The following is a 59,297-nucleotide window of genomic DNA, read 5'->3' as shown; positions in this document are numbered from 1 at the left end:
TCCATACCAAGTTGCTAACGAATCAAAACATATTATTTATCCCTTACTATGAATATCAAGAAAAGTATATTTTTCAACCAACAACCAAAAAATGCCATAACACTCTCTTAATAATATTTTTAAAAATATCATGTATCTAGTAATAATAATATTATTAACAGAACCTATGGTCAAGTAAGAAAATAATGAGTATATTCTAAAACTTTAAAATAATTTCAATAAAATAAGGGCTTGTTTGCCAGTTGTTTTAGAAGGGTTAAAAACGTTTTTAAATTGTCAAAAACATTTTTGTTTATGTTTGGTAAAAAAAATAAGAAATGTTTTAGAGTTTTAAAAGCACTTGTGGAAGAGCTTTCAGGTGAAGCATCTGGGTAGCTTCTTTAAAAAACACTTTTAAATATATTAATAAGAAACACTTGAATTTTTTTCAAAAATTTTTATGAATTTCCAACAAAAGTGCTTAAAATGAAAAACACTATTAAGTAAAACGCTTCCTACAAAAACATTTCCAAATAAGCCCTAAGAAGCACTATGCTAAAATATAACCTTGCATTTCCTTTGCGTGTGGTTGAATTACTAGTATACATATGAAAATTCTTTTCTAAGAAAAATTAAAATTTTTTTTTACCAATAATTTTCATTCATGATAATTGACTTCATGATATTCTTTCACAAAAAAGAGATTAAATGTCACCGTTAGCAAGGAGTAAAATTTCGGTTTCGAGGAAATTTTCGATGGAAATTTCGACGGAAATTTTCATGGAAATTTCGATTAAAATTTCGATTTCGATAAAATTAGATAAAAACGACAGAAATTGTTATCAAAATATGGAAATTTTGAATGAAACTTGACCATATGTTTATTTAACATATTATCTACTATATTAATAAAAAACATTGAAGAAACCAAATTATATAATAGGTTTCATGTGATATAAGATGAATATAATGCGCGTTGGAGGCAAAAACTGTTAAACAAAATTAGTATAATGAATAATGAAATCAGTATATTCTTTATACTCTATAATTTATACACTAACCCTAATACTAAACCCTATATACTCTATATATTTTAATACTCTTTATACTCTATAATCTATGCACTAAACTCTATATACTGTATGTTCTTTAAGATATGGACCATATGGTATAAGATATTATGATTTAGGCCCTTTAGGGTATTCTTCCCCACCAAGCACCAGCCCCCTGCCTCTCTCCCCCCAACCCAGTCCATCCCCGACACACCCCCCCTCACCCAGCCCCTCCCAGCCCCTTTTCTGTGAGACCCTGTATTTTCCAAATAATTATTTTAAATATTTTGAGAATTTATTTTAAGGATTTTGAGAATTTATTTGGAATTTAAAAAGGTTTTAATTTAATTTTAATTATTTAATTATTTTTGTTTTAAATTAGGCTTGACCCAAAGTTAACTTTTAAATTTAGTAGACTTTTGATTCGGACTTTGGGCACGTTGGATAGGTCTCGAGTTCACGAGTTCGTAGACACGTAGCACGCGTCGATCGGAGTTATGGTTTGAAAGTTACGGACATTTGAAGTAAAGGGCAATTTTGTAATTTTTACAAAAGGGGTTTTAAAACCCAAAAACCAGATTTTTATCCCATTCTCTCTCCTCTCTCCTGGTTCTCTCTCTCTCTCTCTCTCTCTCTCTCTCTCTCTCTCTCTCTCTCTCTCGCGTGCCTCACCTTCGCCGCGCCTGCCACCGGCGCGTGGCGGCGCGTCCAGCCATGGCTGGCAACGGGACCGGCCCAGATCTCCTCGCCGTTCTTCCTTCTTCCTCCCCCTGGTGGCGGCGCAGCCCAGAAACCTCCCCCGAGTCGCGAACCAGCTGAGGCCGATCCTTGGAGCTCCGGCGGCGATCTCACTTTTCCGGCGACGACGCGACCTCCCATCACTTGGGTTGTCTTCCTCTCGTCACGGTGAGTCTGCCCATGTGCTTCCCTGGCTCCGACGACCCCGCACGGCGGCGGATCGAAGATTTTGCCAATTTTCCCGAAACCAGCCCCCAAACCCAGCCGAAATTTCGCCAATTTCGCCGAAATTTCCGAAATTTCGCCGAAATAATTACCGAAAATAATTGGGTATGTGATAAAATTTCGGTGACCCAAAAAAACGAAATTTTCGGCGAAATTTCGCCGAAAATTTCAAAATTTCATTCCTTGACCGTTAGATCAAACCGTCATAAAATATTATAATTAATATTCAATGATAATAATTAATGTAATTAACGAATATACATTAATTTTAATTTTAAGAGGTAATGTGATGAGTAATCTCTCACATTCACATTATTCAGGTGCATACTACTACTTGAATAATCTACAGATGTGAAACACGTGGTCGGCAGCTTGAAGTCGCATGGCTGTAGTTAAGATACAAAGACCACACCTCGAGACTTTTTCTGCGGCGGTCCCATGCAATTTAATACAGCAATTAATGGACCTGGGACAAAAGTTAGATTGTTGCCAATGTAGCAACATAAATTAACCAAAAAAAGAAAAAGAAAAACATAATTTGGCCACGGTTAATCTAGCTTATTAGTTGTATAAAACAATTTAATTTAAAAGTAAAATTAAAATTTCCTAATGAAAGATTGTAATTTCTTATTTAATTTAACTGTAAAAGCACAGTGAAGAAGCTACTATTTTCATAAGGCAACATATAAAAGCATCAACCAACTTCAATTATTAAATTGTAAATAATTTGGAACTTCAAAGGGTCATTTATTTGTTAAAAATAAAACATTACATATTGTCATATTGATCAAGATACGATATCATTTTCAGCACCCAACCAAAAAATATGAATAAATCAGCATATGATTTAATATCCCAATCTTGATGACATTTTGCTGACTACGGTAACAGTGATGCCAGAGATAAACAATCCAAACTAAAATATGCAATTCCAGTTGGCATACTATATGTATCCCACGAGGCACGACACGTCGAGAACATCTTGCATGGTTTTCTAGCGAAAAAAAAGAGACTTGTACAGTGTCTGAGCAATTATCCAAACTTCGAGTTAATTACTTACATCTCATGAGATTTATCGTCTTTTAACATACACCTTATAGGGTTTCAATAATTATATATACACCTCTTGAGATTTTAAAACTGTTGCGTATAACCCCCTATAGTGAGACAAAAAATGATGAAAAATTATGCAAAAATGCATGTTAAGGGGTAAAATAGCTTAATAAAATTACTTAAAATGTAAGGTCCAACCTCAATACAAATATTTTTTTTTTATTTATTTATTTTTTTCTCTTGTAGGGGGTTATATACAATAGTTTTGAAACCTCATGGAGTGTATGTGAAAAGACGATAAATCTCAGAGGATGTAAGTGTAATTAACTTCTAAATTTGACAATATTTTCAAACTTGGTGAAAACACCTATTGGCATACTGATAAAACAGTCATCTCTCCTCAAGGATCAGCACAACCTTCTGATAATCTTACCTCTGAGATCAATCTTATTCTATGTTCGGATAGATAAGTTTTAGTTCTATCTACATGTATACCACATTGTGTGCAATTATACAAAATCGCTAATTTAGTTTAACATGATCATACATAAAAATTCTGATCACCTAAATTAAAAGTCACACGTACACATATATGACCACTCAAATGAAGAGTCCCATGTGAGGTGGAGTTTTGAGCACAAAACTACATTTTCAGCCTCTACACTTACACCTTTGGACTGGCTACTTCAATGTGCTATTAATAGAGTCTCCCCACATAGTCAACCCCTCGCCACCACCATCAGCCAATGTGTTACCCTATATATGATTTAGCCATTTTGTTCTGTCATATCTGCAACCAGAATTCAATTCTAATGCATGAGTTACTGCCATCAACCATAGGATTGCATCTTTGAATCCAAATTTTCCTAGCAGATAGTACATGCCTACTGTTTGTGGGAAAACCCACACCGATCCAAACAGCCAATCATGGCTCGACACGTGGCTGGTCAAAACCAACCTTGGAGTTGACTTTCAGTGGTCAGACTTTGACCTCCACATCATCACTACTCAGCACTTCCTCCGCCAGCTCAGCTCGGGTCTCCATGCCGAGTCCTCCATGTCCGGTCCGAGCCGAACCGATGACCTTCAAGGGATTGAGTGTTCATCTTTCCATGGTCATCCCGGTTCGGCTCGGCTCGGCTCGGCACAGAGATAATTTCCTTCCGAGTTCTGGAGTCGACTAGTTAGGGCTCGGAGGGACCCCTATCTACTGGACCGGCTCGGCCTGGAATCCCATGTCCGATCCGATCACACACGGGCTTCATGTATACGCATAAAAACGTGTGTTCGGGTCGGCTCGGCTCTCCGCCGCCATTCCTGGGAAGATCACGTTGGGATGAACCGCCACACTTGAATGCACCTGACACAAATCCTCTGACAGATGGAATATCCAGCCTGCATTCATGACTATTGAGGTAGTTTGTCTGAACCTTCCAACCTTGCATTTAATGGAGCATTCAATGCAGCATTGAATGCTGAGGAAGTGAGTGGTTGTGCATGCAACTAGTTCTGACCAGGCGCGTGGGTCTCTGGCAACCATTCATTCACATGCAGGTAACTTACTCATCCAGTCTTCCTTTGCCTATATAAGACACCATATATGCACAAAGGGGGGGATCAATCTATCAATCCATCCACAGAAACACTTACACAAAAATTCCCACTCTCCAAAGAGCATACCCAACTTGCTGAGAATAACCCAGAACATTTGCCTTGTTCTTCCCACTCTTCATCCTTTGTTCTTCCTCACCTATCATCAAACACCATCACTGATTTCATCATCGGAGCGTGTTCGGCTGGTACCACACCGGTCCATCTCCTTTGATCTTGTGTTTGTCTACAGGAAGATCCCAATCAACATTCACGTCATCATCCAGCAGGGCTTCGGATCAGCCAGGTCATCATCTCTACGTTGTTGCATCTACCTCACGAGAATTTGCATCAACAGATTGGCGTCGTCTGTGGGAAAATCGACTTCAGCCGTTGTGTTCATCATCGCAAGTGCGCTCTTCCTTCACACAAGTCATCATGGCTACCATCTTTCGTGACAGTAGTTCTTCTTCAGGAGCGTCTCAGAATGATGAACAACATCAGCCTGAGACACCTGAGAAGACGAGGGGAGCACAACTCCCCAGGACACCAAAACCCAAAGGTCCCTCAAAAATCAGGGCTGCTCACAAACTCCTTAAGGAGAGCCAGCGACATCTAGCCGCTGAGAATGCACTCCTGAAGCAGAATAATGAGCTGCTCGCAAAACAGGCCGAGCTGGCCGGAGAACTTGCACGCCATCGTGTTCAGCTCGAGAACAGTGGAGGATCAGGTTTCCGATCGCGCCAAACCCGAGCCGAGCAGGAGGTCTTCTCACCGTCTCCTTCTCGGCAAAGCACCCCAGCCTACGTGGACGACCGGTCGGCCCGGGAAAGCACGGATCACATATTTTCGGGCTTCGAGGACATGCCTCCGGCCGAGCAGGCCTAGTTCTTGAGAGCCCACCGCCTCCTCCAGCAGAAGCAGGCGGCCTTCAGGAAACACTCTCCCGAAGGTCTGGGAGGAGACCGTGCCGAGCCGGGCACGGATCAACGACCTCCAATCCGATCCAGGTTGGGGGATGTTAACCCAACTGGTTCGACTGAACCCAGGGTGCCAGTCAGAAGCAGACTTGGTCCCACCATTAGTCAAGGCCCCTCCACATCGGACACTCATTCGGGGAGACGATCCGCCGCGGAGCGATTGGGAGATACTATGGTCATGTCTGACCGTCGTCCACTCAGTGAAAGGATCACCCGCCAACCAGTGAGCGAGAGACTCGGTGATCGAACCGAACGCTCGGGGGAGAATCAAGCCGAGCCGACCACTCCCGACGTGGAAAATTTGGTCCGAACCCTGGTACAAAACCAAATCCGGAGCGTCCACGATCGGCTCGGCCAGGTCGAGGTCTCCAGGGGGTACACCGGTAGAGCCGACCACGGGGAAGAGCTTCCCCTCCCGTACATCAGCAGAATCATGGATGCTGAGGTCTCCCGGGACACCAAGCCTCCCAAGATGGATCAGTACGACGGAACCAAGGATCCGTACGATCATCTTGACAGCTTCAGGTACGCCATGGAAGCCCGCCAGGCGTTTGAAGCCACTAAGTGCCGAATTTTTCCTTCAACCTTGAAGGGATCGGCTCGGGGTTGGTTCCGGACCCTCCAGCCCAACTCCATCGACTCCTTCTCCGACCTCCGGAGGGCCTTCCTGGCGAGATATCGGGTTGTATCCGAACGACTCTACAACTTGAACGATATGTCGCTTATCAAACAACAGGAAGGGGAAAGCCTCAAGGTCTATCTGATCCGCTTCAACATCGAGTACACGAAGTGCGACGATTGCGACGACAGATCGGCTAAGAACGCCCTTATGCAAGGTCTGCTCGCCGGGGGGCTCCGCTCCCACCTGATGAGGAACCCTCCCTCTACTTATGATGAGCTTTCTGCTGAAGCCACTAAGTGGGCGCGGGCTGAGGAGTGGGATGCCCAGGTGGAGGCCCTGAATCCCATGCCGACCTCAGCCAAGAGGAAGGAGGGAGAGGTTGCAAGCCCCAAACCCCAGGTCCAATCCAAGAAGACCAGGACCGAGGAACCACGCCAACTTCTGGGCAAGGGGCCCAAGTTCATCCAATACACGGAGTACACTCCCCTAAACGCCGGTCTGGAGACGATCTTCTCCAAGGTCAAGGACCAGCTCCCAGCTGCAAGGGAGATCAAGGGACCACCCCCAGACCAAATCAGGGAGGGCGTCTTCTGCAAGTACCATTCCAATCACGGCCACGTCACGGGCGACTGCTACGCTCTCCGCGACGGAATTGAGACTCTTGCCCGGGCGGGTAAGATCAATCAATTCCTGGCCGGCGGGCCTAGGGTACCCAAGGCCGCGCCGAAGAAGCCCACCAACACCATCGATGTCAGGGATGCCGCGATCGGATCAATTGGCGGGGGCCCAACCTTCGTGGGAAGCTCGAACCGATCCCAGAAGGAGTATGTCAGACAGGCGGCTCAAGCCCACGAGTCCCTGTCGATCCAGGCAGGTCAGCCCAGCACTTCCAAAAGACAACGGAAAGACTGGGCACCGGTCACCTTTGAGCCGAACGAGGCGAATGAGATCATCTTCCCCCACTATGATCCGGTCGTCATAGTGGCTGAGGTGGCCGGGACCACCATTGCACGCTCCTTCGTCGATGGGGGGAGCTCAGTCAACATTCTCTACCATTCTGCGTTCGCGCAGATGGGCATCGGCGAGGATAAGCTGGAGACCGACACTCCCGCCTTGGTCGGGTTCGGGGGAGAGGTGGTTCAGCCCCTCGGACACATCTACCTTCCCCTTTCGCTCGGGAAGGGACCGATCAAGAAGACTTGCATGACGTACTTCATCGTCGTCAAGCGGCCATCAGCCTACAACATCATTCTGGGCAGACCAGCTCTGGTCGACCTCGACTGTATCGTCCACTACGCCAACCTCCTCATCAAATGTCCGGTGGGCGACGATTGCATTATCATTCAGGGAGACCAGTGCTCAGCTCGGTCTTGCTACGCCGCTTCGATCAAGCAGAAGGGTCAGCTGCCGAACTCGCAGGAACTTGACTCCATCGCCGATTCGGGCAGGTGGCCGAGGGCGGAAACATTCGACTTCACTTTCGAGCCGAACCCAGAATCTCTGCCCCTTCCCGTCGAGGCCTGGGAGGAAGTGCCGATCTCGGACAATACCCCAGATCGGCTCGTCCGAGTGGGGACTCAGATCAGCCCCGAGCAACGTTCTGCCATAATCGACTTCCTCCGTGCAAATGCGGAAGTGTTCGCCTGGTCTTACGATGACATGCCAGGCATATCGTCTGACGTGATCACCCACAGGCTGAACATCGACCCGGGATGCAAACCGGTCCGTCAGAAGAGGAGGTCATATGATCCGGTCCGATACGCCGCCATGGCTGAAGAGGTAACCAAGTTGCAAAACAACGGGTTCATCCGGGAGGTCAACTATCCCGACTGGCTTGCCAACGTGGTCATGGTGAAAAAGAACAACGGGAAGTGGAAGATGTGCGTGGACTTCACCGACCTGAACAGGGCTTGTCCCAAGGACAGCTTTCCCTTGCCCAGAATAGATCAGCTCGTCGATGCAACAGCTGGACATCGGCTCCTCAGTTTCATGGACGCCTATTCTGGGTATAACCAGATCCTCATGCACAAATTCGACCAGGAAGGCACATCTTTCATAACGGATCGCGGCATGTACTGCTACAATGTCATGCCCTTCGGTCTCAAAAACGCCGGAGCCACCTACCAAAGGCTGGTCAACCACATGTTCAGATCTTCCATAGGCAAATCCGTAGAGGTTTACGTGGATGACATGCTGGTCAAAAGCATCAAAGCGGACGATCACGTCAGGGACCTCGCAGACATGTTCGGAGTCCTAAAAGAATATCAGATGCGGCTGAACCCCACCAAGTGTGTCTTTGGAGTTCGGTCAGGCAAATTCCTTGGCTATCTGGTCAGCCAACGGGGGATCGAGGCCAATCCGGAGAAGATCCAGGCTTTGATCAACATGAAGCCCCCAATGACACGCAAGGAAATCCAGAGTCTGACTGGAAGAGTCGCCGCCCTGAACCGGTTCATCTCGAAGTCCACTGACCGGTGCCTCCCTTTCTTCAAAGCTTTACGGGGAGCAGGGAAGGGCATAGAATGGACCCCCCAATGCGAGCAGGCCTTTCAAGACCTGAAAAGCCACATGGGGGAACCTCCCATATTATCCAAACCAGAGGAAGGTGAAGAACTTTTTCTCTACCTCTCTGTCTCTGACTCGGCTCTCAGCTCAGTTCTGGTGAGAGAGGTCGGCGGTGTACAACACCCGGTCTTCTATACGAGCCGAGCCCTCGCCGATGCCGAGACCAGGTATCCAAAATTCGAGAAGATGGCTCTCGCCCTGGTCAGCTCGGCTCGGAAATTAAGGCCCTACTTCCAGGCTCACTCAATCGTCGTCTTGACCGATCAGCCGCTCAGACAAATCCTGGCAAAGCCCGAAACTTCGGGTCGGCTCATCAAGTGGTCGATCGAGCTCGGCGAGTTTGACATCATCTACCGTCCCAGGACGGCCATCAAAGGTCAAGCCATGTCAGACTTCATCTGTGAGTCGACCACCCCGACGGAAAACCCACCGCGCGCCGACGCTACACAAACCGCGTCTGATCCGAACACGAACGATGATCGCAGCCAGGCTGATCTCCTCACCTGGACCCTCTACGTGGACGGATCTTCCAACGCCATGGGAAGTGGAGCCGGGCTTGTTCTGATCTCCCCAGAACAGGTTGTGATGGAGTATGCTCTTCGCTTCAGATTCCAGGCGTCTAACAATGAAGCAGAGTATGAGGCGCTCATCGCCGGACTCAGACTAGCAAGGGAGCTCGGCGCGACCAAACTGAACATCTTCAGCGACTCCCAACTCATTGCCAACCAGATTTTGGGAGAGTATGAGACTCGAGAGCCTAGCATGACTGCCTATCTCGAGAAGACCCGTTTGCTGCTCGGGAACTTCCACGAATACAAAATATCCCAAATCCCGAGGGCAGAAAACTGCAGAGCCGACGCCTTGGCACGCCTGGCTTCGGCCACGGACACCGGATCCGCTAGGCACGTTCCAGTTGAAATTCTGGACAGACCTAGCACCGCCGAAAACGAGGCCGCCGTTATGCAGACCGAGGCCGAGCCGAACTGAATGACGCCGATCATCAGCTACTTGGTCTCCGGGATCCTCCCCCCAGAGAGGGACAAGGCACGTCTCGTCAAGACAAGGTCGGCTCGGTTCAGCATCATCGATGGTCAGCTCTACAAGAGAAGTTTCTCCCTGCCCTACTTGCGGTGTGTCACTCCCCAAGAAGGCCAGGATGTGCTGAGAGAAATTCACGAGGGGATATGCGGAAACCACTCCGGAGGAAGAGCCCTCGCCTACAAGACGATCCGGCAGGGCTACTTTTGGCCGACGCTGAACAAAGACGCGGATCATCTCTCTCGCGCTTGTATCAAATGCCAGCAATTTGCCGCAGTCCCCCATCAACCTCCCCAGTTGCTGACCTCCATATCCAGTCCCTGGCCATTCGCGCAGTGGGGACTCGATCTGATCGGCCCTATGCCGAAAGCGAAAGGGCAAGTCACCATGGCCGTAGTAGCAGTCGACTACTTCACCAAGTGGGCCGAAGCCGAGCCCCTAGCCACTACCACGGCCGAGCGGATGGAGACCTTCGTCTGGAAGAACATCATATGCCGGTTCGGCATGCCGCACACCATCATTGCGGACAATGGCAAGCAGTTCGACTGCAACAAATTCAGGAGTTTTTGTTCACGTCTGAACATCAACTTGCGCTTCACCGCTCCTTACCATCCGCAGTCGAACGGACAGGTCGAGGCCATCAACAAGATCATCAAGAAGACCCTAAAGACTAAGCTTGATAGTGCTAAGGAAAATTGGCCTGAACTCTTGCCAGAGGTGCTTTGGTCTTACCAAACTTCCTATCGCAACTCCACGAAGGAAACACCTTACGCATTGGCATTCGGAACTGACGCTGTCGTCCCGGTCGAAATGGGGACTTCTTCATTCCGGACCGGTACGTACAATCCCGAGAATAATGACATCGGACTAAGGCTCGGCCTAGACATGATCGAGGAGAGGCGAACCGACGCCAATCTCTGCCGAGCCGCTTACCAACAGAGGGTAGCCAAATACTACAACCAAAGGGTCAGGCCCAGGAGCTTCGGATTAGGCAGTCTCGTCATGAAGAAGAATCCCCTTGCCGTCAATGAGAGCTCATTCGATCCGAACTGGACCGGACCATACAGAATTACAGGCATAGTCAAGCCTGGCACTTACAACTTGGCCACTCTGGCTGGGAAGCCTCTCAAGCATAGCTGGAACGCTGAACACTTGAAGACTTATTATCAGTAAAAATGTAGTTAGGATCGGGGACTGTCCGACCTAACACTCATTCCAATCAATGAAAGGATGAACACATTTTGACTCATCTTCTTCTTATTTTTCGAAGAAAACACTGGGGACTCTACTCCTATACACTTTCAACAAAGAGGAAAGATCTAAGTGTTCCCTTCGAAAAAATAATAAACCCATGTGCCGAGCCGAAGTGCCATTTTCGGCCCGACGCTCGGTACATTACAGACTCATCAGGTCTATAAACTCATGTGTCGAGCTGGCGCGCCACTTTCGGCCCGACGCTCGGCATATTACAGACTCATCAGGTCTATAAACTCCTGTGCCGAGCTGGCGCGCCACTTTCGGCCCGATGCTCGACATGGTACAGACTCATCAGGTCTATAAACTCCTGTGCCGAGCTGGCGCGCCACTTTCGGCCCGATGCTCGACATGGTACAGACTCATCAGGTCTATAAACTCCTGTGCCGAGCTGGCGCGCCACTTTCGGCCCGATGCTCGACATGGTACAGACTTATTAGGTCTATAAAAATCCATGTCCGAGCCGAAGCGACTTTCTACAGTCCTAACGTTCAACAGGATATTTCTAAAGGAAAAATATACACTCCAACCAAAACTTTCATCGCGCATGCCGAGCCGATCTGAAAGTAGGTTTGAATATTTTTTCCTAAAAAACAAAATTCCTAAATATCTCAATGGGTATGCCGAGCCTATCCGGGATCACTTGGGTTTTTAAATTCCTGCTTATCTTCATTATGCTTATCAAGCTTATCCGAAGACAAGTTGGAATTTATCATTACTTTGCTTTTCATTGCGATCGGGAAGCCGAACCGATCTCAAAGAACCTTGGCTTTTATTATGTTTTTCTTGTTCATATGTTATTAGTTATGTCTTTAGCTTAATTTCCGAGCTGAACTGACAACAACTTGTTTCATAAAAAGAAAATACTGATAAAATTAAACAAGTTAAATCCAAACAAACATTTTGTTCCAAAATCAATTAAACCCGAGCCACACTTCGGCTCGGGAACAAAAACAAAAACAAAACAACATGAAAATTAAATGAGCTCTCATGCAGATCTCTCGGCAGGCCCTTCCTGGATCGGCTCGGTGGACTCCTCGGGCGTCTCCTTGCCGAGCTGCACCACCTCAACCCCGCCGATCTGCATCTCAGCATTGGGATCGGATTCGGGGACTGGGGGAATCGGGGTCGGCTCGCACTCGGGCAGCGGAGGATCCTCCGGCGTCGGATCGGTCACTGAAGTGACTACCTCGGTGGCAGCTCGGTGATCAGCAGGAGGAAGGTCTTCTTGCTGGCTCTCCTGGGTGTCCCCCTCGCCGTCGGACTCGCCGATGAAGGACAAATCCCAGTCCGGCCTCTTCGACCGGATCTCCTCCAGCAGTTCCTTGTACCCCTCGAACTGGGCATTGGCAAGTGCCTGGACGCTCGGCACTCCGGCTTGACGCCGAGACTCGACAGCCCTCCGCTCGGCAGCCTCAACGTCCCGCTGGAGGTCGTCGGCGAACTGGCCCAGCTCGGCCACCTTCTGCTCGGATACAAGGAGCTCCTTCCCGAGCCGAGCAACCTCCACCTCTTTCTCGGCCAGCTTGGACCGTAGACCTGCCGACCGATCGCGCTCGGCCTCGGCCAGCTTCTCCTTGAGCTCCTGGATCCGCTCCCGAAGCCTCCCCATTTTCGCCTCGGCGTCGACAGCAGCGTGGGCAGCTTCAAACTGCTTCAAGGCAAGCTGTGAAAACAACAAAAAATTATTAAATCCGAACCGAACGGATAAACATAATCCGAGGTGAAAAAGACTTACCAACATGGCTTGGCGGGATGTGCTCAGAGCCTTTTGACTGAAGCTCGGCTCCTCCTGGCCGACCCGGAGCCCCTCCAATACCTTCGGCGTTATCACGCGCTTGAGGCCCGTGACGAACGGCTCGATGCAGGGGTCAACCTCCACCATCTTCAGGGGCACCGAGCCAGAGGCTTCGGCATTGCGATCACCGGGTTCGGCCCGGGTCCTCTTCTCAGGACGAACCTCGGTCGCCGGGCCCTTTCTTTTCTCTCCCTACCGAGCCGATTTCGACACGGAGGGCCCGGGTCGGGCTGCGACAGCGGCGGGCGCTGGTACCGGGGTCGGTTCGGCGGGCACCCGGCCTGCAGCCTTCTTTTGGGCGCTCTTCTCCGCCTTCTTCCTGAGCCGAGCCTCCATATCTGCCGAACTCATACCTCTCTCCGCCCTCGGATTCCACCTGGGTACAAACCAGGAGATCCAGCTCGACCTGATCTGGGTTTGCCCGAGCAAGAACTTGGTGGATAGGTATTCAGCCGGCGAGTCTCTGATCACGGCGATCTGATCCCTCAGCTCGCCTCGGAGTTTATATTTGCCCCAGCTGACTGCAAGGATGAAACAGAAAGGAGTTAGCCACAAAATACATATATACAATCATCACAAAACATATACAAGTTGCCCTCGGATCGGCCCCAGTCTTCCAATGCCCACCTGGGATCCTAAAGGCTCTGGGGACCCGAGCCGGGGTGGGTCTGCTCGGATCGGCGAATTCCCAATCCCCAGAGACAAAGAAATATCTCCTCTTCCAAGTCTTCTGAGAGGAGGGATTGCCCGAGAACAACGGCCCCGAGTAGGCCTGCAGATTGTAGAAGCCGAGCTCGGTCTGCTTCGACCTCAGCGCATAGGAGCAGAATAGGATATCCTTGTCCGGCACACACTTGTGCACTTTGTGCCACAAGATATGCAAGGACAGGATGATCCTGTACACGTTGGGGTTTAGCTAGTGCGGCGCCGCGCCGATCATGGCCAGCCAGTCCTGAAGGAATGGGTGTAGGGGAAGCCGAACCCCGTTCTCGAACATTTCAGGGTACATAGTCACCCATCCCTTGGGGGGTCGGCTCGGCCTCTCCCCTTCCATCGGCAATCTCATCAGCACGGATCCGGGGACTGAGTACCTATCCCTCAAATCCCCGAGATGAAACTCGGTCATCTCATTGGGGATCTGATCGGCCTTCCACGCCAATTCCTCGTAGAAGTCCGGGTCGATCGGACTCCCAGTCACCCCCTGAGCCGAGGTCGACGCCTCGTGACCCCGGTCCCTTTCATCTGAGCCCGAGGTAAGCCTACTCGGGATGGTGGCGATCGGCTCGACGTCAAGGGGTTCCTCGTCATCACCTTCGGCCACCCCTTGTTCCCGATCGGAACTCAACACTTCGGGGTTTTCCTAGTCCCCTCGAGCTCGGCGTTCCCCGCCTGGGTTGTGATCCAGCGCCGAGCCGACCTCATCTAACTCCTCGGATAACCCGTCCCAACTCGCCTCACCTGCCGTTGGGCTTCGGCTCAGCTCGGCGTCGCTATCCCCATCAAATGCATCTCCTGAGCCGAGCCTACCGCTCGAGTCAGTTGTCGACATGACAAACACTTTTTCTCTCTCTCTCTCTTACCTTTTTGAATCAAAAAGTGTCTTTTTTCAAGAACACCAAGAACAAACCCAGAAAAAACCCGAAAATGTAAAAACTCAAAAGTGAGGAGAATCACTTACTGGTTTTCCTCCGCCCAAAGTCTCCGCCCCCAATACCCTCGGAATCACCTCGCCTACGACCGTGTCTGGTCGGATTTGGGATCGGACCACCACTCAAACGACGGAGAGAGAAAAAAAATCACGGTGGGAGAGAGAGTTTCGCAGGAGAGAGAGAGAGTGAACTTCTGAAAATGAGAGGGAAGAGAGAGAAACAGTCACATATATACCCCCATGCAAACCGATCTCAGCCCTTCATTTTTTGGCGCTTCAAATCCCAGATCTTGACACCTGTCAAGCATTCAAAATACCCATAAATGAGGTGACCCTTACGTTCCCCCATGCAGAAACCAAACGTCCCTTCACCTGCCCCCAAGATATTTTGGCCATACACAAGTCATCACCTGTTCGGATCTTCAGGAACATGGGCCTGTCAGTTTCGGCTCGGATCAAGCAACATGCTATCTTTGGGAAAAGTCCTTACACTTCAACTTCCAATCCACCACTGCCCGCTCGGATCGGAAGCTGGGGGACTCCTGTTTGTGGGAAAACCCACACCGATCCAAACAACCAATCATGGCTCGACACGTGGCTGGTCAAAACCAACCTTGGAGTTGACTTTCAGTGGTCAGACTTTGACCTCCACATCATCACTACTCAGTACTTCCTCCGCCAGCTCAGCTCGGGTCTCCATGCCGAGTCCTCCATGTCCGGTCCGAGCCGAACCGATGACCTTCAAGGGATTGAGTGTTCATTTTTCCATGGTCATCCCGGTTCGGCTCGGCTCGGCACAGAGATAATTTCCTTCCGAGTTCTGGCGTCGACTAGTTAGGGCTCGGAGGGACCCCTATCTACTGGACCGGCTCGGCCTGGAATCCCATGTCCGATCCGATCACACACGGGCTTCATGTATACGCATAAAAACGTGTGTTCGGGTCGGCTCGGCTCTCCGCCGCCATTCCCGGGAAGATCACGTTGGGATGAACCGCCACACTTGAATGCACCTGACACAAATCCTCTGACAGATGGAATATCCAGCCTGCATTCATGACTATTGAGGTAGTTTGTCTGAACCTTCCAACCTTGCATTTAATGGAGCATTCAATGCAGCATTGAATGCTGAGGAAGTGAGTGGCTGTGCATGCAACTAGTTCTGACCAGGCGCGTGGGTCTCTGGCAACCATTCATTCACATGCAGGTAACTTACTCATCCAGTCTTCCTTTGCCTATATAAGACACCATATATGCACAAAGGGGGGGATCAATCTATCAATCCATCCACAGAAACACTTACACAAAAATTCCCACTCTCCAAAGAGCATACCCAACTTGCTGAGAATAACCCAGAACATTTGCCTTGTTCTTCCCATTCTCCCAAGTTCATCCTTTGTTCTTCCTCACCTATCATCAAACACCATCACTGATTTCATCATCGGAGCGTGTTCGGCTGGTACCACACCGGTCCATCTCCTTTGATCTTGTGTTTATCTACAGGAAGATCCCAATCAACATTCACGTCATCATCCAGCAGGGCTTCGGATCAGCCAGGTCATCATCTCTACGTTGTTGCATCTACCTCACGAGAATTTGCATCAACACCTACTCCCCAACCAAATTCATTAACATAAAGCATTTGATCCAAATGCACCCAAATCTCTCTCTCAAAAACCCAACAGATCGGAAAGATGCAAATAATACAACATTAGTACACGTGGCACAAGAAACTAAAAGATAACTACAGATGATGATGTTTCACTCACGTCACAGCCTTAGCAATTCGAAAACTGATCTTGTTCTTTTCAGAACTCTAAAGTCATTCAAAAGCAAATGTGCTTAATTAGTCGAAACGTCTATGCTGTTGATGGTACGTGGTGACCACAGTTATCCAATCCAAAACACTGCAGAACAGGGTAACAAGCCACAAAGATGCATCTCCCAATTCTTCTGAAGAAGGAAGAGACTAAATAACAAGGGCAGCAACACGACAAGAAGGGATCATCATAAGGGCTGTCTCCATGATGGTGGTGGTGGTGGTAATGGTGAATATGGCCATGACTACCCATGTTCTTCCTTCAACTATTAGACAAAGATCAACAAAGCCCAACAATCAAAAACCACTTTTGAGACACATAAAGAAGAATAAGAGTGACCAATATTAGAATAATCAAGCACCAATCATGTAGAGAAACTTTAGTGATTGCCTAATTATAATATGTGATGGAGTAAGTTTAGGAAGTTTTGTCAAGTGGATTTTGTTCAACACAAACAATGAGAAATTGGGTTCATCAGTGATCATCACTAAAACATCCATTAAATTTGGAAGAGAACTTATAGTTGTAAAGAAAGTGGAATTGAAGGGTATGTATACGATCGTGCATTCGTACCTAAATGAATAGAGGAGCTAATTCTTGTAGCCAAAAGCTGCCAAGGCTTTCCTTTTCTGCTGTGCAAACCAAAATCTCTGCAGCTAAGATTTTTTTGTTTATGAAACGGAAAAGGACACGAGTCTCAGAACTGGTTTAAGTTCTTAACACAATGATCTTTGGGAGAGTCAAAAAAGTCAAGGTTTGTGGTAACGTATGCCTTTAGAATTGAACCCAAACCAACAAAGCTGAAAGCTGTGTCTACCCATAATACGATAAAGTGAACATCGTTGGAAACCAGGTGGAGGACTCTATGATTGAGCTGGAAAAGCAATGGGGCATCAAGTTATTCGTAGTTTATGATTCCTCTGGCCCAAGTTGAAGTTGTGGGGAGGGAATAGCCCAAGCGCATATAGTTTGGCCCACTTCTCACTTTGCAAGCTGCTAATTTTTCATTTATGTTCCTCTTTACTATTTCCATATTTTTATTAAGCAAAAGGACAACAATGTGGCTGTAGTTTAGTGGTAAGAATTCCACGTTGTGGCCGTGGAGACCTGGGCTCGAATCCCAGCAGCCACAAACTATGCACTTTTTATTTCTTTGGTTTTTGCTTTTTGGGCTGTATAGCCTGTATATATATATATGGTAATCTAATCTATTTAAATTCTAATCATTTCATCAGATCCGGGGATGCGATATGAACTGGATATACACCCTTGCAATCAGATTTCATTCTTGAACAAAAATTCAACATTTTAATTTACCTCGAGAATGGGTCTATATCAGGAATACAGCACATCAGAGACACAAACAAAGTTGTAATAAATTCAAAAACACAAATTGTAGATGCCTCATCATGAATTATATTATCTTTGTTCTGTAGTCTGATTGACGGTGGTCAGACAATTATGGTACAGCTCTAACATTTACTTGTATTCCTCTCTTCAAATATTTTTGTTACCATAACTATTCAACCTATTCTCTCTACATACAACATGGATTGTGCATCAAGATTTACAGAACTCCTGGATAAGAAGCTGAAGCTTCATCATGGTATTCAGTTTACACAGGGCAGAAAAAACATCTATTCGCGCTTATCCTCCTCCAGATCCTCTGCAAGCCCATTATTGTATTCTCGCTTAATTGCCACGTCTCCACTCACCTTCAAAGCACCAGTTGTTAACGAGATGCCCTCCTCATCAAAATCGTCTCCTACCTCCTCTGAGTATGCATACCTGCATGTCCAGGACCAAAAACAGAAGATTATACTAAGGCGAATGATTTTCACAAAGGAAATGTATGAAAAGCACAACTAAGACAAGAATAGCACACCATGCATCACTTGCAACAATATTGATGCACTCCTGATGCCATTTTCCATTTAAGACAGCACTTAAGGCTAAAGATATTAGAAGAAACAAAAGTCTTTTTTTTTTTTTTTTTTTTCTACTAGTTTAATGATTATAACACAAATTGTATGCCAGTCAAGCCAAACAATGGAAACATTCTTGCAGGACACATGTATAGAACTTTTTGATAAGTATGTACAGGTATTACTATTATACATCAAACAACATACCTAGTTGGGTTTCGTGAAGGAGCCCAAAGGATACATATCACAGCCAAGAGAGCATATGCAAGCAGAGTCCAAAATGCAGGAATAATCCAGGCAATTCTCCAAAGTTCACTCAATGGATCCGTTGCATTGAAATACAGCTGAGCCAACACAATTTGGAGGAGATTTAATTATTAGTTTTACTGGAGATAAGAATATGAATAAAGACACCAGATCCTCAGTATACTCCATTACATTTACACCCCATGGAATTGTTAATATATATCATTTTACGATGTACCTCAAAGCCAATCCAGGCAACTGAGATGAGCACAAACACTGCCAGAGAGTTGGTGAATTTTCGGTATAGCTCCAATTTAGCCATGTTTCTCCTGATCTGTGTCCAAAATAAATTAAAGGAAGAGGATCATACAGCATCAAAATATTATCCTGAGCTGTACATATACAATAACATGATTATGCATTCTGTCTGCACAATCATAGTTTACACTGCCAATTAGCCCAATGGAAGTTTTAAATCACATGGAATTCATGCACATTTCATTAAGTAGAAGCCACATCCAATCCAACATAACATCTCTCTCTCTCTCTCTCTCTCTCTCTCTCTCTCTCTCTCTCTCTCTCTCTCTCTCTCTCTCTCTCAGACACACACACACACACACACATATTTATTATATATATTAGACACATATTAATTAGATAAACAATTATTTGTTACAATTAAAGCATTTATATGCTGAAGCTGTAATAATATGCAAAGAAAAGAAAACAAGACAGAAGTATTACCTGAAGTTTCTCTAAAGTTTTTGATAACGATGAGAAAATCCATAGAATGAAGCATGAATCTAAGAAGGCAACAGGTAGGAACAAAAATAACTTTGTTTTTCCAGAAAAATCATTGATGTTGCCCAAATGTTCAACAAGCTCAAGTGCTTCTGATGCCACAAAATATGTCACACCAAGAAGAAGTACTTTTGGGGTTATACCACCAAGTGTAGGCTTCACCACACCAAAGCCCATGGAAACTACCAAAAGAAGAAGGCGAGAAAGAGTCTTCTTGACAGAGCTAAAGGTTACCGCCCACAATGTAATGCCCATAGGTCTGGTTCCAGTTGAATTAAAGTTGGCATACTCAAAGTACCAGACAGCCATTTCACACATTCCAAGAGCAATCACTGCTGTGATATGGTAGTGCAATTGTATAATATCTTTCCAAAACTGAACAAACCTCAGAAACCAGACAAGGCCAAGCACAAGGTAAGCTAATGACATAAATCCATAGAATGTCATCAAAGGAGCCATCTTCCCAGGCAAATAACCATCTGGGTTTCTCCAATCGGTCCTTCCTTTTATCAATGTGCCCTTGAGTTGGGGATCACAGAACATAAAATACAGGTAATACATTCCGGGACTGGTGATATCAATTGTCTTAGCATCCATTGTAGCCTCTTCATCCTTTCCTTGAAAGAAGGTCTTGATGCGTACAGGCCACTCAGGATTCTCTGTTTTGTGGATAATAACCTCTCCCACCTTGCAGTGTCCAGCATCTGAAAGACTCTTGTTGCAGCATATCGCATCCGACTTGAGGAAAGAAGCTCCAATCCTACCCCTGTCCTTGACTTCAAGAATAATAGCTTCCACCAAACCAGTATTCTGCTGCATTTCATTCGGCTTATTTGCAGACTCTTTTGTCCTCAAAAAAGTGACACTCTCAAACCTGAAATTCCACTAGTGAGCTTGGAAAATCTAAACTACGGAGTCAAATCTAAAGCATGAAATCATGAAATTAAAAATTTTGAATCTAATTTCACAATCATGATCATAATCCAGGTGAGTAACAATTGAGGATTTACCAAATGATTCTTACATTTACTAACTAAATAGACAAAAGCCCACTGTCTGGAATCAATTGGTATCACTAACCTGACAGTTACCTGGTAACATATATTAATCAAGTAACAAAATTTTGAATCAATTTCACAACCATGAACATAACCCAGTTAACAATTGAGGAATATACCAAATGATTCTTACAATTATGAACTAAATAGACAAAACCCACTATCTGTAAGCAATTGTTATCGTTGAGCTAACAATTATATTAATCAAGTAACAAAATTTGTAGAACAAAGATGACAAAGGAAAGTAAGGGAGAAATTAGTGACCTGATGAAGGACTTGCCCTTGAGGTGGTGATTGTCTGGAGAAGCAGTAGAATCGTGGACCTTAGAAGCGTAGAGACCCTCACTGCCGCCATGGAAGAAGAAGGCGTTTGACTTAGGAGTGAAAGCTTCGTTTCTGTACTCGTGGATTGAAGCGTTACACTGTTTGATGCACCCATTGCATAGTAAAAGAACCCCAAGAATGAACCCTAAAAAACGCGAGCCCTTTTCACACCAAAACACTCTCTCTTCCATTTTTCTCAGCTCTCTCTTCGTCAACAACTCACTGCACAGTGAGACGGTAAAGCGAAGAAGAATCAGGCAACCAACTGAAAACGACACCGCACCTTAGCGTTCCAACGGCTTCTCGGAGACTCGGATGGGTTTTGGATTTGGGCTTCACGTGGCTTCGTCAACTGTCGTAGGTATTGGGCTTTGTGTTGCCAACTTCCACAGCCCAAAAGAAGAAGACAGAAAAAAATTCCAACCACTATAATTAGAGATTTTAAATACAATTATACAACCAAGAATTTCAGAATTTGATTAGTTCATCACTGGCTCACTGCTTGAAAGAGTCCAAAATTTTCCATTGTTTTATTAAAAGCACTACTCAAAGAATTAACATTTTTAAATTATTTTAAAGCCAATTTTACAGCCCTTAATAATAACTAAACTCACTTACAATATTGCAATAACAAATATGTCCACTTTGTGACAAAAAAACTCACGTTATAATTTCTCTGTATTTTTTGTGTCGAGCGCTATGCGTGTGTGTGTGTGTTTTTTTTTTTTTTTTTTTTTTTGAAACTAAGCAAATTTTCACTATTGGACAATGTTAATTAGTAACAGTTATCTTTACGTTATAATACGGGTGGATGTAACTTCATAAGCTTGAATTGTGTGTTTTATGTTAGTTTCATTAATTTTTTACAAGTTTATGTAAGAAAAGACATAAGATATATTTATAAGTATTATTTTTATGCAGTTCAAATAACTATTGTTGCACAATGACAATAATTGTCACTATCTAATAGTGGCAATTGCCGAGCACTTGGTGAACAGTACCAATTACCGAGTGCGCATTTCATTAAAGTGAACTGGATTATCAACCTTATTTTTCAAGTAGACTATAAAAAACAAACCCGAGAATTAAACATTTTAAATTGTTTAGAAAAAATCATGGTCCGTCATCACTGGCCAGCCCCCTTATGTGATATGGATGCGTGATGCGCATATATCATAGAGAGTTTCATCGATTAAAAAATTTCTATACGAGTTGAGAAAACAAAGAAAATAGCATACTCTATGTGAAAATCATATCTTACTTAAAGACTTGAACCATTCATATTAATTAATAGGCTATGGCGTTTTGTTTAGTGGGCATCTAGCCATCTACTTTGTTTGGTAAATCCATGTTCCCAATTTCGGTTCAACATCATATTCATAAATTAGTTAGGCGTTTTGGGCATTACTCAATCCCCAGCCACAAAAATCTATAATGTCCATCACACATTATTCCATAACTGAACCCTCTTTCACAAATAGATTCGGCCACTAAAACACCATTTCATACCCTCTTTCATGTTACATGCATGCCTCTGATCCCCTGAAAGAATATATATGGAAGTGGTTGTTTATTTAGACACCATATTGGTTCCCTTGAGCCTCTTCCTTCTAATAGGTTATCATGCATACTTATGGCATGCCTTCAAGACCAAACCTTCTCATACCACCATTGGAGTTGACTTACTCAGAAGAAAAATATTGCTTCTAGACATTAAGAAGGTAAGTACTGTTAGCATAGTCTCACAGCATGGCCTAAATACCTTTGAAATATGTAGTATATAAGTATATGGACGCTCTTTCCTTATAAGGCACCACTTGAAAAAGCTTTAATTTTGAGGTATCTATCTCTTGAATGTTTGTAGGGTGATGGAAAGAAGGGTATGCTTGCTGTCCAAATCGTGAGAAACTCTCAAATGGTGACAATATTCACAGCTTCCACAGCAATTGTCTTTAGCATTGCCTTGGCAGCTGTGACAAACAATGCCTACAATGCAAGTGGCCACCTCTTTAAAAGTCCCTTTTTTGGTTCACATTCTGGAAGGATGTTTGCTTTAAAGTATGGGTTGGCCTCATTCCTCTTGTTGTTCAGCTCATTATGCAGCTCCATGGCCACTGGGTTCCTGATTGACTCCATTTTTCTAATCAACGCTTCTGCTGAGTTCTCATATTCTACTTGTGGGTTTTCAGTTACACAAACACTGTTCGAAAGAGGATACATGTTGGCTCTTATTGGCAACAGGCTGCTTTGTATCTCCTTTCCCCTGTTGCTGTGGTTGTTTGGTCCAGTGCCTGTGGCATTGTCGTCCCTGGCCTTGCTTTGGTGGCTTTATCAGCTTGATTTTGCTTCCCAATTCACCAAAGGCAATAGGCAGAGTCTTTGTTGAAGGAGAAATTTAGTAGTAATCAATGCAGATATACATATATATGCATAATTGGGAAAGATTAGTTTTTTAGCAGAGCAGGTACCAACTTTATTAAAATTGTGATGAACAATGTCATTCATGTAACATTACTCCATTAAAACATGAATTCAATCTCCTTCCTATTCACATATTAGAGTTGTGTGGCTGGAATGCTGGATACAAGTCATTGGTATTTTTTTACATCATAAAGTTATGTTAGTGCGCATTTGTTTTTGTTAGGTTCTAAAGAATGTTTTCCTTTTGTAGTAGCTATAAGCAGCCAATTAAAAGTAGGCACGCAACCAAACCATGGCTTCTTTCATAAGGCTGAAAGGCTACGAATTTGCCAGTAAAGTTGAATCAAACTTTATAACGCATTCCTTGCACTACTTTGGCAATTGCGTGATCGAATAATCCAATTAGCATCAGTGGATAGGTGACTGGACCCAATGCTTAGTCTCTTGCATATTCCTCCAGCCCCAAATCATCTCTAGTGTCCATTATATACATTCCACAACTCAACCCACCAATTGCAATACACTAATAAAAAGGCATATGCTTTGTGAGGTAAACTCCACTACCAATTAAGTTTTGTCATAATTCGGAGAAAAACTTGCGTATACGTGATAGTGTTGAATGACATAAGAATTCAGTTAAAAAATAATGTATTCAAGAAATAAATTAATAAATATTAATTAAATATTGACACATGTCATCATTTAACTGAGTTATTTTTTCACTCAATACTATTAAGTGACAGAAACAATTTCATATAAGTTTTCTTTTTCCTATTTAATAGGCTGTTTCGCTACAGAGCCATCTCTGATATTTCTCTCCTCAAATTAAGCCTCTTATTACATATGCCTAGCTAGTTAGAGAGCTTCATAGTATCTAAGATGGGAGTGATTCTTTATTTGGACACCATATTGGTCCCCATGAGCCTCTTCCTCACAGTGGGTTACCATGCCTATCTATGGCATAACTTCAAGAACAAACCCTCTCACACCACCATTGGAATCAACATGTTAAAGAGAAGAGCATGGTTTCTAGAGATAAAAGCGGTAAGTAACCCCCCAACTTAATTAGATAATCATGCATATATGATTCAATTACTAATGCATTTGATTTTAGCAATATTGCAGGGTGATGAAAAGAATGGTATGCTGGCGGTCCAGAGCTTGAGAAACACTCTAATGGCCACCACACTCACAGCTACCATAGCAATTCTTGTAGAAGTAATACTGGCAGCTCTAATAAACAACACTTATATTGCAACCCACCTCTTCAACAATGCGTTTCTTGGATCACAATCTACAAAGATCTTTGCTCTAAAGTATGGCTCAGCAGCACTGTCTCTGTCAGTTTGCTTCTTGTGCAGCTCTATGGCCATTGGGTTCTTGATCGATGCCAATTTCTTAATAAACGCATCTTCTGCTGCTGATGATCATGATGATGGTGGTGATGATCAGTTCTCAGCTTCTGGACACACACGAAACATATTTGAAAAAGGGTTTTTCTTGGCTCTTATTAGCAACAGAATGCTCTGCGTCACCTTTCCTATACTGTTATGGATGCTTGGACCGATCCCAGTTTGGGTTTCGTCGCTGGCACTGGTTTGGGGGCTTTATGGGCTTGATTTTGCTGGAAAGTTCACAAAGATGAATAAGCAAAGTCTCAATTGAAGACTGATGAAGACAAAAATGTAATATATTTTGTAATGTTTTAACCTTATGTAGCAAATATTAATAGGAATTTTTATTTTCCTGGTACTCTTAACTTGTGTTAATAGGAAAAGCCAATTAGATCGACCATGAATTACTGATATTATTTCTGTTTAATTGCATCCCATGTAATAGGGCCAATTGTTGATCAGAGGCTTAGCATAAAAAATGGCAACAATTTTCAAGCGCTTCTTCAATTGTGATTGTTATTAAAAGTTGTCACTGACAGCTCTAACCAAAGATGCCAACAAACAATCTATTTAGCGGTACATTTTATGGATCACATTATAAGACATTTGCTCTATTCTATAGCATAATGGTGATTCACAAATTTAAATACTAATGTTAAAAAGTGAGCTCATAAATTTATGGATTAAAAAAGTGTTATATCACATATGAAATTCTGCTATAATATATTTATTGCATCATGTTTCTTTGAAGGAAACATGATTAAATGTGGAAAGAAATTAGAACCCTTTGTTTTCAGTATCGCATTTTTTTTTTTTTGAAAAAGTAATAACATTGCATTAAAACAGTGAAAAAAGCATAAAAAATACAAAGTTATAGACTTATAGCAAGAAATTAGAAAAATCATAAGGGCCTTGTAATAATAACTATGAGGTTAACTGAGCAGCAGGTGCTCGCTTTACTTCGAGTCATTCATAATTTCATTTGGTGATGCAAAGGTTGAAAACTTTGCTTTTTCCATAGGCCATTTTGGGCTTGGGATATGTGAACACTACAGCCCAATCAGAAACCAACTGCCCACCTCAATATCAAGTACGTCTTGGGTGTCTTGGCCCAACTGTCCACCCTCATTTTTGGGCTTTGGGTCGCTTATTCTTTTTTCTTTTTAATTTTTTGTTCAAAAGTTGCTTGTGAGATAAGAATAAAAATTATTTAGACCATTTTAAATGATCATTTTGTAGACCATCTTCTACTAGCAACAGGATCCACTTTTTTGGAACTGATTAAATTATCTAGACATATGTCTCCCAATGATAATAACTAATGTTTACTTTTTTGCTCTGATAATAACTAATGTTTTTGGAACTAACTAGCTAGTCATTGGTCTAAAAAAAAGAAAAAAAAGAATAGTCATTGTAAGTTTATTTTGGGCCTCTTAAAAATGGATCTCTCTACTGTTCCAAGTCACAAGTCACAAAATTTTTTGAAGTGCGGCCCCTGCCTTCAGATGTCACTTCTCATGGCCTCGGCTGGTGTTAGAATGTAGAAAAAAATTTATCTATCTCCTCATATAATATCACATGGTATCTCTCCCCTCTTTCGTTAACTCTCTCTCTTCTTTCTCTTTCTCTTTCTCTCATCTTTTATTTCTATATCTTTTTTAAAAAATGTCACATCACTATAATATAGGGATATGTAAATTTTTTCCTAAAATGTAATCCGATTATTATTAGCACATATTTTAATAGTCTAAAGTTTTTGATAATAATGATAAAAACAAATGAATTTTATTGATACATAAGTACATAACTATTTGGAGAGACCTAAGATTACTAACTAAGGAAAAATAAAGTTGTTAAACAAGGTTGATATATTGGTCCACGCTCAGGACCAAATAAATGATTCTTTTTTTTTTTTTGGGGACAAGATCGAACAAATCAACGATTCAACCACTCCAACTTATGATATCCACGCTCCCATGCATGCATGATCAAAATTACTAATCCATAATTTAATTAAATCCGCGGCAAACCTTGAACAGTTGAACTTGGACTGGATTAAATTATCCATCACTTTTGTCCACAGCATAAAAGCAACGAGTCCACTTCAATGGCAGGCGGGGACGTGGGTTAACGTTGACAAGAAAATTAGGATTAAATTAGGAATTTAGGATGTAATTAATATGGCTCCTATAAATGAGGATTAAATTAGGACTTTAGGATGTACGCTTTTTTTTTTTTTTTGGTGGTACAAGGGAGGCCAAAGGCCCAAAGAAAAGAAAGACCCTAGATTAGAACAACTCTAGCTCTAACAAAGCCATAAGCATCAACAGCAAAAAAGGGAGAAACCACATCAGTAATATAACTCCTATATATGATGATTAACTTAGGACTTTAGGATGTACACTTAACACTTGTGATATATAAGTTTTTTTCGTGCATGCATAGATAGATATATGCATATCCAGCCTCCTTTTATTGAGGTATACATCAACTTATTTATGTTGAAGTATACCCTATTAGGGTCCATACGAGTTGTTTTGTGTCGATCCGAACCGTTCATTTTTTACATCTTCATTGATAAATCATCCTTGCAAAAAATTAGCCAAATCGGAAATCATTTATCTATCTAACTTTAATCAAATAAATGGACAAACCAAATATTTCGATGAAATCGTCCATTTGTTTTATCAAAGTTAGATAGACAAATGATTTCCGATTTAACTAATTTTTTGAAAGGATGATCTATTAATGAAGATGTAAAAAATAAAATAAACGGTTCGAATCGACACAAAACGACTCGTGTGGGCCCCAACAAGGTCATACCTCAACATAAATAAGTTGAGGTATATCTCAATAAAAGGAGCCTGTATGTATCTATAGAAGAGGAGGACTATATTTATGAATATATACACATACATATATATGTAGAACTTAACTGAAATAACTAGGGTTTTTTCCAATGTTGGTACTTTGAACTTTGGCCTTTGTTGCAGTTACATACCCAAACTAATTAGTCCCAATTTGATATATATATATATATATGATTTCCATCAAAATAATACTAACATATGCATCAAATTAGTCAGAGATTTTTAGTTAATCCAGTTCTAAAGTTTGGTACCATATTAAGACAAAATAAAATTTTAGATATAATAAATTAATAGGCTAGAAAGACATAGAGAAAGTGGCCGGGTTTAATTAGAAAAATTTAATTTGTGCTCTTAATTGATAGCTAACTTACCAAATTAAATATCATTACTAATTAAAAAAAAAAAAAAGCAGAAGTTGTTTTTACTGATTAATGACATTAACAAGATAAGGACTCAACACTCTTTCATTCCCCCCCCTCTTTTGGATGACAAGTGTTTATTAAGGAACCAGATCGAACCTCTACTATAATTTCCTGATTTTCCTATATCGAACTACAAGGAACATTCACTTAAGTAACTCATCATCAAAATTCATAGTACAAAAATTTATCATCAAAATAACAAGACCCCATCGATCATTATCTGAGGAATGACATCCCCATGCTCAAGCGCGATGCTTGATGGCAACTCGAATGCCGTCAAATCATGAGGAGCTATGAGAAAATCATAATCGTGCCAGGGTGATGATTGGCTGTGGGCGGCCATATGATCATGATGATCACTTGGTATGATCTCTTCTTCCTTGAACATGAACCCTTTTTTGATTGATGAGGAAAAGGGGTGTTGTTGCTCTTGCTCATGATCTTGTTGGTTTGTCATGAGGCTGGTGGTGGTGGTCGTGTCAAATCTGATGTATGTGGCCGAAGACTCTCTACTAGGGCTTCTAGTATCCAAAAGGAGCTCATGAGGAGCTTTGAGCAAGTCCCTGCACGTGTGGTTTCCATAGGACGTGGTCCGAAACAGTGGGACCGGGTCGTCTTGAATTTTCTGCACGTGCTTGGTTGCTTGGCAGCCTTGGTCGAACTTATGAGTGCACCTGAAGTAGTTCCTCGGATGATTGGTGTTGTGGATCTTCTTTTGTCCGTACTTTCTCCATGCATGACTGTCGTCGGTCCAAGTAGAAGAGTCTCTGCTCCATGAGTGTGAAGTCTTTCTGCAGAAAGATGGGAGTAGGGTACGTCCTTAATTTATGTCATTCAATAGATAGGCTAGGGCGCCAACAGAAATATTAATATTATCTTCCTTCTTTTTGTTGATTTTTTTTTTCAAAGATAATTATTCAATTAGCCAGCTCGAATTATTGGATTACGTTTAAGGGAATTAAATTTAGGATTTCAAAAAATTTCAATAGTTTAAAAATATGACAATTTTAAGAAAAATTTTAAGAAAAATTCAATTTCGTTGAAAATTTAGACTACAACAATAAAAACTTTTAACAAAATTTTCAAACTTTCGATTCAGTAATATTTTGAAACCTAATGTACCTTCTCTTGTGAAGACCTCTACGATCGTTGAACGTTGAAGTAGTGTTACGTATTGCAGTATCAAGATGTGCATCCCAAGATGATAAATCTGCTGTTACAGTTGCAGTAGTAATATTATTGGGTTGAATCTGAGAAATGATGAGCTGATCCTCATCATGATCAGACTCAATATTATTATTAATCCCATTTAAGATGGAAAGAGTATTTGTGAATGACCCCAAAATCTTGGTAACAAGAGCTGCAGCCGATTCAGCACCAAAATAAATATTACTAAGGGACATCGTATCAAGAAGCCTCCTAAGTTCACTTGCAACCTCACGCCCCTCAATCAGCTCTTCCATCACCCTCTGCCGCCAATTCAAGGACACCACCATTTTTTTGTTTTTTTGTTTTTGTTTTTGTGTGTGTGTCAGTGTGTCAGTGGTAACCTAGCTGTACCAAGGTCGTCTCTATTCCTTTTATATTGAATCCTCCTAGTACAAGTGTACAACAGCTCATTGCGACTTGCGAGGAAGAAAGTCAGAAAGTTCGTCGTCTCTGATACACGACGCGTGCAATGACTTCTCGCTTTGCATCAACGGATGGATGGCCGCCCACGTGATACTGCATTTGGCGTTGGTTCCAAACGCGCGTAATGCATGAGATGGTCACACCAAATGTTATACCGCGTCATCCTCCCAATAATGTTAATTGTCCAACTTTTTTTTTTTTTTTTTTTTCACATTTATATTTTATTTTATGTATCATTATTTTATTGAAATGATATATATAATTTTTTTAAATTTTATTTTTTAATGTCTACTGTATAAATGTCATATAAAGTGATATAAAATTGTGATATAAAAATATGATAAGTATAGCATAACTGTCATCCACCTACAACGTACGTCAGCGCTGTGTCGGCACCATGATGCTAATTAACTTGACTTGCGGGGTAAAATTATTCTATTCTTACAAGTTTATCAAAATTAATTGTCAAAATTGCCTTTACATTTTTTAAGCCTTGTACAACTTTTTGACTTCACTCTTGTTTCTTCTTCAATCTCCATTTAAGCTTCTATTTCATTGGTTAAAACAAGAAGCTTCAATTTCTAAAACTAAAAAAGTAAATCAGTTTTTGACCGAGTCTTTACCAAGTTTACAAATTGATTGGTTTTAGGTGCATATATGCTTGTTGGTTGTCTTTGTCCCATCAAGTTTTGTAAATAAACAAACGGAATGGAGCAAAATTTAGAAGTTCTGAAGATTTAAAAGTTTAAAAAATAGTTTTGGTGATTAAGTTAGCTGTTAGTAAAAGGAGATTTAAAGGATAAAGGAAAAAGATGAGCACAAGAATACATTTGAGAATGCCAGTAGCACCTCTTTAAAATATAGATATAAATAAATATATATATATATTAATATAAGATGTAAGAGCATCTCCAACAGACTCTTCAAATTTGACTTTTCAAATCTTACTTTGCTGACCTATGTAGTAATTTGAAGAGTCAAATTTCTTACTTTAAAATTGTGAACTTCAACAGACTCTTTAATTTCATAAATTTTTTATTTTTTATCTTTTTCTTGTTTAGACAAAATTAAAATTTCATTAAGATTTAAAGAGCCAAATTAACATTTTAATAATATTTTAAAATTTGAAGAGCCAAATTCATTTGTGAAAACTGACGAGCTGACTTTGGCTCCCTCTTTTGATGAGCCCATTTGTTATCCAACGTGGCACAACTATTCAAGTAGTTAAAAAACTTTTGTCGAGTCTGTTGGAAATGCTCTAACATACTTATATAAGTGTTATAATTATAACACCACATCAACATTAGACATCATACATACAAGTATCTAACAATATATGGAAAATTAATGTTTTAACCCTAAAATCTGTCAATAAATTAAAATTCCAAGTTGTTGGGCCATCAATATTATGATTATTATCTATACCCAATTATTACGTCATCTCAATCAGATAAAGCGGACTGTTCAAAAGACGATAGATATTAGATTTGATTTAGACTATTAGATTTGGTAATGTGATAAAAGGTAACGTCAGGGGTATTTCGGCTGTTAATGAGACGACAGTAAGTTGGTAGTTACATCTCGAAGGTCCTTAATTGTTCTATGGTGTGTATAGAGTCGACGTCCATAACAGTAACCAACTGCAAGACCACCTCAATATAAGTACGAATTGGACCTCTTAGCCTAACTGCCCACATAACTTTTGGTTTTTGGGCCGCTTGTTGTTATGGATATGCCCTTCTTTAGCTTTTTTACCCAACTGATCAAAACAAAATTTTAAATTAAATTAATTAGAAATTGAAACGAACTCATATGGTTTTTTTTTTTTTTTTTTTAAAGTCACAACACATATGGATTTTCTAAACGGATAACAGGTTATTATTATTTTCAAATGACAATAAAAATTGAACTATGAATGATGGGTTTCTTTCGTCTCCAATTTTTACAAGATGGGTTCAATATTAAAATATTAAAACATATGATGGAGACCTAATTAAAGACAAGAAATAGAAAAAAAAAAATATATATATATATATAGAGGAGTGCTCTAAAACTAACTAGTTAGTAAGTTAATACGAAACTAACCATACTTTTGGAACCACCACATAACTAATCTCATAATCCGAACCGTTAATTATTTAGGTCATACTTCATAGATCATCATTACAAAAAATCAACTAAATCGGAAATCATTTAGTCATCTAATTGAGATCAAATAAATAGACGATCAGTATTTTTGATAAAAGTATATAAATAGTTGTTATAATCAAATAACTAAATGATTTCCGATTTTTGAGATTTTTGACAGGGATGACATTTGAAGTATGATCTAAAAAATAGACGGTTCGGATTTTGAGATTACATTGTGCGGTGGGCCCAACATAGTGGTTAGCTTTATATTAACTTAATAACTAGTTAGTATTAGAGCATTTTTGTATATATATATATATAAAGTTGTTGAAAAAGCTTGATATATCTTATAAAGGAAAACAGAAAACTATGTGGTAATGGAGCCTGAACCATATCTAAATTGTCCAAACCACTCTTGTCCGTAGCATAGTTTGCTTAGAGAAGGCGGGTCCCACCTTACTTGAGTGGCACGACATTGAGGTTATCGTCTCAGTTCTGTGTTCACTGTTGGTACCATTCACACTCTTATAACTCATTCGGTCATTTTTAATGTTGGTCACCAATGTTAGGAAGGGAACAAATTTGGTGTTAGGCACAAGATTTATATGTCCTAATTTGATGTAACAAAATTATTTTACACACATCATATACATTTGTCATATTATATTATTGTCATTATTGTTAAAATACAATTTTACCCAAATCAATTTTTCACTTATTATCACTCAACCCCAATTTATTTCAGCATTCTCTTAAAATTAAGATGTTGCTATTCCGGATATATTCTCTCTGAAATTTACTCAGCTTATAATATAATGGTGACTGTTCAATTATATCTCTTTTTTTATCATTCAACATATTAACATTAAAAATATTATCTTTTTTGTGCTTTTTTTATCTATAAATAAAATTTTTTCTCTAGAGTGAGTGATCATTATATATATATATATATATCTCTCTCTTGTGCCGAGCGTTCATATTATATATATATATATCCCTCTCTCTCTCTCTCTCGCCGCGTTCACATTCATTGATTCACACATTCATTGATTCATACATTGACATATTCAACTCATAAATCATAATGGAACTTTCTAAGAATTCTTAAATATGATTGATGGTTTAAGACTTCTAGCGATCATCATTGAAATATATATATATATATATATATATATTTCAAGAGTAGGTATAGTCTGTAGACTACTTTGTTGAGTTTGTTGCTTTAGTGATGTCACATAAATCAAGTTGAAGATTATGTCAGGAGAGGTTACTAGGTGAGATTCATTCTACATTTAAGTGTTAGCTTCTTACATGAAAGAAGTGTAATTGCACGTGAAAAAGTGTTAGCTCGAATTGTTTGGTCCATTGTGCGATAGGACTAAGATTTTGACGTCAAATAATTGTAAAAAGAATTAGAGTTTAGGGCTTTTAACAATATTTCTTATTTGAAAAAAAATTTAATGGTTTTTTTTTTAAATAAAGCGTGCTCTTTTTTTTCCCTAAACAAAGCCTTTTAATTATTGTTTTGTCAAATATATATGTCATTATTATTATTATTTTTTAGAGAGTATAGGGTATGAGTTTACCTCATACCTTCTTAAAGTATAGAATGAGGTTTGTCGAGACCGGTTGCATGTTAGGTTTAATTCTGAGATTTTGAGCTTGAGAAAGAAATAAAAATACCCTGCTAAACACTTGAAAATGACAAACAAGCTAGCGCTTGACGCCTGATATGTATGAAAAAAATATAAACTAATGAACCAATATATATTATGTAACATTGAATGATTATAATATCATTTAATTTTAGTTAGAATTTTAAAAGTCATAAAATTTTAGTAAATAAATTATAAAATTAAAGGAGATAAATAAAAAGTCTCTCAAAACTATATATACCCATGCAGTTGCGTGACATCATAACATCTTCTACACTATTTTTCAACTAATTCTTGTATGGGGCATGCATTAATTGTGGGGCTTCCTCTACCTCTGACGCTGTTGTAGGGCTAATGGTTGTGGGTTTCAGTTCATTGTGACTTTGTGAGAGATCGAATACCTACAAGACGTGGCATGAAAGAACTTCTCATTACTGTCTTGTGGTTGTTTCCTGGAGGTTGAACCCAATATCGACCTGTGCTCTGTAGTCTGACCCATAGCGATAGAAGACATTGACAAATATCCCTGAGGCCAACCGGCCTGAAAGCTGAGATCGACCATAATTTCTAGGTTTGAGGGATTGGTTTCAAATTCCAAAGCTAAACCCTTTTTATGTACAGACTGCGATAAGTAGCTAGAGTCTTTATTCCCATGCATGAGAACCTGTCTTTTTGGAGCCAACAAGATCATATAAAATTTCAAATTGGTTTCCCCAACTACTCCTCTGTCAATATGTCTAAATATAGAATGGATATATTCCTGCCAGAAGTACATTTGGATCGACAATTGAAATTTGGCTAAACAAAAGGCTAGAATGCAAGCTGGCCCAAATTTAAATTAGCCCTTAGTTTAAATTAAATTTCTTCAATTTTTTATTTAAGCAACGTGATATATTTCGTTCTTAGATCCACTACAACCGTACTGATGCAGAACAGATGACGGAGAAGTTTATACAACAGCTTGATTGTTGCAAACCCAAGAAATTGAGGAAATGATTTCTACTAGTCGGAGGGTTTGGCTCTGAAAGTGGTACTAATGCATATCGTTTCGAAGGGAATCGCGAGACGAGTCAAACTCATCGCTATGCCATGACGTATGGGCTTTTTCGGCCATCCGAGATCGTTTAGGGCCTCAAAACTGTATTCTAAATTTTTAGACATTTTATTTATTTTCGTTTCTATTTTATTTGGGTTTGTAATTATCCGTGGGCCTTAATTATATGGTTGTTTGCGCCCTAGGGTTTCTTTAAGCATACTTAAGCAATTTTTACAATTGTTAGCGGGATTATTCTATTATTATTTTATCAAACTAATTGTTGAGGTTTTCTCTCAATTTCCTGGTGGATTCCAGGCTTCTTGTTCTTTTAGGTTTACGTTTGTAAACCTTTGGCTGATTGTACTGCATCACGTACGTTTGCCTCAATTAATTAATTAAAATCTGTTGCTAACATGCAAAAAGGATCAAATTTAAGTTATCCTTAGTTTAAATTAAATTCCTTCAATTTTTAATTGAAGTAACCTGATATATTTTGTTTTGTTCTTATGGCCACTACAACCATCGGTTAATTTGCCACAATTAGTTAATTAAAATCTGTTGATTTGACATACATGCATATATATTTTTTCTAATTTATATACGACATAATTTCAAGTATTGAACAGATTATAATATTTGGTTACATATAATTAAGAATGTTAACATATATACATTGATACATAGCACATGCGAATATGGAAGGGAAAAATTTACAAACAGAACACATACTTTAATGGTTGTTTCATTTCAGGATATTAATTTTACTTTGTATTAATGAAGGGCACATACTTTCATTTTGTGTTAATTAATGACCATGTTTTTTTTCAGTTTTTATCTCAACTTTGGCCCGATGTTGGACCGATCAAAACTCCACCAAATTTCGAAAAATTATACTTGTTTTAAGGATATGCATCTCATCTTTACAACCATATAAAGATCACCGAAATCGAATATCTACAACTCTAGATAATCGGCCCCAAAGTAGGGTATCCGAAATTGTCTGATTTTTCAAAATTTTTTTCTAGAGGTCTAATTGCATAGTTTCGGGTACCCTACTTTTGGGCCAAGTATCTAGAATTGTAGATGTCCGATTTGAGTGATTTTTATATGGTTGTAAAGAAGAGATGTATAACTTTAAACTAAGTATAAGTTTGCTAAATTTGGTGAAGTTTTGATGGGTCCAATGTCGGGTCAAAGTTGAAATAAAAAAGGGTCCTTAATTGACACAAAATAAAAGTATGTGTCCTTCATTAACACGAATCAAAATTAATGTCCTGAAATGAAACAACTATCAAAATATGTGTCATGTTTATAAATTTTTCCCTATTCCACCAATACAAATATATTTTTGATGGCTTCAGCATATGTTGATTCCTCGATCAACTACTTGAGGAATTAAATTATAAACTACTTTCAAATTGCTTTTGATTATTAACCTAGTCACAATCAGGGTTACTTATAATAGTGATTTGCTGAACCATATTGCATGTCGGCCAACTACTAATAAATCATTATATTTTTGTAATAAATTATTGCAACTTGGTTGATATATATATATATATATATGTATATAGGATTTTTCACTAAGGCAGATGGGTATTTTTATTTTTCTTCGGATATCCATCGCTGATAACAAGTGAACACTCGACGCTGCTTTTTCTGTCTATTTTTAAGAGTATAGGGTACAGATGCCAACAAATTAATCATTGCTGAGCATTCGAGAAAGAAGCAAAAATGTATTGCCACGCTCGATAGTTGATATCGTGAAAAAAAAAAAAAAATTGTGTACATCCACCGAAGAGAAGGACTGTATGTATGTATTTAAAATATTAAAACATATGATGAAGACCTAATTAAAGACAAGAAAAAGGAAAAAAAAAATACATATATATATATATATATAAATTTGTTGAAGAAGCTTGATATATCTTATAAAGGAAAACAGAAAACTATGTGGTAATGGAGCCTGAACCAGGACTAAATTGTCCAAACCACTCTTGTCCGTAGCATAGTCTGCTTAGAGAAGGCGGGTCCCACCTTACTTGAGTGGCACGACAATGAGGTTATCGTCTCTGTTCTGTGTTCACTGTTGGTACCATTCACACTCTTATAACTCATTCGGCCATTTTTAATGTTAGTCACCAATGTTAGGCCTTCCATTATGCCACTTGAAAATGTGACCCAAAACCCATTTTAGGTCACAAATGGCTCACACTCAAGTACTATGGGTTGGAAAATGTGACCCAATTGCAAAAGTGGTCCACCCACGTGAGGAGAGAGAGTGTGCTACAGCCGAAAATTTGGTGGGCCCCGCCTGCAACAGTTGTTAGCCACTTGCTTTGGTGTGACGTGTGCAACAGTGATGGGTGATCACCAACGGTCCAGATTAAATGACCATTGGTGATCTAAGGCTGCCATTTTTTGTCCTTTTTTTTTTTTTAAATTTAAAGTGGCCAGATTGAAATTAAAGGGCCTAAATTAATGGACCGTTGATAATCAATAGTTCAGATCGCCCAAGCTTTAAAAAAAAAAAACAAATAATTAATAAATCATTTAAAATTGAAATAATAACTGAAAAATTGCCAAAAAATTTCAAAAAAATTAATAAAAATTCATCAAACCCTCCAACAGCTATATTCTCAAATGAGTCTATATTTTCTTACCTAGGAAGGGAAAAGATTTTGTGTTAGGCATAAGATCTATGTGCCTTAATTTGATATAGCAAAATTATTTTACACACATCATATATATTTGTCATATCATATTAATGTCATTATTGTTAAAATACAATTTTACCCAAATCAATTTTTCACTTATTATCACTCAACCCCAATTTCTTCCAGTACTCTCTTAAAAGTCAAATGTTGCTACTCTGAATATATTCTGTTTGAAATTTACTCAACTTATAATATAATGGTAACTGTTCAATTCTATCTCTTTTGGTTATCATTCAACATATTGACATTAAAAACATTATCTCTTTTGTGCTCTTTTCATCTGCAAACAAAACTTTTTCTCTACAAACTAAAGCTTATATAAATCATTCATGGAGGTCCATGCCAAAAAAACATCTATGGATGGGATTAAACAAAATTTGAGCTAAAGTTAAACTTCAAACAAATTATATTTTAAGCTTAAATTTGAACATCATAGAAGAATCAATTGGGGACCTGTATTAACAAATTGGTTTGGCCATGAAACTTTACTTTAGTTTCTTGTGGCTGCCATTAGTGCCTATTAAATCAAACAGTTTAAGAGAGAGAGAGAGAGAGAGAGAGAGAGAGAGAGAGAGAGAGAGAGAGAGAGAGAGAGAGAGAGTCTTCATTTAGAGTAGATTGTGGAGATGAACAACGTGTCATTAGATGGCTAGGAACTAGTCTCAATAACCTGTGGACCACCCATAAGTCATAACAATAGCCTTTCTCTGAGTAGTTAGAGCTTTTTGTGCTTTGTTTAGGGTCGAACGATTTTGGGGCCGGAAAAGATTTTTTTTTTATAAATAATACTATATTTAATTGGAGTAGATGTTAGGGTTCATTGATTTGGGGGATGAAATTTTTTTTTTTCCTTTGTAAATTAAGTTTTGCAAGATTTTAAGAAAGGTTAAATTGGTTGTGTAAAAGTTTATGTGACAATGCTATGTTATTAGGGCACAATTAGGACACTCTAGTATATACATTTGAGAATGCCAGTAACGCCTTTTTTTAAAAAAATTTATCTATAGTTCAAATAATTTTGTCGTTATGAGAGCAGTTTTGCTCACCTCCTTTAACTCAAGAGTATGCTCACCTTCCATCTAAAATACTGCCACGTGTTTAAAAAACTAACCATGAGTTAACTATTGTATTTAATTATTTATGATGTTATAATGATGAGAGAGAAAAATAATTTGACAACTCTTTTCTTATTTTATCCTTATCTTTTATTACTCAACTTTTTTTTTATCACTCGTTAATTTCTCTTTTCTCTTTTATTTAATTATTTCTAATAATTTTTACTTCTTTTGTTTTTTTGCTCTTCTCCAGTACGCCTCTAGTATTCAAAAAATCACATCCATTTTTTTGGGTCTTCTCCTGTATACACATTTATCTATTTTTTTAATTAATTAAAAAATAAAAATATTCTAACAACACATTTGCAATTTGAACAAAAAACTCATTTGCAAAGTTTAATCTAAAATGTTGGCCAACAAAAATCTAAAACAACTCATTTACATACATAGAAAATCCAATAAAAAAGTTACATGAGTTCAAAAAAAAAAAATTATGTCGTTGCAACTATTCTTCTCTCTTCAAATGCTGCAACACCTTGGATTGACCTAAGAATTTGTTTGATCTGAAAAGGTCATGTATGAGACAAGAAAGAAGAATTCTTATGCAAAAAAAAAAAAAATGTTGTTGGATTATTTTTTTAATTAATTAAAAAATTAGATAAAAGGTGTATACATGAGAAGACCCAAAAAAATTGGATGTGGTTTTTTGGGTACGGGAGGCATACTAGAAAAGAGCAAAAAAAAAAAAAGCAAAAATTATTAAATGCATGTGGTTTTTTAGATACTAGAGGCGTACTGGAGAAGAGCAAAAAAACAAAAGAAGCAAAAATTATTAGAAATAATTAAATAAAAGAGAAAATAAAAATTAATAGGTAATAAAAAAGTAGAAAAAAGTTGAGTAATAAAAGATAAGGATAAAAGTAGAAAAGAGTTGTCAAATTATTTTTCTCTCTCATCATTATAATATCATAAATAATTAAATACAATAGATTAACTCGTGGTTAATTTTGTAAACACATGGCAGCATTTTAGATGGGAGGTGAGCATACACCTGAGTTAAAGGAGGTGAGCAAAACTGCTCTCTTGTTGTTATTGTTGTTGGGTAAATTAAGGCTGCTGCACCTTTTAATAAGGCATAGAAAATAATATATCCGTAGTTGTTCACCAAAAAAAACAAGAATATGCATCTGGCTTTATTTGAGTAGTTGTCCAACTTGGCACCCAATAATATTGATCTGTGCTCTCAGTCCCATAGCGAAGACGTACATATTTGACCGAGACTAGAATTTCTAAGAGTTCTTGTTAGAGGGATTTGATTTCCAAGTCTAAACAATTTTATGTACGGAGTACGAGACACACAGTCCAAAAATAGCTTAATTAATTTTGTATACCCCAACTCCTATGTCTAATGTCATCCTAGTATGGAAAGTATACCTTCCAGAAGTACAACTACTGTTCTACATACATTGGATATTTAGCATTTTGGCTAAACTGCACAAACATGATTCTTTCTCTGCTTTTTTTTTTTTTTTTTTTGATGAATTACATGATTCTTTCTCTTAAAAAAAAAGTGGTGTGTAGTTGTATGGTGTATAGTGGTATAAATATTATTTCTGTTTAACTGCATCCATATAATAATAGTAGGCCAATTGTTGATCAGAGACTACCACTTTAAGTCTTTAGCAGTGTTTTTTTATGGATCACATTCTGATAGGACATTTTCTCCATTCTATAGCATTATTCTGTCCGATGGTGATTCACAAATCTAAATACAATTGTTAAAAAGTGAAACCCCGATCTAAAAATTAAAAATGCGGTTGAATGGCATATGAAGCTCCACTATAGAATATTTACTGCATCATGTTTCTTGGCCCAACTGTCCACCCTCATTTTTGGGCTTTGGGTTCGCTTGTTGTTATTGATACGAGTTATGAGGTAATCCAGCGCACAAGACCCAATAAATGTGGGATTGGCATTATCTATGCTTTGTTTTTATATATTTATTTATTTTTGATAATAGGGGAGAGTACCAATCATTAATCTTTTGATTATTTTGGGGGCGAAGAAATTTGATCTTTTGATTGAGACAGCTCTTTAGTCTTTCCCTTGGCTAGTCAAGCACTTTTTTTGTGTTTCTTGCAAAAGGCCAGGTTAATGGTCATATATATTGCAAATTTACTAATACTCTAACTTTTAATACAAAACTGGGACAATATATTTACCCGACCGATTACATTTTTTAATTAAATGAATTATTGTATCTAACTCATTTCAAATGACAAGAAAAATTGAACACTGAAAATGACAGGTTTCATTTCATCTCCCCTTTTTTAAAGTTTGGTATTAGAATATAAAATAATTATTGATACACACTTTATAATATAATGGATAATTAACTGTTTGGAAGACCTATGGACTGAAAAAAAAGAATTTAGGTTGTGGAAAAAGCTTGATACATGATATATCTCGCAGAGACTGATTATTGTGCATGTATTTACAAAAGAATGATCCAAAGAATTATTCGATTCAATATTTAAAAATGCATCTACACCATACGAAAGTCCGCATTGTAGCAGTCACTGATTCCATCCTGGAGGACCAAATCAATGATTTAATGAAGCAGTTGGAAACTAATCACTTTCACAAATGCTTAACAGTAGTGCTAGATATACCACATTTTTATACCATAATTTCATACCACCTTATGTGGTAACTTACATGGCATTCATACATTGGATACTCAAAAATAAAAAGAAAAACCCAAAAAGAAAAAGAGAAACTCTGTCCAATAAAGTAATGACACGTGAGATGGTATAAGAATGTGGTATAAGAAATGTGGTAAGTATAGCATTATTCAATGCCTAATCAGAAGCTTGATCCAAAATTTGGACAAGCCATGGCCTTGGTAACGTAGGCTGAACTTGGACTAAATTGTCCAAATCACTCTTTGTCCGTGGCAAAAAGAAAGGGGTCCACCTTAATTCAGTTGGCACGAGGGTTGACAAGACAATTAGGTTATCGTCTCTGTTCAGTGTTCACTGTTGCTACATTCACACTCATCACTCGTGTATATATATATATATATATATATATATATATGGAACTTTCCACGTATTCTTAAAGATATGATTCCTGGTTTGATGGTGAGAGGTCGGTTCCACGCTTGTCTTCTTTATCTTCAAGGCGGCACAAAGCCATAACTCAACAGCAGCGAAGCAAATGAAAAGAGAAGGCATATGATACGTACATCAATCACAGACCATAATGTACCAAGAGCATGCCCCGAGGGATATATATTGTACCCCATTTATATACATGAACCCACTTAATTTCCTTTAATTTTTTTCCTTGGACCTGAATCTTCTTTCTTTCTTTTTCATTTTCCTTTCCTTTTTATGTGTAGTAGACTAGTAGGTAGGCAATAGTTTTATGTGAATAGGTTGCTCGAGTAATATTACATGAAACACATTGTAGTTGTCATTACCACACTGAAGATCATTAATAGAGATGAGATTCATTTATAATATATAGTTGATCATCTTATTCCTAGCTATCAAAGCTTTAAGTGAATATTGGCGATTTTTGATCATTCATTGCAAAAGAAATTGTCCATTAATTTACATTATTGTTGAGAATAAATCCCACAACAGATGAGTTAAGTTTAAGAATGTGACCTATAATATAATTAAATTTAAATAATTTAATTGTTATCGTTCTTTTATAGAGACTTGGGTAAATTACGTTTTTGCACCTTGTTATGCAAAAGAATATATAGCTGTTCACCAACAAACAAGAATATGCAATATATGTTGAGTGGGTGCCCAACTTGGCACCCAAGATCGTTCTGTGCTCTGTCCCATAGCGAAGACATATTTCTCTGGGACTTGCATTTCTAGGATCAATTGTTTGAGGGATTTGATTTCCAAAGGCTAAACAATTTATATAGAGAGTAAGAAAACATAAGTCTTTTTGAAGCTACAACAATAAAAAATTTCAAATTGGTATATGCCCCAGCTCCTATGTCTAATATGAAAAGTACTCCTGCCACAAGTACTACTACATATATACATTGGATATTTAGCAATTTGGCTAAATACAGTTTTTTATTTCTTTTTTATGTTTAAAGGTTGGCTCAAATATAAATTAATCTCCTTCAATTATTAATTGATCAGCAATGTGACCTAATATTCTTGTGTCCACCCTAATCATAGATTTGTTCCTTTTTTTTTTTTTTTTGAGAATAAAGCATATCATTGCATTAAAACAGCCAAAAAGGCAGAGCAAATACAAAATATGAGCACAAAGGCTTACAAGAAAACAAAAACCCACAAAAATGGAGCAGAAAAGCCCACAGAAAATTCAAGATCTCATAACATCGGCATCGAGTAGATACTATAGCCACCAAACGGAGCCAAAGAGGCACTATAGAAATTAGCGAACTAGTCGCGTTTGGGTTCACGATCCTACCAACATCTCTAAGTCGAGGCTGACAATAGCGCAAAGTGGCGGATCGTGCAGTAGTAACCGGCGGAAACATGACCGGTATCGGCGAAAATAGTGAGTTCCTAATACCTTGTGATGAGCGCCAGAGAAAACCTGAAAGCTTCAAAACACAAAACAAACCAATTTGGAAAAACTTTCACGAAGAGAGGTGAAGAAACTCTCGCAAGAAGAGATGGAAATACTATCACTTATTGGGAGGAGAGTATCCCAAAGGACAAAAATAAAAACACAGAAAAATGAAAAGAAAAACAAAGGAGAAAGGGGTGAGGGGAGGAGCAGTCTGTGAGAACACAAGGGCCGCCCCTCCCCCATGGATAGGTTGAGGAGAACAAAGAGTTTTTTCTTTTGGGGTGGCGGTTAGGGTTTTTCTCTAATCTGGCCGACTTAGAGTGTTGTCTTTAGACTAGATTCGTTCCTATTAATTTATTAAAATCTGTTAATATAAGGTGTACTAAAAGTATTTAACTGCTTAGTTAAAGGTAAGTACATATATATATATATATACAAAAATGCTCTAAAACTAACTTGTTAGTAAATTAATACAAAACTAACTATCATGTTGGGCCCACTGCACAATGTAATCTTAAAATCTGAACCGTCTATTTTTTAGGCCATACTTCAAAGATCATCTCTGTAAAAAAATCTCCACAATCGGAAGTCATTTAGTCATTTGATTATAACAACAACTATTTCTATGCTTTTATCGAAAACACTGATTGTCTATTTATTTGATCTGAATTAGATGACTACATAATTTCTGATTTAATTAATTTTTTGCAATGATGATCTTTGAAATATGAACTAAAAAATGGACGGTTCGGATTATAAGATTAGTTATGTGGTGGGTCCAAAAACATTGTTAGTTTTGTATTAACTTATTAACTAGTTAATTTTAGAGCACTCCTTTTATATATATATATATATGTATATATAAGAATGTTAGCATAAATTGATATATAGCACATGCTAATATGCGATACAAAACGAATTTCCGATGGCTTCAACATATGTTCATTTTTGTTTATTCATATTGTTTGTAATAACTTAAGGAATTGAACCTTCAAGTTTCTTTTGATTATCAGAATAGCTTTCAAACCATGACATGATTATCAATATAGCTTTCAAACTTTCAAATCATATAATGTGACTCTCAAGGTCTGTTACATTGCATCGTGTGGTACTCAATGTCAAATCGATCTGTTAGAGTTTGTTGTTTGATCGCGTGCATTGGACATGACCATCTTTATAAGGGCATTTTAGTAAATAAAAATTCTCTCAACCGTTTCTCCTCTCTGCCATTCTCTTTCTCCGTTCTCTTCACTCTCCTCCCACATCCTCTCTGCCCCTTTTTCTTTATGCTTTTCTCATTTTTCCCTTCTCCTCTTTCTTCCCGATCATTAATGTGGCCAGAAAATTTGAAAACCACATTGATGATCATGTTATAATTCAGACTCATTCTTTTTAAAAAGCCTTTAGATATAGTCACTTGATAGTTTAAAGGTAGAACAAAAGAAGTATTTAGAAAGAGTGTTTTTATATATTAATATTGTATGAATTATCTACCATATTAATTAACAAGACGGATTTGGATATACGTATACTATCTACTATATTTTGTTTTTATCAATTTTACTCATATATTACAAATTTCAATTTGTGTTAATGATTATGAATCCATAAATATGACTCAACATACTTTCAAAAAGTATAGAAAAAATAAAAGATCCGGACCCACGATTCCACCCTAAGTTTTTTTCTTTATATTTCATACGCGTGTGTTACTGGAGTTTGATCTGATCTCTTTCATATTAGACAGTTGATTTGATTTATAAGAAATAGCAAATAGCATGCATGAATACGAAAAAGAAAAGAAAAGGTTGCTTCTTTTTTTTGGATGAACAGTGTTACAAGATAGAAGAAATTGCACCATTAATTAGTCTACTTATTCTTTAGAAAGTTTCATATTACTTTAATTTTTCAAAAACAAAAAACAAGTTTTAGTCAAGAAAACGTGTTTGGTAGACCATTTTCAAAAATAGTTTTTAGAAAAAAATTCAAAAAATGCCTCTTTTTAAAAACGATAAAACATCGTTTTTTTCATTTTTTTTTTTACACTTCCTTTTTCCTTAGCTGTCATCATTTTTATATTTTCAAATTTTTTTTCAAATTTCATATTAAACAAGTTTTAAAATTTTAAAAATTGATTTTGAAAAATCATATTTAAAAAAAATCTTAATTTTTGAAAAAAAAAAAATTTGAATAGGATACCAAACAGGCCCTAAAAGATCTAGATCCACGATTCCACTCTAAGTTTTTTTCTTTATATTTCATACACGTGTGTTATTGAGTTTGATCTGATCTCTTCATATTAGATAGTTGATTTGATTTATAAGAAATAGCAAATAGCATGCATGTATACGAAAAAGAAAAGAAAAGGTTGCTTCTTTTTTTTGGATGAACAGTGTTTACAAGATACGAGGAAATTGCACCATTAGTCTACTTATTCTTTAGAAAGTTTCATATTACTCTACTTTTTTTTTTGTTCCTTATTGATCTACTAATTTTGTGACGTTTCTTATTGTAGTCAAAACTGTTAAATTAGCACAAATGACCATATATTTTAGTTATGTACGTGCTGCGCACATAGACACTGTTATGGTCTATTAATTTTTCACTTAGTTCCATATTGGTCATCTAATTCTTCATTTAGTTTCACATTAGTCCACAACAGCACCCTCATGTACACAGAACTTAACTAAAATACACGACCGTTTGTGTTAATTTGACAATTTGAACCACAATTAAATACGTCACAAAGTTAGTGAACCAATAAGAAAAAAAAACATGAACCAATATGAGACAAAGTGAAAAATTAATAGATCAATGATACAATTTTCTCTACTATTATACCCCGAAAAAGCAACTAGTTTTCATTGAAGAAACTGTAACATACGATTTTTCTACAATATTATTGAACTTACAAAGAACAAACAAGTAATTAATCTACGTACTCATATATCAAAAATCATATGATCTCAAAATTTCATCATCAAAGTCATAACTAGGCCCCATCATTATCCCACAAATCACGTCCCCATGATGAAGCTGATCGAATGCCGTCAGATCATCATGAGCAGGTGTCACAAAATAATCATCATAATGGCGTGATGAGGGTGATGATTGGTTAATGTGGGCCACACGATCACTTGGCAATACATCTTCTTCCTTGATGAACTCTTTTTTGATCGGGGATGAGAAAAAGGGGTGCTCTTGTTTGCTTGTTGTGAAGTTGTTGTTATTGGTGTCGTCAAATTTGATGTAGGTGGCAGACTCTATAGGGCTGCAGGTACTATCATCCAAGATGAGCTCATGAGGAGCTTTGAGCAAGTCCCTGCACGTGTGGTTTCCATAGTACGTGGTCCGAAACAGTGGGACCGGGTCGTCTTGAATTTTCTGCACGTGCTTGGTTGCTTGGCAGCCTTGGTCGAACTTATGAGTGCACCTGAAGTAGTTCCTCGGATGATTGGTTTTATGGATCTTCTTCTGTCCGTACTTTCTCCATGCATGACCGTCGTCGGTCCAAGTAGAAGAGTCTCTGCTCCATGAGTGTGAAGTCTTTCTGCAAGTAATTAACAATTTACAAATTATTTAATTAATCACAAATTAAATTCCAAGTGATTTACGAAAAATTCCGATGAAATGAATAATTTGATATATATGCTATAAATTATAATAGTGTGATGGTAAGAGCGATGGGAGTCAGGGACATTTATGTCATTCAATAGAGGTGAAATGAAAAAGTACACTCATTTTGTTTTGCATACGCCATGACATGAACGGATGAACCTATCGAAACAAGTGGTGGTCCAGTGGTCCTCACTCCTCCATTATTTTGTTGATTAGGACAAAATTACAATGCCATTTTTTTTTTTTAATTTCTCTGATTTTTGCCTTTTTGGTCTGGGGAGAAATGCTATATTTGCTTAGTAACGATTATCAATAACTATGCATAGCAAGTTAGCAACTGCGCAATCCAAAGCTCTTGGTGTATTTCATGAACACAATCTTTAAATCTGTTCCTGGCCGATTTTAGTGTGATCACCTATTAGAGAAGTGAGGTAAGACTTGTAAATATGAGTGAATCGCATCTCACTGTGGTGAGTGGATTGCATCCTCGTTCTGTGAGAGGTGATCGCTTTTTCAAATTAATTTTGGTGCGATCACATCTCAGAAAAGTGAGGCAAGACTTACAAATTAATATAAGTGGGTTGGATCGAATCCTATAAAAAGATTAGTGCACATCATAATTGTTTGAGATTAACATGTAAATGCATGTAGATTGTAGCTAGATAGCAGTGAATAAAATGAAGATTACCTTCTCTTGTAACAACCTCTACGATCCTCGAACGTTGAAGTAGGCTTAGAATTAGTCTCCTGAGAATCATCTTCAGACTTAACAGCAAGATGATGGTGAGTATTCCAAGATGAAGAATCAGCAGCAGCAACAGAAACATTAGTATTATTGGGTTGAATCTGAGAAGTGAGCTCCTCCTTGGAGCCACTTAAGATGACAAGAGTGTTGGTGAAGGACCCCACGATCTTGGAAACAAGACCTTCAGCCGATTCACAGTCCACCGATGTATCAAGAACCATACGAAGTTGACTCGCAAGCTCGCGCCCCTGAATCAGCTCCTCCAGCACCCTCTGCCGATTCGACGACACACTCTCCGGCCACGACCACTCCATCAGTTAATTAATTTCACTCGCTGAGTTTCTGGTGTACTGGAATCGGTCGCTGACTCGCTGTAGCCAAAGTGGTGGATCACATATCCTTTTATATATGTCCAAAACAGTTCCTCAGATGCATTGCCAGGAACAAGAGCGAAAAAGAAGGTCGTAGGAAAATTCCTCTTCTTCAAGAGACTACCCCACACGATTCAACGGTTGGATGGCTGTCCACCGCATACTTCACTTGGCGTTTGTTACACACTCGCGCCCTGTGCGAGGTGGGAGAATCGTACGAAATGTTATGTGTCGTCATCATGCAACGTCATTGCTCTGTCGTCAATTTAATGTTCAATTATTTATACTAATTTGAGTAAAACAATTTAAAAAAACCCAAGTTGTTGGTCACTTGGGCCATCAGCATTATCTTAATAGCTTATCTCAAATTTCCAGAAAAATATTATCGGATGGGAATCATGGGACAAATGTAATGACCATAATAGCCCTGGAAAATTGTAGGCTTTGCAATGCGGTAATTAAAAAGGCAAGGACAGGGGCATTTTGGCTGTTAAGAAGACGACAATATGTTGTTAGTTACATCTTCAAGGTCCTTGTTCTACGGAGTTGCGGATAAAAGCGTCCACTGGAGGGATACAGATACTATGCTTACAATAGGGATTAAAGTCTACAATAGGAATTAAAGTCTTCCATCAAGTACCGTGTAGGCTAGTTGGAATATTCAAATTCAATACCGCCGAGACAATAATGTCAGGGATCTCACTTTATCTTCTCATCTTATGCGTCATTACTTTATTAGATAATTGTGAAGAGTTTAACCATAAATAATCTCTTAACCATTCCATTAAAGAAGTAGAAGACTCATTAAACTGTGAAACATTACCCTGCCATAATGTGATATGCTTCCAATGCCAATACAAAGTAACCCATCCAATGGTATTTAATATCAAGAAAACTGCCAAATAAAAGGTGTCCCAAGCCGAAATATCACAAGTACCACCCCATCCTGAACCATTGCAGGGAATATGAATGACACATAAAGTGAAAAAGAAAAGCTAAGAAAATAAGATGGGATTCCTAGCACTATTGGTCCACATTTAATGAGCTATGCATGTGTCCACATAACTATTTTTTAAAAACATGTCATTCTTCTACTGCACAATATCTTTCTGTGTCAACTAATAATATAATTAGTAAATATGGTACAAATAATTAATTAAATTTTGTTCAACTTTAGAGTATATGCATACATAATTGAACTAAATGATATACAATAATACAAGAACCCAATAATATTCTATTTTAACACAAATTAAACCTCCTTTCATGAACATGAACCCATATATCTCGATCGTGAAACTCCTAATGGTAAATTAGCCTAACCCGATCTGCACCAACCTCGAGTGTATATTTTATTATACAGCTAGCCAGGTCTTAGCTAGGGTTAAACATAGATCTAAAACGAGTTTAATTAAAAAGGAATATCTCTTGTGAATTTTGATAATAAAAAAAGCACTTAACTTATAGATTATGTTTATTGAAAGAATAAAAAAAGCTAGAGCTCTAGCCCTCTAGGGCCTCTACTGCATGCATGTCGTTTAAATAATGTTTGAGATTAATTACGCAATGCAATCACATGGAGTGTCGACCCAGATGCAATAGTACTCTACCATGCATCCACTTCAATGGTTCAACTTTCCACATGCATGAGAGGGCAAAGCACCATGATCTCATAATTCTTTTCCCTTTTCCAAGCCATTCGAGGAGAAAAACTTGTGTTGTTGGTCCCTCCAAAAATGGTTTGAAACTATGAAATCCACAACGTAGTGTGATTTATATTAGCAAACTTCATATTTATACATTGTTAATTGTTTTTTTCTTTTTGGAAAGATGTTAACTCGTTCTTTAACAACTTAAGTTTATAAAATTTAGTAATTGTTTAACATGGTATCATATGGAGTCTTGATTCCTAGAGGTTAGAGTTAGAAACATCCAATCTCAATCTTCTACTTATCATGTTAATTAACCAATAGACAACTTCTAAGGGTTACCTAACTTGATACAAACTCACTACCTTAAGTTAAGCTTTTGAGATTCAATAATTGTCTAACAAGTTCTGCATTATCCCACACATATGCAAATTCAATTCTTTTTTCATTGAAAGAATTTATTAAATTAAATTGTTGAAATGATAACTGGGAAGATAAGGAAAGAAAAGTTAGTGAAGCTAGTTTATTGCAAGCTGTTAATATATGTATATATGTATATGCATGTAATAACACATTCCTTAGATTGGGTTGGAATTGGAGGAATGCGTTCAAGACGATGAGGTAAGCTTCCACTCTTGGAAGGGTTTTAACGTGGAGTCAGTATGAGCAAATAGCAATACGTTCACACTCTGTTGCAGGCTTGCCTCCCCCTCCCATATATAAGAATTAAGAGGATATATATAGTCAAACACGTGTTAGATAAGGACATTCATAAATGTAAGAAGATTAGGAGAGCTGGAGAGCAGTAGAAGGTCAACACGTACTACTCAAAATTAATTGTAATTAAAACTTAATTATATATTGTCACCAGAAAGCAATTTGGTTGATTCCATAATCATAATTAATCATTGTCACCAGACAGCGATGTAACTAGCTAGCTAGCTAACGTGTTTTGCAGCTTGCGTTCTTGAGGAAATATTTGCAAAAGTCTCTAACCTCTACGATTCACGACGATCAGTTTACACCTAAATGCATGTCCACCTATTATTAACTCAAGTGGGCATTTCAAGTTGTTAACATTTCTTGAATATAATAGTTTTGGTCGGTCGTGTAAATATATAAGATTGGGAAGGAAAATGAAAAGAAAACATAATGAATTGAAGTCAATTGTTTCCTTGAATTTAGAGTGTAGTAAACAGTGCCGGGTTCATAAATTTTTCTTCATTGGAATGAGAAGAAGTTTTCATATATATATATATATATATATATTTTTTTTTTTTTAAAAAGAAAAGCTCTCAAGTATTCATCATTGGCCATATCTCTTCTTGTTTGAGGCATTTTCTTAAGCTTTTTCCCCATCCTTAAGAAAAAACAATGAGGTTGTTAATTGTGACAATTTAATAGGTGGAGAAAATGGTTAGTGCAAATGATTGCCTTCAGTCATCCCTTAAAGCATTGGCTAGTGGCACTAAAGAGTAACTCCAACTATGTTTCTATATTTAAAGGAGAGGAATGACAGGTAATAAATTTCAATGTTTTTTTGTTACATTGCAAGAAATTAAATTCTAATCTTATCATAATTCTAATATATTACTCCATTCACCTTTATCACTTAGGCTAATCCCAAAACTTAACGAATTTCGATTGTTAGTATAGGAGGGAGTAAGCGCCCTAAACCCTACCAATAAGTTTCAACAACTCCAACTTTCTTTAATATTATTATAGGTAATTCTTGCATTTTGGAGTGTAATACTAACAAGTTTTAACTGTTTTATGATGCTTAAATGTAAAAGCAAGTACCAGCTGTGAGTCTGTCGCGTACGGACCAGAAAAATTGGACAAGTTGCAAATTTCAATGTGAGCCACGTTTGTGTTGTTGAAAATTTTGGTCACCCTAGATAGCATCAGTGTTCACACTTGAAGATTTTGGTCACCAGCAAAAGGGAATGCACCCAAAGTCAAAAATATTTACAGGGAATGCACCCTACACTCATGATCCAATAAAATTACACCAAAATAGAAGTGTTCCTAATTGTATAATCATGTCAACGAGAATGAACGAGTAGATATAATATAGTCCACTTGATCTGATGGTATTGAAATTTGACATATAGAGCCAAAAGAAAATTGGTCAATGCACGAGGTCACACAATGCCGTGTCTGCAAATTCAATGGGGAATTTTATATAACTTGCCTTTAGGGTTTTGTTTTTAGGTCCTTCAGACTTCAGGATAGATTATTTTTTTCGAGCATCACCATCAAGATATTTGGACTTTGGAGTTCAAATTATAAACAAGAATAATGCTAAAGACATCAAAATCAATCCCAAAAGCTTACGCAAATCCCTATTTATATTACATTATTTATTTAGGTTTTTTATCATAAATAATCCTTTAACTTTCACCAAAATATCAATTTGATCCCTAAAGTACATTTTTACTCACCGTCATCTCTCATCTTTGCCACCGAACATCAATTTGATCCCTAGACACACTTTGAAAATTTACTAAATATAGCTCAAGATATGAAAAAATTCTCTGAAAATTCCTATAAACTCGTCTTGACTATTACTATTTTTATATGAGATCAAATTATCAATTGACGTTTAGTATTTTTCAGAAAATTCTGAATTTTATAGAAATTTCAATTTGATAATTATTTGACTCCATATAAAAATAGTAGTAATCAAGATTAGTCTGTAAAAATTTTCGAGAAATTTTTTCGTATCCCGAACTATTTTTAGCGAATTTTCAAAGTGTTTAGGGACCAAACTGATGTTCGATGACAAAGATAAAAATAAAATTGATTGAAAATACACTTTAGGGACCAATTTGATGTTTGAGTGAAAATAAAAGGGTGATAAAAATTTTAATTGTTTATATGTGGACCCATCTTGAACCTCATTTAGTAATATAATGCTATGTACATCATTTGATGACTAAATTTAGAAAATTTTTTAATGACTAGTAATTGTTTAAAAAGTTATTCAGAAAAAGATTCACTTTCAGGATGTACAATTGCAACAAATCAACAGAAACCAAAAAGACTGAATGAGACGAAGGATAAATAACATGTATTTCTCTTGTATTTTAATATGTTAAGATGTTAAAAAAATTGGCATACCTGATCTCTACACAAACCTCTTATATACTCTGGTTTTTCATTCTTCTTTTTTCTTTTTCTTTTTTCATACCACTTTCTATCTCCTTCATGTTTCCACTGTCTATGCAATAACATACAAAGCTATTAACACCACCCCCTGTTATATTTACCATTATTAATACACATTGCTTTTCGATTCCTCAACTCGGGCCTTCTTCTTCATTCATTTTCTTCAACCTGATTTCCATTCCGGTCCGGAATTATCCGAATGAGATTCCTGTATCCACCAAGCACTCTCATTTGGCCTTAGACCATCCCACCTAACCTTTCCCCCCCTCTTCTTATCCTGTAACGGGCTCTCTGGTCTGTTGTCCCAATACTGATGATTTGTTTCACATGCAGTCGGCTAGTGCAACTCTCTGAGCAATGAGAAGCAAAAAACATCAAGTAGGGGTCCAGCAGAAACTCACAACTCAAAACAATAGTAAATGTTAATTACAGTGCAGGCATATTTGTAATTCACATGCTACAACATCTATTCATTAAACCCAATATGATGTTATGATTCAATTTTTGCATGTATTATCAAACAAGATGTTAAAAAACACAACGTTCGGTCATTTGGACACACAGATCAACTCATTCCTCATAACATGGCTTGACCAAGAGCACTTACACTCGGAAGCCTCCCAAAAGATGAATAAAGACCACTGTATAATTATTAACATTTGTACTAGAAACAAAAATTGTTACCAAAAAAAAAATGAGGTGGTTAAATTCCAGAAGATGTCATACAACCCATGAATGATTTCTGATATCTACACCAATTTTTTCCACTGATAACCAATAACAAACAAATTGAAATCTATATTACTATTTCATACAATTCTTTTCTACTTATGTACCTAGCAAGGCAAATAGTCAGAAGAATCCTCTGTCAACAAAATAGCTAATTTCAAGATCTTTTTCTTTTGTTTTTTCTCTTAAAAAAAATGGAAGCTTACACTAACCTTTGAAATTTTATAACCATGTTCCACAGGAAAGCTGTACGATGGACAAACACAAGGGAAGCCATCTCAAAATGAGAATTTGTCAAAAAGAGGGCAATAATGCAATATATATGTTAACTTGACCCTTCATCTTGCTTTGATCCCAAATGTTTATCGTGTCCACTTAATATCTCAGCTTCTCTAGCTATCTTGATATCTGAAGGCCAAAAAATTTGATGTACAACTTTGAATACAAAGCGAGGGAGCAATGCTACAACTGTTATAAGCAAAATGGTGATCCAATAGGTAGGAGACTTTGCCAAATGGAATATATTTTGTAATGTTTTAACCTTATGTAGCAAATATTAATAGGAATTTTTATTTTCCTGGTACTCTTAACTTGTGTTAATAGGAAAAGCCAATTAGATCGACCATGAATTACTGATATTATTTCTGTTTAATTGCATCCCATGTAATAGGGCCAATTGTTGATCAGAGGCTTAGCATAAAAAATGGCAACAATTTTCAAGCGCTTCTTCAATTGTGATTGTTATTAAAAGTTGTCACTGACAGCTCTAACCAAAGATGCCAACAAACAATCTATTTAGCGGTACATTTTATGGATCACATTATAAGACATTTGCTCTATTCTATAGCATAATGGTGATTCACAAATTTAAATACTAATGTTAAAAAGTGAGCTCATAAATTTATGGATTAAAAAAGTGTTATATCACATATGAAATTCTGCTATAATATATTTATTGCATCATGTTTCTTTGAAGGAAACATGATTAAATGTGGAAAGAAATTAGAACCCTTTGTTTTCAGTATCACATTTTTTTTTTTTTTGAAAAAGTAATAACATTGCATTAAAACAGTGAAAAAAGCATAAAAAATACAAAGTTATAGCAAGAAATTAGAAAAATCATAAGGGCCTTGTAATAATAACTATGAGGTTGGTTAACTGAGCAGCAGGTGCTCGCTTTACTTCGAGTCATTCATAATTTCATTTGGTGATGCAAAGGTTGAAAACTTTGCTTTTTCCATAGGCCATTTTGGGCTTGGGATATGTGAACACTACAGCCCAATCAGAAACCAACTGCCCACCTCAATATCAAGTACGTCTTGGGTGTCTTGGCCCAACTGTCCACCCTCATTTTTGGGTTTGGGTCGCTTATTCCTTTTTCTTTTTAATTTTGTTTTTCTTAAAAGTTGCTTATGAGATAAGAATAAAAATTATTTAGACCATTTTAAATGATCATTTTGTAGACCATCTTCTACTAGCAACAGGATCCACTTTTTTGGAACTGATTAAATTATCTAGACATATGTCTCCCAATGATAATAACTAATGTTTACTTTTTTTGCTCTGATAATAACTAATGTTTTTGGAACTAACTAGCTAGTCATTGGTCTAAAAAAATAAAAAAGAATAGTCATTGTAAGTTTATTATGGGCCTCTTAAAAATGGATCTCTCTACGTACTGTCACAAGGCACAAAATTTTTTGAAGTGCAGCCCTACCGTGGCTGCCTTCAGATATCACTTCTGCCTCGGCTGGTGTTAGAATATAGAAAAAAACTTACCTATCTCCGATGGTATCCCTCCTTTCTTTCATTAACTCTCTCTCTCTCTCTCTCTCTCTCCCTTTTTCTCTCATCTTTTATCTCTATATCTCTCTTTAGGAAATGTCACATCACTGCAATATAAGAATATATAAATTTTTTCCTAGAATGTAATCTGATTATTATTAGCACAAATTTTAATAGTCTAAAGCTTTTGATAATAATGATAAAAACAAATGAATTTTATTGATACATAAGTACATAACTATTTGGAGAAACCTAAGATTACTAAGGAAAAATAAAGTTGTTAAACAAGGTTGATATATAGGTCCACGCTCAGGACCAAATAAATGATTCTTTTTTTTTTGGGACAAGATCGAACAAATCAACGATTCAACCACTCCAACTTATGATGTCCACGCTCCCATGCATACATACATGATCAAAATTACTAATCCATAATTTAATTAAATCCGCCGCCAACCTTGAACAGTTGAACTTGGACTGGATTAAATTATCCATCACTTTTGTCCACAGCATAAAAGCAACGCGTCCACTTCAGTGGCAGGCGGGGACGTGGGTTAACGTTGACAAGAAAATTAGGATTAAATTAGGAATTTAGGATGTAATTAATATGGCTCCTGTATATGACTACATGAGGATTAAATTAGGACTTAGGATGTACACTTAACACTTGTGATATATAATTTTTTTTGGTGCATGTATATATAGATATATACATGTCCAGTCTCCTTCTATTGAGGTATACCTCAATTTATTTATATTGAGGTATACCCTATTAGGGTCAACACGAGTCGTTTTGTGTTGATCCGAACCATTCATTTTTTACATCTTCATTGATAGATCATCCTTACAAAAAACTAAACAAATCGGAAATCATTTACCTATCTAACTTTGATCAAATAAATGGACGAACCAAATATTTTCGATGAAACCGTTCATTTGTTTTATCAAAGTTAGATAGACAAATGATTTCTAATTTAATTATAATTTTGCAAGGATGATCTATCAATGAATATGTAAAAATTAAACGGTTCGGATCGACACAAAACAACTCGTGTGGACCCCAACAAGGTCATACCTCAACATAAATAAGTTGAAATATACCTCAATAGAAGGAGCTTGTATACATTTCTATCTAAGAGGACTGTATTTATGTATATATGCACATACATATATACAGGCTTCTTCTATTGAGGTATACCTCAATTTATTTATGTTGAGGTATACCCTATTAGGGCCCACACAAGTCGTTTTGTGTCAATCCGAACCGTTCATTTTTTATATCTCCATTGATAGATCGTTCATGCAAAAAATTAGCCAAATCGGAAATCATTTGCCTATCTAACTTTGATCAAATAAATGGACGAACCAAATATTTTCGATGAAATCGTCCATTTGTTTGAACAAAGTTAGATAGGCAAATGATTTCCGATTTGGCTAATTTTTTGCAAGGAGGATCTATCAATGAAGATGATCCTTGCGAACGGTTCGGATCGACACAAAACGACTCTTGTGAGCCCTAACAAGGTCAGACCTCAACATAAATAAGTTGAGGTATACCTCAATAGAAGGAGCCTGTACATATATATGTAGAACTTAACTGAAATAACTAGGGATGTTGGTACTTTGAACTTTGGCCTTTGTTGCAGTTACATACCCAAACTAATTAGTCCCAATTTGATAAATATATATATATATATATGATTTCCATCAAATAATACTAACATATGGCAGCAAATTAGTCAGAGATTTTTAGTTAATTCAGTTCTAAAGTTTGGTACCATATTAAGACAAAATAAAATTTTAGATATGAAACTGGACAAATAAATAGACCAGAAAGACATAGAGAAAGTGGCCGGGTTTAATTAGAAAAATTTAATTTGTGCTCTTAATTGATAGCTAACTTACCAAATTAATATCATTACTAATTAAAAACCAAAAAAAAGAAGAAGTTGTTTTTACCGATTAATGACATTAACAAGATATATAAGGACTCAACACTCTTCATTCCCCCCCCCCCCCCCCCCCTCCCCCCCTGTCTTTTGGATGACAAGTGTTTATTAAGGAACCAGATCGAACCTCTACTATAATTTCCTGATTTTCCTATATCGAACTACAGGAACATTCACTTAAGTAACTCATCATCAAAATTCATAGTACAAAAATTTATCATCAAAATAACAAGACCCCATCGATCACTATCTGAGAAATGACATCCCCATGCTCAAGCGCGATGCTTGATGGCAACTCGAATGCCGTCAGATCATGAGAATCTACGAGAAAATCATAATCGTGCCAGGGTGATGATTGGCTGTGGGCAGCCATATGATCATGATGATCACTTGGTATGATCTCTTCTTCCTTGAACATGAACTCTTTTTTGATTGATGAGAAAAAGGGGTGTTGTTGCTCTTGCTCATGATCTTGTTTGTTTGTCATGAGGCTGGTGGTGGTGGTCGTGTCAAATCTGATGTATGTGGCCGAAGATTCTCTACTAGGGCTTCTAGTATCCAAGATGAGGTCGAGAGCTTTCAGTAAGTCCCTGCACGTGTGGTTCCCGTGATACGTGGCCCGAAACAGTGGAACTGGGTCGTCTTGAATTTTCTGCACGTGCTTGGTTGCTTGGCAGCCTTGGTCGAACTTGTAGGTGCACCTGAAGTAGTTCCTCGGATGATTGGTGTTATGGATCTTCTTCTGTCCGTACTTTCTCCATGCATGACCGTCGTCGGTCCAAGTAGAAGAGTCTCTGCTCCATGAGTGTGAAGTCTTTCTGCAGAAAGATGGGAGTAGGGTACGTCCTTAATTTATGTCATTCAATAGATAGGCTAGGGCGCCAACAGAAATATTAACAACAAAAAAATTTAACAAAATTTTGACACTTTGGATTTAGTAATATACCTTCTCTTGTGAAGACCTCTACGATCGTTGAACGTTGAAGTAGTGTTACGTATTGCAGTATCAAGATGTGCATCCCAAGATGATAAATCTGCTGTTGCAGTTGCAGTAGTAATATTATTGGGTTGAATCTGAGAAATGATGAGCTGATCCTCATCATGATCAGACTCAATATTATTATTAATCCCATTTAAGATGGAAAGAGTATTTGTAAATGACCCCAAAATCTTGGTAACAAGAGCTGCAGCCGATTCAGCACCAAAATAAATATTACTAAGGGACATCGTATCAAGAAGCCTCCTAAGTTCACTTGCAACCTCACGCCCCTCAATCAGCTCTTCCATCACCCTCTGCCGCCAATTCAAGGACACCACCATTTTTTTGTTTTTTGTTTTTGTGTGTGTGTGTGTGTGTCAGTGTGTGTGTCTCTGTGAGTCTGTGGTAACCTAGCTGTACCAAGGTCGTGTCTATTCCTTTTATATTGAGTCCTCCTAGTACAAGTGTACAACAGGTCATTGCGACTTGCGAGGAAGAAGAGGAGTCCGAAGGTGTGTCAGAAAGTTCGTCGTCTCTGATACACGACCCGTGCAATGACTTCTCGCTTTGCATCAACGGATAGATGGCCGCCCACGTGATACTACATTTGACGATGGTTCCAAACGCGCGTAATGCATGAGATGGTCACACCAAATGTTATATGGCGTCATCCACCTGCAGCGTACGTCAGTGCTGTGTCGTCACCATGGACTAGTTGCTAATTAACTTGACTTGCGGGGTAAAATTATTCTATTCTTACAAGTTTATCCAAATTAATTGTCAAAATTGCCTTTACATTTTTAAGCCTCGTACAACTTTTTAACTTCACCCGATTGTTTCTTCTTCGATCTCCATTTAAGCTTCTATTTCATTGGTTAAACATAGAAGCTTCTATTTCTAAAACTAAAAAAGTAAATCAGTTTTTGACCGAATCTTTACCAAGTTTACAAATTGACTGCTTTTAGGTGCATATATGCTTGTTGGTTGTCTTTGTCCCATCAAGTTTTGTAAATAAACAAACGTACGGAATGGAGCAAAAATTAGAAGTTCTAGAAGATTTAAAAGGTTAAAAAATAGTTTTGGTGATTGAGTTAGCTGTTAGTAAAAGGAGATTTATAAAGGAAAAAGATGAGCACAAGAATACATTTGAGAATGCCAGTAGCACCTCTCTAAAATATAGATATAAATATATATATTTATATTAACATGAGATGTAAGAGCATCTTCAATAAACTATTCAAATTGGACTCTTTAAATCTTATTTTGCTAACCTATGTGACAATTTGAAGAGTCAAATCTTACTTTAAAATTGTGGACTCCACAGACTCTTTAATTTTATTAATTTTTTATCTTTTTCTTATTTAGACAAAATTAAGATTTCATAGATTTGAAGAGCTAAAATTAATATTTTAAGATTTGAAGAGTCAAATTCATTCGCGAAAACTAACGAGCTAACTTTGGATCCCTCTTTTGATGAACCCATTTGTAGAGACTATTGATAGCTAATCGAGTAGTCAAAGACTTTTGTCGAGTCTGTTGGAGATGCTCTAACATACTTATATAAGTGTTATAATTATAACACCACATCAACATTAGACATCATACATACAAGTATCTGACAATGTATGGAAAATTAATGCTTTTTTAACCCTAAAATCTGTCAATCAATTAAAATCCCAAGTTT

The 59,297-nt window shown here is 38.2% G+C and overlaps 4 protein-coding genes, 1 non-coding gene and 2 pseudogenes across 7 annotated transcripts; 3 read left to right on the top strand and 4 right to left on the bottom strand.

The window, feature by feature from the left end:
- The first annotated feature begins 17,419 nt into the window (after positions 1–17,419).
- Positions 17,420–17,491, top strand: TRNAH-GUG (transfer RNA histidin (anticodon GUG)). The gene has a single exon. It is a non-coding gene; the product is annotated as a tRNA-His (tRNA).
- A 245-nt stretch (positions 17,492–17,736) lies between these two features.
- LOC147281296 (uncharacterized) lies at positions 17,737–20,983 on the bottom strand. Its single transcript, XM_086246894.1, has 5 exons — positions 20,654–20,983; positions 19,275–20,205; positions 18,769–18,864; positions 18,492–18,628; positions 17,737–18,147 (listed from the first exon to the last, which is right to left on the bottom strand). The coding sequence occupies exons 1-5, from the start codon at positions 20,902–20,904 to the stop codon at positions 17,997–17,999; spliced, it is 1,566 nt and encodes a 521-aa protein (XP_086103020.1). The 5' UTR covers positions 20,905–20,983; the 3' UTR covers positions 17,737–17,996.
- A 1,286-nt stretch (positions 20,984–22,269) lies between these two features.
- LOC147281295 (uncharacterized) lies at positions 22,270–23,245 on the top strand. Its single transcript, XM_086249206.1, has 2 exons — positions 22,270–22,434; positions 22,578–23,245. Exons 1-2 carry the CDS (start codon positions 22,270–22,272, stop codon positions 23,097–23,099), a joined length of 687 nt encoding a protein of 228 aa, XP_086105332.1. The 3' UTR covers positions 23,100–23,245.
- Positions 23,246–23,947: 702 nt separating this feature from the next.
- Positions 23,948–24,883, top strand: LOC147281294 (uncharacterized). Its single transcript, XM_086248916.1, has 2 exons — positions 23,948–24,178; positions 24,260–24,883. Exons 1-2 carry the CDS (start codon positions 24,014–24,016, stop codon positions 24,797–24,799), a joined length of 705 nt encoding a protein of 234 aa, XP_086105042.1. The 5' UTR covers positions 23,948–24,013; the 3' UTR covers positions 24,800–24,883.
- Positions 24,884–27,982: 3,099 nt separating this feature from the next.
- Positions 27,983–29,351, bottom strand: LOC147281293 (WRKY DNA-binding transcription factor 70-like; annotated as a pseudogene). Its single transcript, XR_015122982.1, has 2 exons — positions 28,943–29,351; positions 27,983–28,611 (listed from the first exon to the last, which is right to left on the bottom strand). The product of XR_015122982.1 is annotated as a WRKY DNA-binding transcription factor 70-like (transcript).
- A 16,112-nt stretch (positions 29,352–45,463) lies between these two features.
- On the bottom strand, positions 45,464–47,309 carry LOC147281292 (WRKY DNA-binding transcription factor 70-like). Its single transcript, XM_086247736.1, has 2 exons — positions 46,924–47,309; positions 45,464–46,167 (listed from the first exon to the last, which is right to left on the bottom strand). The coding sequence occupies exons 1-2, from the start codon at positions 47,292–47,294 to the stop codon at positions 45,567–45,569; spliced, it is 972 nt and encodes a 323-aa protein (XP_086103862.1). The 5' UTR covers positions 47,295–47,309; the 3' UTR covers positions 45,464–45,566.
- Positions 47,310–56,826: 9,517 nt separating this feature from the next.
- LOC147281291 (WRKY DNA-binding transcription factor 70-like) lies at positions 56,827–58,008 on the bottom strand (annotated as a pseudogene). The gene is made up of 2 exons (XR_015123029.1): positions 57,581–58,008; positions 56,827–57,452 (listed from the first exon to the last, which is right to left on the bottom strand). The product of XR_015123029.1 is annotated as a WRKY DNA-binding transcription factor 70-like (transcript).
- Between the last annotated feature and the right edge of the window lie 1,289 nt (positions 58,009–59,297).

This window comes from Dryas octopetala, chromosome 6 (assembly GCF_963921425.1).
Source record: "Dryas octopetala chromosome 6, drDryOcto1.1, whole genome shotgun sequence".
NCBI lineage: Eukaryota > Viridiplantae > Streptophyta > Magnoliopsida > Rosales > Rosaceae > Dryas > Dryas octopetala.
The sequence above is the reverse complement of the archived record's forward strand: the minus strand, read 5'-3'. Positions and strand labels throughout refer to the sequence as shown.

Coding starts and splice junctions, on each gene's coding strand:
- LOC147281296 (XM_086246894.1), bottom strand. CDS start 20,904: ATGGAAGAGAGAGTGTTTTGGTGTGAAAAGGGCTCGCGTTTTTTAGGG. Junction 18,865..19,274: donor AAACTTTAGAGAAACTTCAG/GTAATACTTCTG, acceptor TTTTGGACACAG/ATCAGGAGAAACATGGCTAA. Junction 18,629..18,768: donor TTGCCTGGATTGGCTTTGAG/GTACATCGTAAA, acceptor GTGTTGGCTCAG/CTGTATTTCAATGCAACGGA.
- LOC147281295 (XM_086249206.1), top strand. CDS start 22,270: ATGGAAGTGGTTGTTTATTTAGACACCATATTGGTTCCCTTGAGCCTC. Junction 22,435..22,577: donor TGCTTCTAGACATTAAGAAG/GTAAGTACTGTT, acceptor GAATGTTTGTAG/GGTGATGGAAAGAAGGGTAT.
- LOC147281294 (XM_086248916.1), top strand. CDS start 24,014: ATGGGAGTGATTCTTTATTTGGACACCATATTGGTCCCCATGAGCCTC. Junction 24,179..24,259: donor GGTTTCTAGAGATAAAAGCG/GTAAGTAACCCC, acceptor GCAATATTGCAG/GGTGATGAAAAGAATGGTAT.
- LOC147281292 (XM_086247736.1), bottom strand. CDS start 47,294: ATGGAGTGGTCGTGGCCGGAGAGTGTGTCGTCGAATCGGCAGAGGGTG. Junction 46,168..46,923: donor AGAGGTTGTTACAAGAGAAG/GTAATCTTCATT, acceptor AATTACTTGCAG/AAAGACTTCACACTCATGGA.